A 71,190-nucleotide genomic window follows, 5' to 3' on the forward strand; every position below is an offset into this window, starting at 1 on the left:
AACAGACACATCTCCAGCCACTGTGGCAACACATCCTTCAAAGGATGACCCAAGAGAAGCTTGGCGGCTCCTGTCACACTAAACACACATATAAACCCATCATAGTAGGGAAAACATTCACCATTCATTCAAAACCCAGAGTGGATGATGGCAAAGTCCGGTGGCCTAGTGGTCGTAGTCAAAGGAGCCTTTCAGCTGCAATGCCCTAGCAGTGGATGGGGATTGAGTCAGATCGAGACACACACCCAGTGGGGCTGGACAGGAGGTACTCATGTGAGGTGTGATCTGGTGTGGGGGCTGGAGGCGTGCTCTGAGCTAGCAGGCAAGCAGAGCGCTGTCCATGGCCATTTTAGTTGCTTCTCCTCTTCACAAGGGCTCCATCATTTGTCGTCCTGTTACATGGTCCTTTGTGTACATAGGGTTGACGCTTCCAGTTAGCTAACCCTTCAGTTTCCCTGTTTTGAGAGCTTTGATTCCCAGGGCAGTTCTTCCTCTAGGCCTGGTATCCACACATCTCAAGCTCCAATAAAGACCTCTTGTACACACGCCACACACTTTGGACTTACACGTGTGCTTCACTAACCCTGGCCGGGACAGCAGCTGACCTGGCCCTTCTCAAAGCTGGACCTATCCGCCTTTATCAGGTGAGAACCAAGGCCCAGAGAGAGGAAGTTGGTTGTTCAAACAACAGTAGGTGGTTGAGCCAGGAAATGGGACATACTCCTCATCCCCACCCCCACCCCTACCCCCACAGTGTTGGCCTTCTCTGGGCACAATGCAAAGTCCCAACAAAGCCAGGTTCCTCTCTCAAAGGGGCATCTGGCTTCCCACACAGGGCTTCCCCCAACAGAGAGTTCCAGAGGCAAAGGCTGACAGACACGGGGACTAGGAGAATGACCGGGCATAGATAAAGTAGGCCTGTCTCTGAGGCCACTTGGTCCTCTCTTGCCCTCCTTCTTCCATTACTGGCAGTGAAAATTTGAGTCCCCAAGAGGAGGCAGTTACAAAGGTAATTTCGTGGTAATCCAGCCCAGGTCAACTATCTGTTTTTCTATTAATTGTTTTCCCTAAAATTGCCTTGTTCTCTGAGTTCATGCGGAGCCCCCTCAGGAGCTATTTTATCATATCTGGTTTCTAAATGGTCATACAGCACTGGCTTTCTTACCTCAGGCATATCATGCCCTTCCTAAGGGATGAGGAGTCACTCTCGTCTGCTGGTTAGGCGAGTGGCTTCCGTGGAGGCCTTTCCGCTTTGGAAGTCTATGGAAGGACTTAAGGAGGAGCAGTGTGTGGAAGCCAGAGGCCTATCTGATAACGGAAAAAGGATGGGAAGGCAGCTTAACAGGGAGGCAGGGCAAGGCATGGGGGTCCTTGCTCTGAAAAGGGGAGAGTGAGTGAGAACTCCCCCAACAATGTGGCGGACATCTTAACCTCCATGTATCTGTGCCACTGTATCTGTCCTCCCCACCCCCACCCCCAAGGGGACAGAGGAGAGACAGATGACATGCCTAGGTAATGAGCTGGCCCAGAAGGGGAAAGATAACACCTGGAGGCTTAAGGATGCTTAGAATTTAACACCTCCTTCTCTCAGATCCAGAACCCAGCAGATAGATCCCCTGGGGGAGGATCCTGCTTGCCTCTGCCTGGTGTGGTGCTCCACACTGGGTTTGCCTAGACCTTTGGGGACTGAGAGAGTGAGGAAGCATGTGGCCACACCTCATACCTCCATTTTCTGATTGATTCCTTTTCTTACCAGTGTGCCTCTCTTCTACCAAGGACTCTAAGCCCCCTAAAGGGAACTGCATGAGGCTCCCAATAGTTAGCGGTCAAGTGTTCCTGGGTCTAGGCTGTATCTCCCAAATGCAATTCTTCTTACATTTACATCTGCCCTCTGAGTCTCTCTGGCCTCACCCCAGCACCTAGGGGGTACAGGGTTCACTGATTGTTTGTGGAGTGTATGAGAGGAATGTTGAGCAAAAAGTGCTGGGCTCCAGAGACCTGGGTTCCAATCCTATTCTGACACTCACCACCACCCTTATGGGTAAAGAAAGGCTAAACACTCAGAACTTCCGTTTCCTTGGCTGTACTGTGAATGCTGAGCCGGACACAGAGAGAATGGCATTATCACTGTCAGTATTACTTGTCCTCTAGAGTCCTAGAAGGGCAACTCTGCCTGGCAAACCCCTCTGCTGTGGGCAGCCCCACCCTTCCTGCTCCCCTCTCTGCCCCTCCCCAGTTTAGTGATGGGATGTTTTTAGGATAAGCATCCAACACAAGCACTGTGCCTTGAGGAATGATGGCCCTACTCCCAAATGGGGGAGTCCCTGCCGAGACCCTGGAAAAGGCCAGTGACCAGGGGCCTTTGCAAGTAGGACCATGGCCGGAAATGGGTTGGATGAGGCCTGTGGCAGTGGCTGGTTGCTTGGTTCCCAGTTTAAATGAGGAACTGCCTAGACTGCCCACTTAACCACAGACAAGGGCCTCAGCTTTCTGCTTACCTCTGTCTCTGAACTCCAGTGTCTGGGCTGTATTCTTGGTCCTGCTAGGATGAGTGGGAAACTGTGCTCCCAGCACCTCTCCTGCCTGTTCCTGTTTTGGCTGTGAGGATCCAGTTTCCAGCTGGGTCAGCTCTCTGCCCCTTTCTGCCCCTTGGATCCATTCAGCCTGTGAGCAGTGACCAAGCCTGTGGCGTTCAGTGGTCCTGGACTCCAGGCACTGGTGGGGATTGCCATGATTGTTTTATTACTGACCCAATCCATAGACAATGAGGTCTAGGTTTGCCCAAGGCCAGGCAGCTGATTGCTAAGCCACTGAGATATCAGACAGGATCTGGCTACCCCCAAGGCTGATTCAAACGACCTGGAAAGGAGGAAAGGGGAGGGAAGAAAGGGGAAAAGATAATAGGTTCTGCCCATGTGCAGAATGAAGCAATTACCACCTAGAACTGCCTTTCGCTCTGCTGGAGGAACATTTAATTGCTTCCTACAAATAATAATAAAACACCGTGCAGTGCTGGGCTTGTTCTATGCAAGAACTAAGTACTTCACATCGTGAACTGGTACCAGGCTTAGAGTCAGCAGCACTGTCCTCTCTCAGGAGTCCCAGCCATCCTGAGCACTGGCCCCTGTCACCCCACACTGGCCTCCAATCATGACCCTCTTGCTTTGGCATTAACTCAGACATCTCTTCCTCCAGCTACAGAGACTTTTGACCCCAGTTGCCTACCCATCCAGCATCCTGACCTCCAGTTCTGTGGCCACTACAATATGGACTGAAATTGTCTCTCCCTTCAGCAAGTGGCACCCCTGGTAGGAACTTTGACCTCATCTTGGAGAGTTCCTTTCTTAAAATCCCCTCAGACTACAATACTCCTGCATCCACCTAGCCCCAGTTCCTCATAGGAAATACTTCCTCATTTTTTATAAAGTTCAAACATGTATGGCCACTTGCACCTGTAATTCCATCACTTGGGAGGCTAAGGCAGGGGAATTACTGTGATCTCTCTAGGCTAGCCTGGGATAAGGCAAGGCCTTGTATCAAAATAATTATCACCCCAAAAGTCCAATATATATAAAAGTTCTTACTTAAATATGCGCGTGCACGCGCTCGCGCACACACACACACACACACACACACACACACACACAGTGCTAGGGAGATGGTTTAGTGAGCAAGAGTACCTACTGGGCAAACTTGAAGACCTAAGTTCCAAACCCAGCACCCACGTAAAAAGCTGGGTGTGGTTGCCCACATGCCTGTAACCCCAAGGCTGTGGGAGTCCAGACAGGAAGACTGCTGGGGCTCACTGGCTGCCAGCCAGGCTCCACTTTTAGTGAGAAACCCTATCCAAAGGGACTAAGACGAAGCTGAGCAAGCAGGACACCCGATGTCCTTCTCTGTCCACTATGTGTAGGACACACACACACCACCTGCCACACACAGATGTAGGAAGATTGAAATTGTAGGATGCTTCTCTGTCAGAATTAAAAAAAATCAACGTCATACTGATAGACAGCATCCCATGAGATGCTGAAAGACCAGGATCGTGTCAGGCGTCGCAAGACGATGCCAGGGTCTTCTACTTCTACTTAACGTGACAGTGTTCTGGAACTGTTAACTAGTGGCAGGTGCCAAGAGACAATGACTGCCCCCCAAACACAAACAAGCCCCAGGTGTCCAGACCACAATTCATATGTGCCATTTTCCACAAAAGATACTGGCGTTCCTTGGAGAGGTCAGATGCCAGGGCTGGAAGATGGAAATTCTCTGAAGACATTGAACATCTGTTTGTGTCAGATATGGCAGGTCAAATCTACAATACCAACACTCAGGAAGCTGAGGGAAGAGAATTGCCATGAGTTCAAAACTAGATTTAACTGGCATAGTAAGTTCAGGCCAGCCTTTGAGAGAGAAAGGAAAAAAGGAAAAGAGGGAAGGAGGGGAGGGAGGGAGGAAGGGAGGGGGAGGGGAGGGGGAGGGGGAGAGGGAGAGAGAGAGAACTTTTGTTATCAGACCATGAGGAAATGCTCAAAGAATTGACGTCAAAATGACACAGACCTGTCTGATGGGATTCCCACTACCTATATCTAGGACAATTTGGGTATCAGCATAAATAGTTGTACTAATAAACTATAACATTTCAATTAAAATAGGAATTTATGGATCTACACATTCCTTATAATAGGATGCCAGCATATGCATTATGTATGTATGCATGCATACTCGGATGGATGGATGGATGGATGGATGGATGGATGGATGGATGGATGGATGGAGAGTGAATGATGGATGTGTATGGTCTTCATTTGGTACCCATCGTGCTAGATGTTAGAGGATGAAGTCTTCAAAGCATGCTAAGGGTAGTCGGTGGAGATATGATGGGGACAGAATAGTGGTGCTGTTTTGAAGGATCTCCCCACCACACAGTTATCAAATGCAGAGCAAAATATGGTAAATGTGTGATGGAGAACCTAGCTGGCACTAACTCAACCCAGCAGCAGGATGAGTCTTCTTGTTGGGGAGGGCTCTGTCGTTCTGTGAGGAGCATAGTGTCTTTGCGTAGTATTCTTACCAAGAGTGAGCAGCCTGAGAGCAGACCTGAGGACACAGGCTGGGGAACATCAAACAAAAATGGTGCCCTGTACTTTTTAATACTGTCACCAGGCATGTGTCACATCCCTGTATGCCCAGCACTTGGGAGGCAGAGGCAGGAGGATCACAGAAAGAATGAGGTCATCCTGGGGTGATATGGCACATTTCAGACTCTTCAGGGTTGCAGGAGACCCAGATTCAGAAAGACAAAATGTAAAGATGTCTGTCAGGATGACAAGTGTTAGGCGGACTGAGATCAGTCTCAGATCAAAGGAAACTAAAGAGGCGTGACAGCAAACGCAGCTCGCAGTCCTGACGTGGATCCTGAACCAGAACGAGGCATTGCTGAGAAAGCTGAAGGCATTTGCATGAGGTCTTTCAATCGGATGACGATATTAAATTGATTTCGATTTCCTAATTTGGAGTGTTGAATTGAGGTAATGAGGAGAGGGCGGTGTTTGGAGGAAATAGGAACTGGAGCAGTTAGGCTGGCAGTTCTCAACGTGTGGGTTGCAACCCCTTTGGGGGTCAAACGACCTTTTCACAGGAGTCACATATCAGATATTCTGCATATCAGATATTTACATTACGATTTACAATAGTAGCAAAATTGCAGCTATGAAGTAGCAGCAAAAATAATTTTATGGTTGGGGGTCACTACAACATGAGGAACTGTGTTAAAGGGTCACAGCTTTAGGAAGGTTAAAAAAGTGATTTAGGGGTCATGGGGCATCATGTCTACCAAGTCATTCTAAATTCTCAAATAATTTAGGAAAAAATAAAGCTCTCTCTCTCTCTCTCTCTCTCTCTCTCTCTCTCTTCACACACACACACATACACACTCTCAAACATGCACACACACACTCAAACACGCACACACACTTCTTATATTCCTCAATCAGAGCATACCCATCTTAAGTCCATTTTCTTTTCTTTTTCCTCAATAATTTTATTTTATTCACTTTGCATCCCAATCGCATCCCCTCCCTCCTCTCCTCCCAGTCCTGCTCTTACAAATCTCTCCCTCCATTAACCCCTCCCCTTCTCCTCAGGTGAAACCCCCTTAGGTACCACTCTACCCTGGGACATCTAGTCCCAGAGGACTAGACACCCCCTCTTCCACTGAGGCCTAACCAGGCAGTCCAGCTAGGGGAAGGGGATCCAATGGCAGGTGACAGTGTCAGAGACCCACATGAAGATCAAGCTGCATATCTGCTACAAATGTGTAGGGGGCCTATGCCCAGCCCATGAATGCTCTTTAGTTGGTGGTTCAGTCTCTGCGAGCCACCATGGGCCCAGGTTAGTTGAATCAGTAGGTCTTCTTGTGGTGTCCTTGACCCCTCCGACTTGTTCAATCCTTCCCCCATTCTTCCACAAGACTCCCCCAAGCTCTGCCCAATGGTTGGCTGTGAGAAATGAAATTGGGGTGTTGGGGTGCATCTCTGAAACTACCTGGAGGCCTGGGATGGGGAAGGCTATAGAGAGTCTATGGGAATGACCTTAGCTGATATTGCTACTAGTGGGGGAAATGGAGCGTGCAGAGGTCACCTTCTATAGCAGGACAGGATTTTTAGAGGACGGAGGGGGACATTAACCCACCCACAAAACCTTCAACCCCAAATTTGTCCTGCTTACAAGATGTGCAAGGATAAAGATGGAGCCGAGACTGAGGGAACAGTCAACCAATGACTGGCTCAACTTGAGACCCATCCCAAGTGAGAGAGCCAACCACTGACACTATTAATGATACTCTGCTATGCTTTCAGACAGGAGCCTAACACAACTGTCTCCTGAGAGGCTTCATCCAGCAGCTGATGGAAACATGCAGAGACTCAAGGCCCATTTTCTTAATAAGTTGCTTTCCTCTTCTCAGAGAAACTTCCCCGGGAATGGAGAGATGATGACTCAGCAGTTAAGAGCACTGGCTGCTTTTCCAGAGGACCTGGCTTCCATCCCCAGCACCCATATAGCAGCACACAATTGTCTGTAAGTTCCGTTCCAGGGGACCTGACACCCTCTTTTGACTTCCAAGGACACTAGGCATATATGTGGTACACAAACATACATGTGGGGGGGAAAAAAAACAACCCATACATATAAAATGAAATGTTAAAAAGAGAAAAGAAAACAGAAATTTCCAAGAAAAGGAAATTACAAAACTGTATAAAATAGAAGGAGGAAACACAATCCAACTCTTCTCCATTTATGTGGGGACACTGTCGGGAATAAAGACTTTGTTTTTATGGTGCCTGCGAGAGATCAGTGCAGGGACCAAGTGACCTTCTGGTGGGTTGCCTCGCTTCTCAGAGAAAGGGGTCTCAGGAGCTACCTTAAAACATCATCCAGTCTCCAGCTTCCGGACTTTGATGAGCCATTTGATAGCACATTAGTAGCTCAAAAGCACTCATGGTTGAAGGACATCATGAAAAACTGCCAAACGCTAGACACCAGGAGCCTGGTGTGTGTGTGTGTGTGTGTGTGTGTGTGGTGGTGGTGGTGGTGTTATTGTTGTTGTTGTTTTGAAATCCAGATAACTAAACTCACTAGAATGTCACCGAGTGACCATCAATGCTCCCATCCAGTACGCTGGTTCTCGACCTTTCTAACGCTGTAACCCTTTAATAAAGTTCTTCATGTTATGGTGACCCTCAACCATAACATTATCTCATTGCTACTTCATAACTGTAATTGTGCTACTGTTAAGAATCATAGTGTGCAATGAATCCGAACACTGGTTAAGAACCAGTGATGTAACACATAGGCTAAGGACGGAATGTCAGGAGAGGTCTTACAAGCCAAGTCTGATAGGGACTTGTGCTCTGAGCCCAGATCTCTTCTTGAATACCCTTGCAGCTGACTACAGTAAGATGCTAAATTTACTTCATGTAGCTAGGATTGTACTTCATTATGCAAATAAGTACAACCTGTCTTCAAAATACTAACTCTGGAATGCTTTTTTTTTTTCCCAAAAAAGCAATCAGTACCCATGCAGCACAGCACCACAGAGCCAACCACAGGATCAGAGGTCCCCCAATAGCCTCCAGGACAGAAGAGGCTTCGCCAGAGCAGGTAGACCAGTACACCAGTGACTTGCAGGTAGACCAGTACACTAGTGACTTGCTCCGGTGTACAGCCTTCAGTACAGGCAACAGTCTGGGACCTGCCCCTTTCTTCTCAATCCTTATGTTTCTCCCTTGACTTGGACAATCTCCTGTGGAGATTGCCTGCAAGGATGGCTGTGGTTCACCCAGGCTTGGATATAATCCCATAGAAAAGTGACCTGTGGAGTATGAGGATGGATGAAAAAAATAAAGGGTCTGCTCCCACCCTGCTTCCCAGTCAGCTTAGAAATGGGCCACGTTGAGCTCTCTCTGGGGAAAGCTCAAGGAGGGAAAAAGAGTCAGAGGTCTGAGTGAAAGGCTCTCCCTCTGAGCCTCTCCACAGTTCTGCAATTGTGGACTAAGGTGACCGATCGGTCAGAGGGACATGGCTTGAGTGTAGCCCGAGGAGTGGGGGTGAAAGGACCAGGGCGAGAGCAAATCCTAGGAACACTGGGATGTCTCTTAGCCCTCCTGCCCTCTTCTGCCTTAACTTCTCTCTGTGCCTTAGTTTTCCCATATGTGAAATGGAGCTAATCATCCTCAAAACACCCCTGCAAGGTACTAATTACTGTCTGTGTGAGGCTTTGAGATCCTCGGATAGAATGTAACAGTACTAATAGTGGATAATAACACTCTGTCCACCCCCCAGTCCTTTCATCCATGGATCTCAAAGCCTTTTACAAACCTTAATTAATTCTCACAACACCCAAATGCAGGAGGCTGATGGTCATTAGTCCCATTTTACTGGTGGGGAAACTGAGGGAAGCCAGGAGGCTGGCTTGAGGCCACACAATAAGCTGGCATCTGATGGGGGTTAGAACTCACAGCCCCCGGCCCCATGGGAAGGACCCAGGCAACATGACTTCTACCTACTAAGCATGGAAATGCAGGGCAAGGGGCCCCAGGGTCCTGCTGAGGGTCGTATGAGCCACACTGAGTCATAGGGAGTCTCTGGCTCCAGGGACAAGGGGGTGGCTGGCCTGTTTAAGGAAAGAAGTGACAGTTATAGTGTGTGCTGATCCCTAAGAGAGATGATTGATAGATCTGTCTGTCTGTCTGTCTGTCTGTCTGCTGTCTGTCTAGTTCCCACCTGTGAAGATAAGCATATTGTCTCATTTCACAGATGTGGGGCCCAGCTAGTTGAACATGTTACCACTTGGGCTTACCTGCTAGGGACTGGGACTCTAGCTTGTGCCTTCATGGCCATAGCCATCCAGGCAATGGGAGAAGACATCATCAGCCATGATTCTAAAGATAAAGAAACTGATGCACACAGAAGAAAACCAGTTTGCTTGATGGTTGGACTGGCGGACAAGCCACTGTTCTTTAATGACCTCTCCCTTCCCCAGCCCCTGCCTCCCTCCCAACCCCACTCAGGCAGGTGAGGCTGAGTGAGATCCTGTCAGGAAGGTCTTTGAAGTGCCCAGAGGCAGCATGTCCTGGTCTTCCCCTGGAAAGATGAAGAGGCTGGTCCGGGTTTTTGTCATCTCATGGGGAAGTTCTCAGAATATTGAAAGCAACAGGGTCATCTAGGGACAGACACTATGCATGGGCTTTGGGGGAAGTTTCCCATGTCCTGCCTGTGGACCTGTCTAGGAGAGAGGGGTGAGTGAGTGTGCCACCATCACCTTCCCCCACCCTCTGTCTTCCTGACTGACTCCTCCTCTGTCCTGGGCCCAGTTTTCTAAGGAGGTTGACATGGGGGACTTTGGAAGTCCTGTTCCCTTAAGTTCCCCATACTGCAGTAGGTCATGTACCCCCCTCCCCCGCAAACATAAAACATCTGTGAGAAAGCAGATTCGTCACAGTGACAGCAACAGGATCTTGGAGACTGGGCAGGATGAGTCCTGGCTGTAGGCCCTGGCTACCTCGTTAGCAGGCTGTGAGGTCTGGAGGAGGCCCTTGCTGCTCCGTGCCTCTATTTCCCTGGTAGTAAAAGGTGCTATAGGGAAAGGCCAACACAGCAACTCCCATGGGGGCTTCGAAACCAAGGAAGGGAGTGCAGAGGGGGTGAGCTCAGTTTGTCCTGGCCAGGGAGAGAGACAGGTGGGGCACCCGATATGGCGGGGGGGGGGTCTTTAGGAGGGAAAATGCTTAAAGATTCATGAGCAGTTTTGCTTATAGCTTGCTCAACCTTGATCAAGATTTTAATATTTGTGCAGTTTTCTGGGAAAGTTAGCAAAATGTTTTCTTTCCAATATTATGTGTTTCAGTCTCTCTTCACACTGCGAAAGAGGTATACACTCCAACATCCAGGTAAGGAAGCTGAGGTTAGGACGTAGGGACAATGGGTTCAAGGGTGAACAGATTCTAAGGGGCTAACCTAGGCTTCCAAACCAAGCATCTCCCCTTCCGATGTTTTCTAGAGAGTTCTGGGCTGTGGAATCCATCCTCAGGTTGTATTACAAGGCCTCCTTGCTGGGCTCTTTACACCCTCTTGAGGGCTCAAGGGAGGTGTCCAAAGTTCCTTGGGGTGGGAGCCTGTTCCCGTAGGATGTAGGACGGTGAGGCCAGGGTGTGGCCAGCAGAGGGTGGGTGGTGCTTAAGGCTCTTGTTGGCTGGCTGGGCAGGCAAGGACAGGGCGGGGCAGGGCACGGGAGAACAGGGTGACCTGGGCAGTCTGACCTGGAATAATTGAGCGGGGGCAAGCAGGGATGGTGGAGGAGACAGAAGTGGGGAGGCTCCTGGGTGCTTAGAAGCCCTCACTGAGGAGTCCAAGGCTCTCTGCCTTGCAGTACCCAGCAGCTTCCAGAAGGCATGTTCCTTCCCTCTCACAGCAGATCATCTCTGGAGAGCCTGCTCAGACCTGCCCTCCCCACAAAGCACGGTAGCAACTCCCTGGGGCGGAAAGTGTCTCTACTGAAAGCAAGACAGGAGTTTAATTAAGCCCTAAACACGCACAGTTGAGCCTGAAATTAGGGTGGTGCAGGGAGGGGGAGAAGGCAGCTGAGGACAGGGGGGCTTCAACCCAACCCTGCCCAGCTGAGCAAAACAACCTTATAAGCAAGCATCCCTGAACACAAGCAAGCCTAGTTACAAAACAGTTCTGACCTACGAAGGGGGGATGTGTGTGGGGGTGCCCGGCTACCTGTCTCTCTCTCATCTAGGTTCTCTCAGCTAGGTTACTAGGGTTCATGAGGACTCTGGAGAGTGAGAAGAGGGAAGCCAGAGGCTGAGAGGGGTCACCTCTTAAAGTAGCTTCTAGAGAAGCAGGGGTCTGTGACTGGCACTGGGCAGCAGCGGGGAGTCCTCCCCACCCTGAGGGATGGGAGGGGAGAGAACTCTCAGCAATGGATGAGCCAGTCAGACTGCACACACAGGTGTGCCCAGGTTGGGACTCCTACCCAGAGCATCCATCTTTCAGGTGGGCAAAGCTCATTCTGTGCCCCCCCAGAGGAAGGAAACGCCCAGCCAGGCTCCTGGCTTTAGAGACGAAGTTACAAGACCTGTTGTGCCCACAGCTGCAGACATTTGGACCATCCAGAGCTTTGAGAAATCTGATGGCTTCAGCCCTCTCTCGCCTGTCCCCAGGTCTCCCCAAGCTGCGGCTGAGACATTCAGACTGCAGCCTCCTCCTCTGCCTGGTAATTGATCCTCCTTTGCCCTGCAACTTGGGTTTGGTCTTAATTTGCCAGGGACTAAAGGCAAGAACAGACGGGCAGGCAGACATGTCATCGCTTGTCTCTGGGCAGAGAGGCAGTTGCGACAGAACTGCTAGGTGTGTGTAAAAGTGCACGCATGGGGACGGGCTAGTTGTACTGTGTGTGTGTGTGTGTGTGTGTGTGTGTGTGTTAGGGAAGTTATCACTGGGCTGATTTCTGTCACTGAAGCAAAGTCCCAGGACAAACTGTAGTCCCGGTCATCGTGTGGGATTCAGCAACCCCCTTAGTGTCAACTAAGATGGGGCTGCTGTCCCTGCCTAGTTCCTTACCCAGTGCTAACGGCAAGGCTTTTAGTGAAGATAGTTCCATACTCTACAGGCCAAGAATTGGCCTGTAAGTCCTTTAAGGGACTAACTTTGACAGTGACCAGCTTGCTCTTCCTGTCCTGTGTGTAGCACTCAGGCATAGCTTCCTCTTCCAGGGACAGATAGGAACTCATAGCTTCCTCATTACCACATCATCATATTGCCAACATCCTCAGGGGCACTGGCAGCGTGTGCGTGGGGGCAAAGACCCCAAACGTCAGACCTGCAGCCTCTCTTCTGCACATTATACATCTCCGCTCAATGGTGCCCTCAACCAAAACCACAGAAATGTCTTTGACTGCTCTGGGGACCACCTTTGTCCATTGGTCCAGTTTTGATCTTCAGAACAGAGTGTCTTTTCCTTGCTTCTTAAGCTCCCGGGTTGTTGCTGGCATCCTTTAGCAAGTAGCTACATCTGTTCTCATTTCCACCCTGCTTAGGTCTCTACATGTGTAACTGCTCTCTGCCCAGGTCTTAAAGGAACACTCATCTTTGAATTCAGGGTCCATTCAGACAAGCACTCATTAAAGAGCTTTTTATATCATTACATCTGTAGATATTCATTTTGCTATAATGCAGTCACCAGTTCTGGGGATTTTGATGAGAACTCCCTTTGACCTGTCCCACCAGTCAGTGATCGGTCAACTGCGATTGGAACCCTCTAAGGAAGTCAAGCTTGCTACCCTAACAACTGGCTACATCCACATTCAAACAGGTTTGATTGAAATCCTTACTTGGGAGGAAATGAACTAATTCTACCCCATGAGAACCTCCTGGCCTTTAGAACGTCTACGTGCTAGTAAATCAGTGCTCAGTTTCCACATCCTTTGCCCCAATCACAATGAGTAAAACAAAATCAGAAAGATGATGAGCTAGTTTCATCTTTTTTATGGTCTTGCGTATAACTCAAGCTGTCCTCAGACTCTCAATGCTTCTATCCTGGTTTTGCAGGTGTTGGGATTACAGGCACACATACACTGTTCCCATTAAACTTAGGTTTGTGTGTGTGTGTGTATTTCCCCTATGCATACACACGTGCACACACACACACACACACACACACACACACACACACACACCTGTGAAAGTCAGAGTTCAACTTTCAGGAGTGGGCTCTTTCTTTCCGCCATATATCTCTTAAAGCTGGAACTCGGGTTGTCCATTTTGGTGGCAGGCACCTTTAAATGTTGGGGCATCTTGCTGTACACACAGTCTTTGTCTGTTATTGTTGTTTTAAATTGGTTTGATGTGAGGGGAAGAGCACCAACCTTGGACACGCTGGTGGCTGCCCCTAGGATCCCATGCCTCAGTTTCCATAACACCAGGGAGCAGCTGAGTCACTGTTTCATGAGATGTTTTGAGTCACACATCCCAGAGGTTGGCAAATGTCTCTGGAATCTTTAAGACTCTGGGAAGTCTTGAGTGAAGAAACTGTGTTCACACAGTATTTTGCAAACTTAGTAGAAAACAAAACAAAAGAAAAACCCAGAGTTCTTTTATCAGCTACCATCTTACTTTAGCACCAGGCAAGACTTCCTCAGCACGGTGGGAAATGCCAACCTGAGAGACTCCCAGAGGCCTTTTCCAGCTTTCCCAGTCAGATTCTATAGTTCACAGTCTCTCTCCCCGCCCTCCCCAGCACCATGGTTCAGCATCTTACAGAGGACATCAGAATGGGCAGAGCCACAGCCTCCTCAGGTGGCTGAGGCCTCTCCAATACCTTCTTGCTTCTGAAATCCCGCAGAGAAGAAAGGGAGAAAGGAACTCCTCCCTCCTGGTCCTCCTGTCCCCAGCCCACCAGCCCACCTTAGACTCAGCAATGTCTGCCTAGCACTACCACCCTCTGCACCACTCCCTCCCCCACCCCGACACACACAACTGTCTAGGGCTCCCTGGACACATTATAAGGCTACAGTGAAGGAGTGAAGGACCTCGCTTACATTCTGCTGCTGCTGTTGTTGTTGTTGTTGTTCTGGATAACGATCAGAAGCTGGACCTTATGAAATGGGGCGGGGAAGAACAGGAAAGGCAGTGGGAGTGAGGAGAGAGAAGAGAAGGACTTGTGCTGAGGGAGAGAGCCTGGGTGACTCCGGCATACTGGCTAGTGGGGTTGGGGGCTTGATATGTGAGCTGGGAAGCAGAGTGATGCTAAAAACTCATCAAGTCGTCCCCTCTGGCCCCATGTACACAGCTCTAAGTGAGATTACATCTGGAACACCTGGGCTCTTACCCTCTGCTCTGTTTATCCTCAGAGCGATTCTGGAGCACCCATGTAATCTCTGCCAAAGCAAGTTCACTTTGCTTCTAACTACAGCTGTGGCTTCGTCTGTTGAGTGCCTGTCTATCAGGCACTGTGTTAGCAGCCCCCACATGCCTATCGTCTAATTCTTACCACCTCTAACGTTTTATAGAATGTGGCTGCCAGTGATATAGAACATGGCACACTATTTTGCCCGAGGCCCGTGCCATAGCTTTCCTTGTTAGTTTTCACCTCTGCATCTGGTGGTGTGGGAGCTCTCCCTAGTTCAGCTGACCTGGATCTGAGGAAAGAGAAGGATGAATCCACCCTCCATTGCTCTGAAGAGACATGATCGTCTATCCTCTGGTACAGGTGGTAGCCTTCCAGCTCCTGGGGTGGGAATGTTTGCTTTCTGTTAATGAAAAGAAATAAATGTGATAATAAATAAATGCCCCACCCAGTGCAGTAATCGCTGGCCCGAACAATAAGGTTCTGTGTTTGCTCTTGCCTGTGTTATATTCTTTGGCTGAAGGCGCTGTTCAGGAGCCCCTTGGAACATCAGTGGGGGCTGGGCCCCCAGGCACATGTAGAGGAAGGCAATCCAGCCATTCTGTCTATCTGCTTCCAGGAGTCCCAGCCAAAGTGAGGAAAATGTACAAGGACCCTGTACTTGGAAATGGTGTCCTTCACTTGGTGTCAAGACTGCTGCAGCCCTGCCTCTGCCACTCTAGGTGACGGGAAGTAAGCCTGTCCCCACCCCACCGCTGGCCTTCAATTCCTACACGTGTCGAATAGTGTTGAGGGGCTGCTGTAATGAGCACCTAGGGTCCTTCTAGCTCTGACCCTGATCCTCCTGGACACGCCCATTCTCCCAGTGCCCCCTGGGCAATGGAAGATTCAGAGGTCCAAGAACCCAACTTTCTTGGGAGGCTACTGGGTGCCTCTTCCAGTCTCCATTTTCCTGTTTCCTGCACCTCCTCTAGATGTTCTATGGATGGAATTTCCCCATTTTTGGTCATTTTTAGAAACTGTCGCCCATTTGAGTTCCCAGACATTGTGAGAAGCAGGGAGCAGAGTGCAATACTGTGAATATCCATCGGTCATGCCAAGTTCTTCCCAGGCTGCTTTGCATGTCTTCCCCACAGCTACAGAGACCCTTTGAGTATTATGTTGGGTTATAAATGAATGGAGGATGATAATTTCAACAAATATATGCGTGTATAACTCTCGTAGTGGATCAAGGATCCTTTATTACATGCTATTTATTTATTTGTTTGTTTTATGTGTGGGGGGGTGGTATACACTCAAATAGATGTCAGGGGACAACCTGTAGAAGCCGGTTCTCTCCCACCCACTTGGTAGGAATTGAATTTAGGTCATCAGGTTTGGTGCTAAGTACATTTAGTTGCTGAGCCATTTTGCCACTCTGGTCTAAGGACTTGATATTACTATCACCACACAAGCCCGGGGAGGAGAGTGAATTTGTGGAGAGGTCCTGGAACTGCCAGACTCACTTTGCTGTAAGGTGGTACACCAGCATTCTAACACTCAGCTCTTTGATCTAAATCACTAGCCTTTTTTAGCTTCTTTGGCAGACATGGAACCAGCACCCCTACACACAACACACACACACACACATATACATACACACACACACACACACACACCACTGGTACATATATACTACACACACAAACACATCAGACACATGCACCCCACACTTGTACAGACACACCACACACATATACAAACATACCACACACACAGACACACACATACAACACACATACAAACACACACAAACACATCACACACATAGACACACACCCCACACTTGAATAGACAAACCACACACATACAAACACATCACACACACACACAAACACACCACACACATACACACACATCACAGACACACACACATCACACACAGACACAGACACTGACACACACACACACACATACACACAAACACTTTGCAAGTGAGTGGGTTGGGTATACAACAGTGGAACAACCATCAAGTTATACAGCAGGCATCTGGCAGAGCGGAAAGGGCGCACCCCAGGCTGAGTCCACTAGCCTGAGGCTGTCTCTAAAAACATCACAGCTATGCCAAAAGCAGGGCCTATGGAGCCCGGTCCTTCCCTCCTTCCACCTTTGCTTCATTCTTTCCAGGGCTCTCCCCTCCTCTTTCAAGAGCTCATGTGTCCCTAACAGGAAATCACATTGGTGGAGATAGCACAGTCTTGTCCCCCAGGCTCTTGGTGGGCCCCATGAGGCAGTGACCCACAGCAGCTTGCCCATACCACTTCAGGGACTCAGGCACTGCTCACTCCTGGGGTGGCACACTTGAGCTGGCTGGCTGAGTCTGAGGAGGTCGCACCTGGAATCTGAAGCTGCCCCAGACAGTTGGACAGGCCAGTGAATGTGGACTCAGAAGGCCCTTTCCTTTCAAATGTGCTCCAGGCTCTTGCCCTTGTGTCTGTCCTGCTGTGAGGGTGATTGGCTTGAAGCTAGATGTTTCAGTGTCGGACCATGGCCTATTATATGTGTCCCTTGGTCCATGAAAGATACTTCTCAGAATTGTTTAGAAAATGTAGGCTTCCTGCAGACTCCTATTATGTCTTCTCCATATGCTGGACATGGAGGGTTCCTGACTGCTTCAATCTGCCCCCAACCTTTGTGGGATAGTTTTTGGGGTACGTTTACTGAAGCATAAACCATACATAAAGTACTTGAGTCCCCTGCATAGTGACATGTTTCACACTTTACCCAGTCAAGAGGCAGATGGACCCTCACCAGCATCCCTCAGGCTCCTCCATTTTGACCTCACCCTGATTCCACAAGGCCGACCACATTCTTCCTTCTGACATCTAGATCACAGATTCACTTTGCCTTTAGAACAGAATTTATGAGATGGAGTGATATTGTGTCTGGAATCTTTTGCTCAATGTTCTATTTGTTAATTAGCTACAGATCTATGTATAGGATAAAACATATGCATACATAATATACATGCGTAGAGGAATGTATAGAAATATTTTCCTCCCCTTTTAGCTGAAATATTTTAAAGCAAACTCGTAACAAGCAGGGACCAGGAGTGTGGCTCAGTGCTTAACGTGCACGAGACTCCATTCAACCCCTCATCACAGAAACCCCTCAAGTCTTACACCTGTCACCCCATGCTCTTCAGTATATCTCTCCAAATAATATTTATATAAGACAGTTAATGTTATCAACTCGTCTGATGAAACAGTAATTCTGAGCAGCATCTAATCTCCAGTCTGTGCTGACATTTTCTCAGTTGGAACTGAGATTCAGGCCCTACTGTCACAGTTTAGCAGCTCTCCTGCCTTCCTTCCCCCCCACCCCCCTCCTCCTGAGTTGGCCACTTCCTGAGAAAGCTACTAGCCTTGCCTTCCTTTTTAGTCCAAACCTTCTGGGCTAGTATTCCATGGCAGAGTGCCAAGGCTAGCAGGGAACTCATCAGCCTTCCAAGGGACAGCTGACTTAGACACCCATTTGGTTTCTTAATGACACTTTCAGAATCTACAGTGCCACCTCAGACCCCGTTTAAACACTTGCCCCAAACTTCAAATGGTTTTCAGGACAACACTCATTCTAGCCTAACCTTGCCAACAAAATCATTCCAAACAAGCCTGGCTGTTCTAGAAGATTCCTGGAGACACCTCAGGACCTCCATTCTCCACCCACTCCAGACTATACATGTGAGACCACTCTTTTGGTATCTATCTGTCAATCCATCAGTTCGTTCTCACCCCTGGACCCAGACCCTTTCAAATGCTGTCTGTCCTATAACTTCCCCAACTTATCTGTATCCTATCTGATTGCCGAGACCAAGTTCACAGCCACACAGGTGGATATACTCCAACCTTCTGCAGTAACCAGAGAATACCCTGTGGTGTGGCTTTAGCTGGCTTCTTTTAAAGCTGAGACTGTTTCTCAGCCATGTGCCAAATTCTCCAACGAATGAGACTATCTTACCTATCTGTTCTTCTAGAAATGTCTGACAAACACTAGGTGCTCTCAGTGAGTGCTCCCAGGGAGTACTCCCAGTGGGTGCTCTTTGTGTGTTGACAGTGAAGCATCCAGGGTCATTTTAGTTGCAAGTGGTATTCCCCTCAAAATGATTTGAGCAGAAAAGGGAGAGTCTTGTCAAAGAGCTTACAAGTTCAGGGACACACTGGCAGGTGATCAAGTCCTGTTAGCAGAGCACTCTACCCCTCAGCACTGCCTCCTTCTGAGTTGGCTTTACCCCTAGTAGCCTCTCCCAGAGAAGTAGAAAAAAAGAGTGCTAATTTTAGAGGGAGTTTAGCCAAAGTCTCAGGTCTAACTGTCACACAGATCTTGGGTCTTATCATCCCTGTAGCTCTCACTCAGTAACTGCAGCCTGGGGCATTCTGTCAACAAGACCTGCATCCTGTGCGCATGCGCATGCTACAGCCGAAGGGTCAGCCACGGCACACGAGGCAGGGAGCTGGAAGTTTCCTAAAGGAAGATCAACGGAGTCACCACAGGAAGGAGACGGATGGTGGGCCAGGCAAATATCTTGTTTGAGCCTGTCTGGGCTCAAGACAGCTGGATGGAGTCCTGGCATCAGCTATGGAGGCTCTGAGTGTTCCTCTGAGTGACTCTTGTCTTCCCACGAAGTGACCTTGAATCTGTGGCTTGCTTTACCTGAACCCCAGCTATATTTATTTATTTAACATGTTTGTGCGTATGTGTGTGGGTGCCACAGTTCACATGTGTGGAGGTCAGAGGACAACCTGCTAAAGTTGCCTCTCCTACCACGTGGGTCCCTGAGATCAAACTCAGGGTGTCAGGCTGGGTGGCAAGGAAAGATCTTTACCTGCTGAGCCATCTGCATGCTCTCTGGACCTCAATTTCTGTATCTAGAAAATGGGTTGATGGTTAGTTTTCATCAACCTGACACAAATGAGAGTAACCTGTGAGAAGGGACAGAGGGGTTACCTCCATCAGACCGGCCTGTGGGCTTGTCTGAAGGCCTTGACTAACGATTTGGCTGAGCTGGAAAGCTGAGAGGCAAGCACATCCTTTCTCTATAATCCTTGAATGGATCTGAGACTAGGAGAAGGGGGGGAGGGGGGCTGGTCTTTTCCTGCTTGGGACCCGACAAACATTCCTTCCAGGGGTGACTCCTGTTCTGACTCAGTGATATTTCAGAACGATAGCACCGCATCTGTCACCATCTCTGGAATGTATCGAGCTTTAGCGTGCGTGCGCGCACACACACACACACACACACACACACACACACACACACGTGGCAGGAAGGTTCTCTGTCCTGAATGCGGAGCAGGGTCTATAGTAGGGATGGGGGGTGAGGGCAGAAGGGCATTATTTGTACACAATTTCCAAAATTTTAATTTGTAGTCACATACTACCTTACAAAGGCAACACTTTCTAGGAGATGTGTCACTAGGCACCTTTGTCACTGTTGTGAACACTGCAGAGTATTCTGACCCAAAGTCAGATAGTCGTGTTGTCCTCAGGAAATTGTTGACCAAAGCATTGTTACTGGGTGTAGGACTATCTCTATATGTGGGTTGAGGCCACCAACAGCTTAGTTATTAGTTTGATTTTATTAGGGTAATGCAACTCAGCAGGGTGTATAAAACTCCGCAACCGGAAGGGTTGTTTTGTGTACACAGGTACCTCTAATGTCCACCAGATGAACATTTTACTTACTATTTCATGAGGATGGGAGTTTTGCCTCATTTCGGTGTGCTCACCACATGTGTGCAGTGCCCCAGAGGAGGAGAGAGCAGAAGAGGATGTTGGAGCCTGTGGCACTGGAGGTGCCCTTGGGGTGGAGAGGTGGCTCAGTGGTTAAGAGCACTGGCTACTTTTCCAGAAGACCCAGCTCGGTCCTCAGAACCCATACGATAGAGCATTCATTTCATTTAAATATAACTTGTCTCCCCCTCTCCCGCTTCAAGGCAGGGGTTCTCTGTGTAGCCCTGGCTTGAACTCACTTTGTAGACCAGGCTAGTCTCCAACTCACAGAGATCCACCTGCCGGAGCCTTCTGAGTGCTGGGATTAAACGTATGTGTCACCATGCCTGGATTCTGTTGTTGTTGTTGTTGTTGCTGCTGCTGCTGCTGTTGTTGTTGCTGCTGCGGTTGTTGCTGTTGTTGTTGTTGCTGTTGTTGAGAGGTTCTCTTGTAGCCCAGGCTAGACTTCAATTCACTATGAGGCTGAGGATGACCTTCAACTCCTGATTGTCCTGCCTTCACCTGCTAAGGGCGGGGACTATAGGTGTGTACCCCGGTGCTTGCACTGTAGATTTATTTCCAGTACATGCTGGGGATGCGGAAGTGTTACATCTCAAAGTGCATGTGCTGTGCTGCATGTGCTCTTTGGGTCCCGAAGCAGATGCTGTAAGCCCATGGGGGTGGAGGGAAGCTGTCTTATTCACTCAAAACCCCACACCCACACCCTGTGGGCCCCTTAGGAGGAGAAGCAGTTCCCAGCCTTTCCTGGACCCTACACCTGACAGATACAAACACACTCCTAAGAATTAGTGGCTCTGAACAGCCCCCTACAACTCTGTTTCCAGCTGTTGCCAGACAATAGATATATTAAATTCCCTGTTTCTCCAACCCTCTCTCAAAGGACCCTCCCCAAAGAGGTCACCACATAGACCTTATCCTTTGAACCATTTGAGCTGAGATCTGCTTGCTGATGGCCCCTTGACAAATTTATAGGTCCTCAGAAAACTCAAACACTTCTGCATTAACACAGGTTGTCCTGTTGTTGCTTTGTTTGGCCTGGTGTGAGTGTGTGTGTGTGTGTGTGTGTGTGTGTGTGTGTGTGTGTGTGGTGAGGGACTGGGTGCAACTCTGCACAAATTAAAGAGTTATCTGAGAAGAACATCCTCTTTTGAGAAAATGTCTCTATCAGATTGCCTGGAGGCAAGTCTTGAATGCATTCTTTCGACTTAAGATTGATGTGGGTAGGCCCAGTTCACTGGTGGGCCACACCACCAGGCTGGGGGGTGGTGTGTGCCTTTGTCCTGAACCATGTAGGAAAACAGACTGAGTAAATCATGGGGAATGAGCCAGTAACAGCTCTCCTCCAAGGCCTCTGCTTCTGCTCCTGCTTCCAGGTTCCTGCTCTCCTTGAGTTCCTGCCCTCACTTCCTGTGATGTGAAGAGCAAGCCAGATAAACCCTTTCTTCCCCAAGCTGCTTTTGGTCACGGTGTTTCATCACAGCAGTAGGAACCCTAACCAAGACTTGGGCTTCAAATATAAATGCTTTCAGGAACCAGAGCACATCATCAAATGCGTTGTTTACTATAAAGTTATGACTGCAGATCCCTCCTAGGGTAGGGTTACCACTAAGGAGTAGAATCTGTAGACTGTCAAGGTTGGAAGAACACTGGGTTTAAGGTCACAGGAGATGGCTTTGCGTTCAGCTGCAGACTTCCACAGGCTGGACCATACTGAGGAGGCTGCTTTGTCATTGTATTCTCTGGCTTTGCATGGGCAATCCTGAGTCTGGTCCACAGCTGACCGAGCTCTTCCTGGGGATGTTGTGAGACAAGCAAAGTTTCATGTATTAAAAGGTCTTCACGAAATGCTCCATCTTCTGATGGGTGGGTCAGTGAGGGGGACAATCATTCTAAGATCCCAGACGTCTCTCAAGGGCAACCTGGGCTGCATGGGATAACAAGGAAACTGGAATGAGTGAAACGGGAGGGTCCAGACACTCAGAGAGAGGCGATGAATAATCAGCCCAGACTACCTTTTTATTTCCCCACAGCGGCATCTCTCTTCCCTTCCCTCACTCAGAAGAGAAAGAAGGGGCACTTTTAAATGTCAGTTAAAGCCATGAACAAATGAAGTCTGTGCTTAGAAAGCCAGAAAGACATTCCGGTCGGTAGGAGGCAGGTAATGCGGTGAAGGCGGGTAGGCAGACTCAGTCAGAGGCGGTTTTACTTTCAACTCGTTATTAAACACTGACCAGTTCCCCAGGACAAGATACTTGGTCTTGCTTTCTTGAACTAACACCTGGAAATGAGAGACACCTCAAATGTTTGTTGTGTGGATTACAAGGGACAGTATGTTTTCGTTTTGATTTGAGACATTGGGGCTTAATCCTGCTCTGAGCATCTTACTCCAGCCCCTTCTTAACCGCGTGCCCCCAGGGATGTCTTCCCACGTAGGCGCCGCCGCTGAACTGGGTCTAGATAGGTCAAACTTCAAGCATCCACTGAATCAGGGGGGGCCAGTGTCCCGGCAGCTCTACCTCTGGTGCCACAGGACTGAAAGGTGGCCTAGACTGTGGAACGTAGGTCTCCTCTCTAGGCAGGCACGGGAAACCAGCTCACGTTCCGGAGCAGGGCCAGGCAGGGATCAAAGCGCTCTCAGGCGGGCCGGGGCGCACCAAAGGGAGGCCGGCGACTTGCATCAGCACAGATTCCGTGATGCTCTGCAGACGTCTGGGGGCTGCTGGCTTTACGGGAAGCCACAAGAAAGGAAAGGACCGGGGAAGCGGGTCCGGGCGGGGGCGGGCGAGGGCGCGAGGTTGCGCTGGCCCGAAGGCGCGCTCCCGGCGGCGCCTGCTAGTTGCTGGGCGCGCCCGGGATGGCGGAGGCCTTGGAGGAAGCTCCTGCTCCCCTTCTCCCCCGCCCCCGCCCCCGCCCCCGCCCCGCGTTACTGGAAGGACTGTGTGGGAGAGACCCAGAAGCTCACGATTATTGAATGCGGGCTGGGGGAGGGCCGGACAGCCCGTGCGGCTCGAAGGAAAACCAAAAGTGCGTCTGTTCGTGCTGCTGTGACACGGGGTTCCTCGGGGAGGTCCCTGCGCACCCCGGCCGCGCCCCCAGTTGCTCACCCCCAACCCTCCAAGATTTATTTCACTAGGGCGGCCGAGGACCCGCAGAACACAGGGCGAGGCGAGTGGGAAAGTGTCACGATTTTTTTCTATGCCCTGCCCCCGTCCCCACCTCCAGTTTTCTGGGTTTTGCTGCTGCTGCTGCTGGGGAAGGGTTGATCCGTTTTGCGTCAAAGGGCTGCATTTACTCAGTCCTGCTGAGAGAGGCGCGTAAACACCCAGGCAGGCCAGGACGCAGGGATGGGAGGGGGGAGGGCCAGGAACCCAAGGCTGGTGCGTGCGTGTACGCCTGCACCACACCCCGTTCTCCAGCCTGCAGAGCTGCACATTCTGCTGGGAGGGCAGCTGCAAAAAATGCGAGGAGTCTGGCCACTCAGCTCACCACGCGCACAAGTCCTTGGGGATGGAGCTCAGGACAGAATGTGTTTTATAACTGTAAACAATGACCCCTAGTACTGTTTGGGATTACCGTATCTTGAAGCCCTTGGGGCAGCCAGATGCCGCCAGCCGTCCCGGAAACGCCAGCGCTTTATATGGAGCCCCGGGAAAGCTTCGAGTTCCCGGCTCTTATTTTCTTTCCTTGTAACGCCCCCACTTCACAGATAAGGAAACTGAGGACCTGAGATGTGGTATGGGAGATGCATAGCACTTCAACGTCCTCAGTGGAATCCCAACAACCTTACTTCCCATTCACTCCTCAAACGCTTAAAGATACAGATGCTTAAGGATGGCTAAAAGACGGCGTTTTTTTCACGCTTGTAATCCCGGCACTCGGGAGGTGGAGGCTTATCTTTGACATATAGAGAGTTTTAGGACAGCCTGTGCTGAGACCCTGCCTCAAAAGAAAAGAGTTCTTCAACTCCTGGTACAGCTTATCTGTACTCATTGTACCTTCTCTGGGGATGATAGGCTATCCGAAGCAGAAGAAAGCTTTAGGTCGTCCTGCTCCAAACCTTTCATTAGATAGAGGAGGAAATTGAGACTCTAGACTCGCCCAAGATCTCACAGCTCGTAAATAGCAGAGCCTGGCGTTCATACTCCAAGGCCTGCGCTCTTTACCCTGAGTGCCACCCCACCCATCAAGGCGGGAAGAGCCAGGAGTCCGGCCACGCGCGCCCTGAACTTTGCTCCAAAACAGTTCAAGGCAACTTGGGGCACACCCCTCGGGCCCTATTTATTTATTTATTTATTTAAAAAAAAAAAAAAAAAACAACCCGATTTGCTTTTAAGACCTGGTTACTACTATTACATGCGTCATAACTGTGTAGCACAGAGGACTCCCGAATGTCTAACTGGCTAATTTCGTCTTCAATACTACTTCTAAGCAAGTTAATTGGAAGGCCAAAATAAAATAAATTTTAAAAAGAAAAAAAACAAGCAAGCAAGCAAGCGCGCACACACACACACACACACACACACACACGCACACAAAAAGGGGAAGCAGTGGGCAGCGGTCAGCCCCGCCTGGCGACGCCGCGCCGCACCCCGCCAAGACCCGGCCGCAGGGTGGCGCGGATGCCCGGTGCGCCCAGGACTCCCGCTGTACCGGGCGGCGCCGCTGAGGGTGCGGACGACTGCGCACGGCCGCGCCCTCCCCGCGAGCTGCTCTGTGCGCCGGGCTCTCGGCCTCGCGGTGGCGCCGCACTGAGCCGCCCGTCTCGTCTTCAGGGCTGCGATTTTTTTTCCCCCTTCTCTAAAACCGGAGCCCAGGCCTGCGCGGCCGCTTTCGGGGCCCCGCCCCGCGCCCCTTCCTTTTGGTTGTGGATGGAGGGGAGGAGGTGGGGAGGCCAGGGCGCAGTCGGGAGCAGGCGAGGGAATCCCTCTCCCTCCACGTCACCCGAAGGCGAGGAAACCCGCACTCGCGTCCTCTAACGCAAATGACCATCTTTGGCAACGTGCGCCAATGGAACAGACCAAGGGCGCTGCGCCCCAGGGGGGTGGAGGAGTTCGGCAAGAACGCGGGCGGCCTCGGCGCCCCCGTAGTGCGAGGGCCCCGCTCTCCCACCCTCCCCGCCTCCCGCCTTCCTCGCGCGGGGTACGCGGCTGGCGTCAGCGCGACCGCGAGCGAGGCCGGGAAGGGAGCGCCGCGCCCGCCTTCTCCCCTCCCCTCCCGCGCCTCTTCCTCCTCCTCCTTGTCCCAGGCCTCCTCCCCCGCCGCCTCGAGTGCTCCTCCCAGCAAGGTGGAGTCTAAGGTTGACGTGAGTGGATCCACATGGTGCGGGGCTGGAGAATAAAGAGTGTGGAGTTGAACTCGTGCCATTGTAGTGACTCATCTCGGGCAGAGCGCAGGGGCTCGGAGCGAGACAGTGAGCGGCGCTCGGCAGGGACAGAGAGAGAGAAAGAGAGCGAGCGCAAGAAAGAGGGGGAGAGAGGGGAGGGCGAAGCGAGGCGAGAAGCGCGAGGCTTGGCAGGTCCTGGAGCCGGCACGGGGTGCAGGTCACTGCGACGCGGAGCCACGTCCCTCTCAGCACCGCTCAGCCTAGAATCCCACGGGCGCTGTCCCACCGGCGCGATCGGGGCCGCTGGACCGGCGCTCACCGCCTTGTCCTAAGTCAAGTGTCCGAGTCGCCGGGAAACTCAGGCGGCGAGTTGGCCACAGGAAGTTTATTCTCGGGCTCCTTTTCTAAAAGGAGGAAACAGAAGTTTCTCCCAACCGGCAGCTTTTCTTTTTCGCCTTTTTGGCGCCCTGAGAGATCGGGGAGGGAGTCCCCCAGAGCTGCCAAGCGACACCCGCGGGGCTCCTAGTCTTTTCGCGTTGCCCATTTTTCTCCAGCCCGTGGGTCCCGGCAGAGCTCCGGCTGCGCGCGGGGGCGGAAGGGCGCGCGCAGGGGAGGGACCGAGGGACGCGCCGACTTTTTAGAGGGAGGGACTCGGTGGACAACCGGTTCCGCGGAGCTTGCAGAGCAGAAACGAAGTGCGGTGCGCGGCGATCGGGGGGGTCACTTCCCGAGTGTCGCTGCCTCCTGTCTGCTTTGGTTAGGGGACATCCCGGGAGCGAAAAGCCCAGCCCGTGGCCGGGCCGGTGGACCAGCGAGCGCGCAGCAGACTGTGCGCGGCCGCGGCGAGGGCGGGGAAAAAAACCACCCTGTTTCCTCTCCGGCCCCCACCGCGGATCATGTACCAGGATTATCCCGGGAACTTTGACACCTCGTCCCGGGGCAGCAGCGGCTCTCCTGCGCACGCCGAGTCCTACTCCAGCGGTGGCGGCGGCCAGCAGGTACGTGCGGGCCGGGGTGCACCTGGCGGCGCGGGCAGACTCCTACCCTCTTCTTGTTCCCACTGCCTCCACCCCCAACCTCCTTCTTTTCCCTTTCCTAGCCAGGCTAGAAAAATACTTCACCGCTGTAAGTTGTGGGTTTCTTTTTCTTTCTTTCTTTCTTTTTTTTTCCTGTTCCGCCCTACCCACCCTCCACTTTTCTTTTTCTTTTCTTTCTTTCTTTCTTTTTTTTTTTTTAAGCAAATGGAGAGTGGGCTTGAAGAGCCAACGACACCCTCTCCCCCTTTTCGTACTTAATTTTCCAGAAAAGCTCTTGAAATTACAGGTCCCCTCCGGGAAGCCTGTTGCCTCCTTCCGAGCCGCTCGCCCTCCCTTTTCACGTTCCTCTTTCTAGGTAGTGGATAGGCAAGAAAATTTTTGCGCCCCCTAAGCCCCTCCCAGCCGTCAAGGACCCTACGGGGGGGGGGCCGCGGGGGAAGGCTTTTTAACCCTTTCTTCTTCTGTTATTCTTCGGTCTTAGCTGTTTTCTGAAAGGGACTGGGGACTCAAAAACAAAGCTGGGCTCCTTCAAGTGATTGGGAGTGAGGACGAGGGTTGCCCCTGGGAATTAGGTGCGAAGGTCAGGAAGGAAGAAGCTGGCTTTGATTGGCCCTTGACACCTCCTGTGACACCCCCCCTCCAGCTTCCGGTAAGGGTTGGGCAGGAGTCTGTACTTCCCCCGGAGCAGAACTTTGAGGGGCTTGGGGGTACCTGGGGCAAAGAAGCTGTCAGAGAGAAGTGGGAGAATGAGACACATCGCTTGGGCTCCTGAGTGGATTTAGAAGTAGAAAAACATCTCTTTCTAAAGCAGCCAGACTGGTTTGCACTGAAGGATTGTGCCTGTAATCTATGTCTTTGTAGGTACCAGACAGGTATTGGTGGGGCGGTGAGGGTGGTAGGGTACCTGACCTGTGCCGCAAGAACCACAAACACGATCTTGTGAGGGAATTGCATGAACTCAAAAGGTCCTCTGCCACCTGAAGCCCACTTCGGCCAGCATCTGAGAGTTCCTAGCCAAGCTGGCTGCAGCCAGAGTTACTCCGTAAGCTATGGATAGCTATGGCCTTGACTTTGACCTTTAGAGTCAACCGGATAGGAGGTCAGGGGTCTTCCAGGGAAGGGCGGACTGAGCTGGGAAATATAATAAAAATATGGCTTTCTTTGTAACCTGACAAGAGGGGCACCTCTCTCAAAATAATGTTCCATGTCTGGGGAGTCCTTCTAAATGACTTTTCTGTGTCTAGCACCTCCCAAGCCCCAGACCTACTAAGCACCCACTGTAGACAGCCTGGTCTGAGCATTGAGGGTCCAGTCAGTGGACCCTCACTTACTACTGAACACCCAAATCATACCTGAGAAGTAGTCGCTTATGTTTGCATCCCAGTACATTTGGTGTTTTGGGTTGAACCCAAACATTACTCATCAGTGGGTTTAGAGTCCTTTATACCTGTTGTCCCCTACTTTCCAATCCAATAACCCCACCCCATGGACCTCTCCTTTCCAACCAACATAGAAGCTTTGCGTTTCTGTTTCTTCCACTAATGAGACCAAGACAGTGAGCACTGACAGTACAATCTCCCTGCCTGGCTTTGCTCAGACTCTGGGGCCTGGATGGGAAGTCAGACCGGACATCAGTGCCCCAACTGAATAATCTGTGTCACTAGGGCTTTGAGCCCAGGATGTGAGTGGAGGCAATTCCCTGTTTTGGAAGCAAATCAGACAGGAAACCGATGCTCGGATGAAGGAAGAGAGCTCCGTCCAGCAGTGTGTAATAGGGCCTCATTACCCAAGCAAAAAGCAGCTGTTGGCTAATTCCTAGCATGCTGTAACACATGAGGATTTTGCAATTAGCAGCAACCAGTGCATGGGATTCTCAGGTATAGCTGCCTATTCTGCTCAGCCTTATGAGCAAGAAGTCTTTCAAACTAGAGGGATTGGCAAGGTAATGCCACCTAAGCCAACTCTCAGCCTTGTCGGGGCGGTGGGTAGGAGATGAGGAGCAGGGGGAAGGCTTCCCCCTCCCTGATCTGGCTGTCTATAAAACTGTTCTGTGGTCCCAGTGATAGGCTGTTTTTGTTACTTCCCAAGTCTGTGCAGCTACCCCACCCCAATCTGGGCTCAAGGTAACTTTATTACATGCCAGATAAAGTCTGTAATCAGCTCTGCTCCCAGCCCTCTGCATGGGGAAGCTTTCCTGGCAGTTAGTGACCGGGCCTTCCTCCTTTATGACTGCACAGTGGACCAATCCAATCAGTGGAACTTGTGAGAAGTTCCTGGTTTTCCCTTGTGCAAGTGGATACTATTTTTCCCCTGTTTTCCTTGTTTGTGGGGTCCTGTATCCCCCATAAATTTGCTGCCTGGCACTCCCCCCCGGACCCCCTCCCCCACATCTAGCTTCATAAGGTCTTAATACTGCGTCTTAGTACTAAGTACTTAGTACTTTCCCACTGACCTGTGGGGTGGGAGGCAGACAGCTCTTTGTTAAGACCTCTGCTTGTGTCTATGGCAGGAACTCGAAACACGAAAACTATTTCCTGTTGTAGCTATAATCTCAATCTCAAAGGTTAATCGCTGGCAATTTAATTTTTTGGAGCTAGGTGGATGCACCTCTTCCTCCTAGAGTGTGCTTTGTTGCTGTGATTTTCTTTTTCCTGGGACAACACCTCCAGATATATGCTGTGCCTTGCTCCTTGGCTGTTACGGTTTCAGGGCCCTGGCATTACGCAATCCAGCCAGTTACACAAACATAGGTCATTTCATAACTTGTTTTCTTCAGCCAGGCCCCCTTCAAATGAAAAACAAAACAAAACAAGACACGGAACTTTTCCAAGGCAGCTATCTGTTCCGATGACTTGTGAGAGTGAGTCAAGGGCATTTCCTCTGGATCAGGGACCATCAGGCCAACTTTTCCCCCCTGCCACATTCTCCCAACAGGCGGACGCGTGTGCGCGCATACATACACACACACACACACACACACACACACACACACACACACACACACACACAAAATTCCCCAGAGTGAACTTTTGCCAACTGTACCAGGCTGGGACATTCCTCACATCAAACAACTTTTACCAGAAATGACTGTGATTTCCCAAGTCAGCCTCAACTGTACCCCTCTAGTGCCCCCTACAGGACATTTTTGGAAGAACTATCCTGAGAATGTATTTTTCCAATCTCAAGAGTGTTAAACCTCATTAGTTTTCCAAATTCTTAGGATTTTTCTTCTTATTTAAGGCAAACAAATGTCATATATTGAACAATAACTAACTACAAATGACTTGAATTAAAACTGAGTTTAAGAAAAAAATCTTTTTTTTTTTTTTAAATAAAGCCCGGTTGGAATAAAAGAGTGCTTTTTTTCTTGCTCATGAGTTGCCTCCCCCCCCAACACCCCGCCCCCAGCCCATGGTGTTTTCAAATACCCAAGGATTGTTTTCCCCATCTGCTTGTGTGGGGAATGTTGGAGAAGGGAGAGATGCGAATTGGTGGTCTTTCTCTCTTTGTTTTTTGTGATCTTACAGATGTTGTAGATTTGGATCATGCAGTGTTATCCCAGGAATGTATCTGTTCTGCGAATTCCTCCTGGAGGAGGTGCCCAGTTTCTCACCACCATGGGGTGAAATAGCAGTCATAAACTGTCTGAGAGGCGGTTGAATTTTCCTTTCCAAAACCCTGAGTACATTTCCATTATTGTATTTCTGCCTGTCTTATTATTCACATTGAATATAAAATTTGAGGGCTTGAGGTGTTTGTGTGTGTGTGTGTTTGTTAGTTTGTTTTTTCTTACTACAAACACACCAGAGCCTACACACCTAAATCACATAAACCATCATCATCATCATCGACATCACCTCCTCCCTTGCTGGACTATATGCTTCGTTGAATGCTGAGATTGCTGTTCTCAAAGGCGTTGCAATACTGGGTTTTTGTTTTGTTTTTTATTGTTTTCAGTGCATATAGAAAATTCTCCCTGCCAACAAATCTTCCCTTGAATGGTGAATTTGATATTTGAAAATTACCAAAAGGTCTTTGGAATTAAGTCTGACACATGAAGTCTGAATGGACAGACTGGTGAGACCCCCCAAGTCTCGTAGGTCTCGGTCTCCAGCGTCCATTTGGATTCAAAGCTCATAAAATGGCCCCTTGCTGACAGCATCTTTGTGTTTATGCCTTGGACATTTTTTCCCTTAGTTACACAGATTCCGGTTTATGTGTTGAAAGGGAAAAAATTAGCCTCACTGCTGGGTGGACGTGGTTCGTCTCTATTGTGTGTTGAGTTGTGACCTCAGCAGATCAAATAATGTCAGCTGTTCTGCTTGAGGTCTACATATCTGTCCCAATCCCTCTTGGTAACTTGACCCTCTGAGCCAGTAACAAAGCTGAATCAGCCTTGACAAGTGGCCGATGTCACTAGGCTTCCTTTCCAGCCGTTCTTTAAGAGGTGACAGACCACCCGCCCTCCCATGGGAGCAGGCTACCGTCTCGTTCATGTCTCGTATGATTAGACAAGAATCAAGGAAGACATGGAATAGGGGGTGGGCAACCCTGGTCTGATTGACTGCAGAACTCAGGGGATGAGTGAGAGGAGGAATTTTCCCATTCAGGAGTGGGACTCTCACCAGAAAGAGCAGGGGACCGGAGTAACCTGGGGATAACCCCTCAGGGGGCTCTGCCCCTCCTTTCTTTCTGTTTCTTGCTTTCCTTCATCCTGGCAGTGAAGTGTCACAGGCTAGACTGCTTCTTTTAAATGAAGCTGAGACAGAGAAGAGACTGGTGTTGGGCAGGCCCTCTGTGATAATGTGTATAGTATAAAAGTTTGGAAATTTTGGGTTATTAGCAGCAATTTCCATTGTGACATAAATGGTTTTTCCTCAGAGGAGAAAGGCCAGAGGTCACAATGACGGCCAATGTAATGCTATGCGAGAGGCTTTGGAAGGCCCTCGTGTGTGGTCCAGTGAACACACACTTGCCTGATATTGATGCTGGGCCTAAGAAGTGTGAAGAGAACATGCCTTTTACCCCCTCTCTCCCCAGCTAGTCTGCTGGGATGTTGGATTTCCCTAGCCAAGGCTATAGAAAGGAGATAGGCCAGTTCCTTCCTAGATGGCCTGCCTGCCTGCCTGCCTGGCATAGCAGCAGGGTCCACAGGTTCATGTCTTGCATAATTAGGATCCAAGAAGGACCTGCCCAAGAGGACGGGTCAAGAACAGCAAGTCTGAGCTCTGTTTAAACTCTGTCTGCCTAGCTCAGGACTGTGGGAGAGCCTCCATTTGAGCCTAAGGGGATGGTGGTCTAAACTCTTGTTCTGCAACACTACTAGGTATGACTCTTTCTGAACCCAAGGTCTCATTGTTGAGTCCGGAAAGGCTGTTTTCCAAGTCAGCAACTTCTGGGCTGTGAGACTTCTCTGGTCTGCTGAGTTGGTTTCTGATGGACAGCACATCACTGAGTGAGCTGCCCATTGCACCTCAAGCACAGAATGCTGCTGGTTAACACTGAAGTCCCCAACCCCCAAAGACACACAACACAACTTGTAAGGATTTGAACTTTTGCTCAGGGTGTGGAGATCCTAGTTGGTGAGCGACTTCCATCCCCTTGGCTTCCTGGATGAGAGGGGTATCTCTCTTGGTTTGTTTGTTTGATTGGTTAGTTGGCTTTTGCTTACCTCCTACCTGAGCCTAGGAGACCAAACTGTATTTGTAAGTGAAGTTTAATGAGCCCAGGGATTCTCATGTATTCCCTACTGATGCTCCCTTCTATAGTGGGAGAATAGAGTTGCACCACAGATGGTATGGCCCAGAAAGCTTAAGAGCTCACCAGATTTGGCTCTGGGAGGTCTATGGGGGCCATTGGTCCTTTTATAGACATTTACCCAAAAGTTGACAGGGAGACACAATATTTCTAGTACTTAGAAGCTCTTCCAGGCTGGAATGCCATATAGCCACCCAACATTTCAGCCCTGTCCTCAAAGGAAGAGCTTTCCAGAGGCATGTACCCCAAGAGAACTTGGTCCCTGGTTACCTCTCACATTCTTCTCCCCCCCCCTGACCCCCCATGGCTGCCACACAATACCGGGTGCTGTCACAACATTGCCCTGCAGCCGGAAAGCTGTCTTGGTTTCTTTCTCTTCAGTGTGAACTCCTTCATGGGAATCATGACTCCATGTCCCTTTTATGGGACATTTGGGTCATTCTTCGACTGTTGGCATAGGAGGAGATCCTGTTAGTCAAGTTCACCTCTGAGACCACAGACACTTAGCCTTATCTCCTCTCTCTTATCCCAATGCCACTCTCTGAATAACACGTTTGGAGTTGAGACAAGACCCATCTGCCAGATCTAATTGAAACTTTTGTGCCGTCTCTCCAAGAGGCTCCTTTGGAGACAAAAGCCTTCTTTATCAGGGCTCAGTCCCCTCTGGGGACAGGACATTGTTTTTCTTGCAGTTTGGAGCCGGCATGTTATCCAGATGGCTTACCCTCTGTCTAAAACAAGGTGTACACGCGATTCAGAGGCAGTCATTACCTCCCGCCTTGTTTTTATTGCTGCTTTGTTTTGTCTAGACCAAGCCATCGCTGCAAGGAATCTGGCTGGTGTCTACGGGAAACTGTATGAGCATTGAGGGCCGGAGAGGAGCTGGGAGGCTCCTGCCCATCCCAGAGGAATCTCAGTCTCCAGCTTGCTTTGGGTTGTCCGCTCCCTTCCCCAAGCCTAAAACTGGCACACTGTTGTTCTTTGGAATGAGCAGATCTCTTAGATGCTTTCCTAAAAAGAGAGCTGGCAGCTGCCCCCAAGGAGGAGATGGTCACATGAGGCCATTGTCCTGGGCACCCCTTCTATCTGAGGACCTGTCTTGGAGACGAGCAATAGAACACAAAGTTGGGTGTTTCCAGAAGTAGGAAGCTGGCAACTCTCCCAGGAGCTAGCCTGTACAGTGTACACAGACCTACATTATGGGGTGACGTGATGCTGATGGCAGTGGCGGCGGTGGCGATGGTGATGATTTTGTAGTGCCTTCCATTTGTTTGGGGCAATATTTTCCTGCCCCGGTTGCATGTTATAATAGAATCTCCTTGGAGTCTGAAAAAGTACCTGTAAGAGAACTCCACCCCTGAACAATTATTTCAGACTCTAATGGTGATGCTCCGACGTTGGTGAGTTTTACAAGCTCCTCAGAACATTTTTAGCCAGGTTGAGAACCACTTACATGCTTTGCAGTCCGTGATTACGGTAGCTGTGGCTTTAATCCCTGAAACAATGCAGGAAGTTCAGAATCAATATGTTCTCTTTTGTCTCAGAATTGAGTCCTCAGTGATTGGCTCAGGGCAGAGCATAGCCCTTATGCCTCCTCTAGTAGCCCCAGAGAAACACACACCTGATTCACACAAAATGTGTCCCCTTCTCTCTCCCCCTCCCTCTCAGTACTAAAGACTGAACCTAAGGCCTTGTGCATGCTAAGTAAGTAATCTAATCTGTTTTATATTTTGAGACAGGGCTATCATAGAGTTGTCCAGGCTGGTCTTGAACTCGTTTTTGTAGCTCTAAGGCCTTGAGGTTTTTTCTTATTCTTCTGCTTCAGCCTCCATGGGTAGCTGGAGATTTATAATCTTGAACCACCAAGTCCAGCATAGCTGTTTCTTTTCAGTCAACTCTTGGTTCTGAAACAAAACCAGCCCTACTTACTATAGCCTTCAGTGGTATAACTGAACTGGCTAGACTGGCCACAAGCCACTATATACTGGGCAACTTCCCTGATAAAAATCCCAGAATCCATTGCACTGGGCAGCTTTCCTGTTCTTCCACACAGACTGGAGTCAGGTGGTGGCAGGATGGTATGTAAGGATGGTCTGTCAGCTCTGTCAGGTACAGTGTGTGTGTGTGTGTGTGTGTGTGTGTGTGTGCATGTGTGTGTGTGCGTGTGTGTGGGGGGGTGTAGGCTTCACTTTACTTCATACCAGGACCTATGATGTTATCAGCAGGGATAAATACTGCAAACGTGGTCACTTCCAATTTTTCTAGTTTTGGTCACTCTGACTAGACCAGGCAGAGGCTACTATAGCTCCTGGCCTAATGACAGCAGGATTTCCTTTTGGGTGGAACCAGTCTATGGGACCTCCTTGGTCCCAGATGTCTGATAAAGTTTCAGTTTAGCTACCCCCAAGTTTAATGGGCCTGGAGCGAGAAGAGGGGCATTGGTGGGCGGGTTGTTGGTTTCACGGAGGATGGTAGATTAATAGACCAAATGGGGAAGGGGATAGTCATATGGAAGAGAAAGATTTATGACTTGAAGGAAGGCTTGAAGGAATCCTTAGCACAGGGTGGACTCTAGCTAGCACTTGGGGCTGGGTTTTGAGGAAGAAAAAATGCTAGAGAAATCTTTGGTGCCATGTGGAGAGGCTCCTGTCTTGGCCATGTTGAACTGTGTTTGGGTTCTGATCTTACTGCTTTGCAGCAGTAAGGCCTTGGGTAAGTGGCTTGACCTCTCTCCAACTGCTGCAGCCTTTAAGATGAAGGTAATATGGCACTGACCTCGGAGGGAGAACCAGTCGGGGAATCTAGGCAGGACTTTAACATGGTGTCTGTCATTCTGGAAGGGATAGCTATCATGACGGTCACTTTACCCATGAGATTAGGGGCAAAGCTGCAAGATCACCTGAGGACAGGTTTTGGACTGGGACCATAGACCACCTTCTCCTGAACTGCTGGACGTGGGAGGGGCTCCCTCCTTTTGCCCCTCTCACTTTCCAGGAGATGTCCTGGAGAAGAGTCAAGGCCACCTGTTGCCATCCTGGCAGGACGGATCAATTCTAAAGGGAGACACTTGTGCCCCTCCGTTTGGGTGTCAGGCCACTGAAACAATGTTCCCCAAGAAACTGGATTTGTCTCAGGAATCTCATGCGGAGAGAAGGAAAGGGTCTTCACACAGTAGGACAGCCTGTCAGAGTACCTTGCAGGATACCTTGCAGGAGACTGTGGTGATGGGCAGGACCATGTCCTGACTGGGGCTACTCAGCCAAGCATCCCTTTGTTCTCTAATTAAGCATCAACCTTATGTCCTGATCCTGAAGATGGACTGGAGGAGAGGGGTCACTGGGCCTCTCTGTTCCTTTCCTTAATATGATCATGTAGAATAAACCTCCCTTCTCTGTTTTCCTCTTACTGTTTAATTGGCCAACTGGGGGTGGGTGAGGAGCCTACCTAGTTAGGGCTACTGGGGCCCAGGCTCTGACCTATCATCTCCAATAACAGTTAGCTGAGGCTGAATCTGCTGTGCTTTGATGCTCTATCTTATTGGATTTTAAATCTAAGGCGTCCCATATCCCACAGGGCTCTGCAACATGGTCCTGATGTAAATTAAGAGACAACAGGAAACCTCTGAGCTGCCAGCACCAGTGTTCCCTTGGACACATCTGTGAGCCCGGGAAGATAGATGTGTCCGTGCTGGAGTTAGACACAACCTGTCTGCTCCAAGCAAGATGTCAGTGAAGGGTAAGGGGCAGGGTCAAGAGCAGCAATAGGAAGTCTGGTTGCAAAGTCAGGCTCTCGGGCCACAGTCCCATCCACTGATAAACAGAGAGGTAGGACTGGGCCTTCTCAACTTGACCTTGATCTGATAGGCTTTAAGGCGCATCACGAATTCCTTGGAAAGTGACAAGCTGACACAGTATACGTGTAGTGATCTCTCTTGATCTACCGGTGTGCAAATCTCCAAGAAACATGTCCTGAGCTGGTACCCTGGGGAATAATTGGTAGATGACTCAGAGGCCCAGGAGGCCACATTGAAACATCCTGCAGATATGTACCCTGGAGGGCTGCAGGGTGAACGTGAGCGGCTCAGCCTTGAAAGTGTCCTGGAAGTCACTTGGGATATGGCTGCATCCTCCCTGAGTCCCTGAGAGTGGAGGCTCCAGGACTCCAGGCAGAGACCAGATCTGACACATAGTCCAGAGATGGATAAGATCTGCTTGATGTTTGGCTATGTGGCACTTTTCTAGGGAAGCCCACCTGGGTCCTCACCTTGCTGTCAAGCCTTAACCTCAAAGCCTACCGCACTTGGCCTCGGCTCTGGCTCAGCTTGTCCTCGTCTGCCGTTTCTTGGCTCAGTGTCATGTCTTTCTCCTTGTTTCAGAAGTTCCGGGTAGATATGCCTGGCTCGGGCAGTGCCTTCATCCCCACAATCAACGCCATCACCACCAGCCAGGACCTGCAGTGGATGGTACAGCCCACAGTGATCACCTCCATGTCCAATCCCTATCCACGCTCACATCCCTACAGTCCCCTGCCAGGCCTGGCTTCAGTCCCTGGGCACATGGCTCTCCCCAGACCGGGAGTGATCAAGACCATCGGTACCACCGTGGGCCGCAGAAGGAGAGATGAGCAGGTAAGCCTCTAACTGGGGGAGAGGAGCTATGTTGGTAGCTGGGGGACAGAGGGGCTCACGAACACGGAGTGTTCTGTTGGTGCTTGAGGGAGATCTTGTCTGGGGGGAACACCTTGTCGGTGTGAAGTATCAGTGAATGGGAACTGTCATGGCTTCCTACAGTAGTAGTACCTGTCCTGGGCCTATGTGGGGAACCACTGGGGAAGTGCCATAGGACAGAGCTGTCACCCATGTGGCTTTGCATTCTTCCTCAGTGTCTCAGGCCTTTAGATCAAAGTTGCAGCCCTCTTCCGGTTCCTGAAATGTACACTCCAGAAATATAGGGAGCCGGGGGCCCGAGGAGTCCGCTCAGCTCTGGGGGTTGGCGGCGGGGGAGAGGTCACCCATGAAGGTTTGCTTGGTTTTCCTCGTCAAGCTCAGCTTTGGGAGAGAACTGAGTTGAGGAAGGATCTAGGCCTTCAAAGATCTCATCCATCTCCCACCATAGACAACGCATCCGAGCCCCAGGCCGTCTTGCCTGGACTCCATCCCCAGTGCTCTTCCCACAAGGCCATGCCACAGCGAGCCTAGAGACGGGTAACCGTTAGCAGCACATTCTCCTTTTCAAATTGTCTGTTTCCACTCCGGGACCCCAGTGTCCACTCTATCCTAGTACCAGTATCAATAAACATGGCTTCATGTGCATAGTGAGGGACCCAGAGCCCGCAGACCCAAGTATGCCCGGAGTTACTGGGCTGACAAGAGGCTGGAGGCTCCCTCCTCAGCAACCTTGCTCCCCAGAAGACAACGTGGGACCTCATGGCCAATAATCCATGCTGACATTGGGGCCCCAGTGAAGGGCCCCCAGGGACTATGGGTAGTAGACACTGAAGTCCAGATGCATGGGTGTGGGAAGCTACAGGCCCCTTCTGGGGGCTTCCCCTGGTCACAGTTACAGGTGATGTAGCAGTGACAGCACTGCCCTTTGTAGTTGTACTTCCCAAGCTAAGGCCATGACTGTTGGATCAAACCATCATATTGCTGACAGGTCAGATTGTTCTACGATATACATGATCCTGAGTGACAGCCAGGCCCCTGTGGGCTGGGAGGACATTGAAGAGCGTGGTGTGTCTCACGTTCTTTTTCTGTTGCGTCTGCCTCACACTACATTCAGAAGTTTATACCTGGAAGGGGCGTTGAGGACTGTACCTCCAAACTTCTCCCCTGAGCCCAGCTCATAGATAAAGAAGCTGAGACCTAGAGAGAAGGCCCCAGGGTTACACAGGGTTAGTAGCAGAGACTGGGATCCACCATTTTGACCTTCAGTTGGGTGTTTGTGATGCCACATCACCTAGATGTGCTTCAAGACCAGCCATCTGGACACATCCTTCCTCCTGTGGCAGAGAAAGAGCGAGAGACGGTCAGAGGACCACTAACCACCATATTAGAATCTCTTCCATGCCAGCCACATTCTAGAGCCTTGACTCTTGGGTTCCTGGCCCTAGGGTCTTGTCTGTGACTTGTTCCCACTCCCACCTCTGTCTCTACCCTAAGGCTTGTCCCAAGAGTCAGCTTGGTGCCTCATGATCTCCTCCAGAGCCTGCCCAGGAGGCTCCCCTGAGCCTAGGGTGGGGAGGGCGTGTGTGGCTTGTGGGTGGGTCCCTGGTGATGTTAACAACACTAAGGCTGTAACCACGTTGATCTCACCTCCCCGGAACATTTCCTATGTTGCAGTACCCACAGTTGCCCCACACCTCCCCAGATAGGGAGAGACATCTAAGGCTAAATGTTACAGAGGTGAGAGGAAGGCCTGCTGGGGGCCGAGTTTAGTGGTTTTAATTTAATTTAATTTAATTTTTCTCCAGCAGTAAAGACTGTGGTGGGGGAGAAGGCTGTGGGGAGGAGGCCTGTGAAGAATCCTCAACCCAAGACTACCACAGGGCCACAGGCTTTCTTGCTAACTAACTTTGTAAGCCTTGGACCAAGACAGGTTTGGGTACAACAAGTGATCAGGTTTTCTCCTGTGGGGTCATCTCAGCGTAGGTAAAATGGCCTTGGCCTCTGTCATTACAGCCACACAGGGTGGCAGGCAGCATCCTACTGGCCCTAATCTGGGCCCAGCTAACAAAAATGGCTTGTTGCTTGTGGTGTGCTCTGCAGCTAGGTGACTTCCTTCTATGGGATGGCTTGGGCTTTTCTCTCCATGGGTCCCTTGAAGACAGAACTCAGAACCTATCATACTTAGAATCTTTTAGGCCCACAGTTGAGCATAGGCACACAGTAGGTATGCATCAGTGTCTGGTGGCTGACAGGAGGGTCTTCCCTTCTTGTGCTTTGGCCCTTGGCCCTCTCTTGGTACTGTGTGTGACCAAGTCTCTGACCAGTTCTGGGGCAGGAGCCAGTTCCTGGTCGCTCTGCGGGGGGTCTTCCTGTAGTGTACAGATCAGCCACAACTCTTAGATTCTTATGTCACATAGAAGGTCACTGTCATGTAAGCAGAAAAGGTGCACAGTAAGGCTTTTATGCCTAGACTGCTCTTTTCCTCTTGCCCAGCCTAGCACTGTTGGCAGACTCCTAGGGAGACCTCAAGGAGACCTGTAAGGAACTGCCACTCGGGTTGGCAGAGGGAGTTGGGGATAGAGTGGTACCCGTGGCCCTCTGGCTGGTGACAGAACATCAGAACATGTGTCCTCCATGGGTGCATCTTACCTGTGTGGAGACCCTGCATAATCACAGGTGGGCCATGAGGCTTGTGGAGCAGCTGACTGAGGAGGAGGAGGAGGAAGAAAGGGAGGAGGAGGAAGAGGAGGAGGGGGAGGGTAATTAGCCAGCTCTGGAGGAAGCTGCTACAGCAGGTGAGGCCAGACCTGGCTTGCTGGAGGGATCTTCCCTAGCTGAGGCTCCAAATCAGAGCTGACAGACAAATGCTGCCCTGATGCAGGGCCCTGAATCCCTCATCCACTCCTGACCTGCTGTCCCTTTAAACATAGAACACCACCTTCCAGGGCAGATCCAGCGACAGGCTCCCTCCAGGCAGCCATGCAGTAGGGGCCCCATGCCCTGGGACCTCTGAACCGGGCAACACTCTCAAAGAGCAGGTTGCATTCCTTAAAGAACAGCTTTGTGAAAACGCTGTGATCCATTCATACTGTTCTGAGCGTGACTCTTGGCCTCTCTAGCTGTCTCCTGAGGAGGAGGAGAAGCGTCGAATCCGGAGGGAGAGAAACAAGCTAGCTGCAGCCAAGTGTCGGAACCGTCGCCGGGAGCTGACAGAGAAGCTGCAGGCGGTGAGGAGCTGGGTGCAGTGGGAGCACTCTGGGTGGGCTAGGAGCTGGAGTGAGTCGGGAGAGATGGAACATCCTTTCTTTTTCTTTAAGGACATGGGTCGACATTATGCTAAATGAGAGGGTGCTGGTGGGAGAGAATGGGTAGAGGAATGAATGAATGAATGAGAGTTGGCCTTCGCCACGAGTGTGAGCCTGGAGAGAAGACCCCCTTCTGGGTCAGTACATTTTCTCACGTCAGTACCTGAGCGCACTCTGTCCTCAGACCCACTGGGGCCTCCCCATGTGCCTTCTGAGGGTTCCAGTCATCTGTTAGTTGAATTACGTTTTCTTGGAGCTTTTGCGTACCTTTCATTGGCAGGAAGGTTTCCCATCTTTACGGCGAGCAGAGAGCTTCATCTGTCCTTTTGAGTCACTTTCCCATGCTCCCTAATTGCCCAGACCTGGGGACCCATGCTCTTTTTAAGCTCTACCTGACCAGTGTCACGTAATTCCCTTCTGTGTCTGGCTAAAGGAAGGGCTGAGCATCTGGCAGAGGAAGGCCCAAGCCGGTGCTGACTCCTGGGATAGAATGCTTTCAAAGCGAGAGGAGATGAGCTGGGAGATTGTCCTCTGGCTAGTAGAGAGATTTAGAATGTATTTGATCCATGTACAGTTTATCTGCCTTAAACTGTTTCCTTCAGGCCCCGGTACCAACTTTTGGGCACATTCAGTTAAATATGTACTTGGTGAGTCCCATGATCCTTGTCGTCATGGCCTATGGGGCTGTCAGAGTAGGGCTGGGGGCTGGGGTTGGAAGTTTTTCCTCCCAGATGAGGCAGATCAGGGAGTGCTCAGTCCACCGCGGGAGGCTCCCTCAGCAGGGCCCTCCACACCTAAGCATTCTCTCATACTTCATACTTTGGGGAGCTGGACCTTTTGTGACTCCCTGAGGGCATCTCTCACCACCAGCCCAGAACATCTCCTCTTCTGAATCCTCCCTACTGTCCTCCCCTCTTCCCAGAAGTCTCACACCCTACCTCTCCACCTCCCCCACATCCTGACCCAGCTACCCAGGCTCTGAGGCACATCCTCCACAGGAACCTCTGACGTTCATCAGACCCTTGAGACAGAGGGAAACTTTTTTTTTCTTCACTCGGGAATACACCGTCGTGTGCTTAATGAAGTTCTTGCCTGTATCTCTGCATTTGTGAATGGGAATCTTCATTAGGGAAAAAGTGGGGAGGAGCCTGGTGACCCATACCTTCCCCTCCCACCCTACCCCCACCATTCTGATCCACAGGCACTGACAGCTGCTCTGTCTTTGTATTAAGGAGGGGAGCGGAGGCCCCCATTGGTGACCTTAGCATCCCCACAGGCTCTCACAGTCAGTCTGTCATCTCTCTATTGGGTACATTGTGGAGCTAAATGTGTTCCTTGGAGTCTCTGGTTTAGGGAGCTTCAGAAACTAAAGAGAGGGAAGATCCAGCAGGAATTGCCTGGGCATTTATTACAAACCAAGTGCTGTCTGTTTCAGTCCCGTCCCCGGGAGGAGGGGGGGGTTCAGGGGGGGTAGAGGGCTGTCATGGGGGTCTGCTCTTGTGCAGCTCAGGCTGTGTGCACTGGTGGGCTGAGATGGTAAAGAAGAATTGAGTAGAGTCTTCCTTTCGCTATGAGTATCCCAGTCTAACCTGTGGCACCACAAGGGTTGAATGCAGTAACATGCAAAAGCTGGAGTCACGTGCCCTGAGATTCAGGGCTAGCTCTGTAACTCTGCTAGCTCTGTAACTTTGAGCAAATGACCAAACTTCTCTGAACTTTGGTTTCCTCCTCTTCAAAACGGGTGGATGATAACATCTGCTTTCAGAAACTTCTAGAGGGTTAAATGAGATTATCTGTGAAATATGTGACCTAGTGACAGGCATGAAGTAAGCTCTCAATTACAGCAGCTCCAGATGTTAATTCACCTGCTGGACAAGCCGTCTTTGCTCCTTCAGAAGTAAAGAACTATGAGCCACCATGTGACTCACACCCAGTTAACTCTCTGGCCAGGTGTGTGAGACGCTTGTGGTAGGTCTCCCGAGGACACCTCAAATCTCCCTTTCATGCCTGGACTGGGCTTGTCCCTCAGGTCAGCCTGTAGGCTCTGTCCCTCACACCCTTCTTTCCCCTTGCAGGAGACCGAGGAGCTGGAAGAGGAGAAGTCTGGGCTGCAGAAAGAGATTGCTGAGCTGCAGAAGGAGAAGGAGAAGCTAGAGTTCATGCTGGTGGCTCACGGCCCGGTGTGCAAAATCAGCCCCGAGGAACGCCGATCGCCCCCCACCTCCGGGCTGCAGTCCTTGCGTGGTACGGGCAGTGCTGTTGGCCCCGTGGTGGTGAAGCAGGAGCCTCCCGAAGAGGACAGCCCCTCTTCTTCAGCAGGGATGGACAAGACCCAGCGCTCTGTCATCAAGCCCATTAGCATCGCCGGGGGTGGTTTCTACGGGGAAGAGCCTCTGCACACCCCCATCGTGGTGACCTCCACGCCTGCCATCACTCCAGGCACTTCAAACCTTGTCTTCACCTACCCCAATGTCCTGGAGCAGGAGTCGCCTGCGTCGCCCTCAGAGTCCTGCTCCAAGGCTCACCGCAGAAGCAGTAGCAGTGGGGACCAGTCATCAGACTCCTTGAACTCCCCCACACTTCTAGCCCTGTAACCCTGTGCTCCTCTGGCCAGCTCTGGAGGAATCCCCGTCCATCCTTACCACACCCTTCCCAGGGACCAGCACCTTTAAGCACTCCAGGGCCTTGAGGGAAAAAGGGGCCCCTGGCTCTGGGGACCCACCCGGTGGGACTTAGTGGTGAGACACTGGTTGATCTCTTAGAAGCCCTGGGACACGCCCTCCCTCATTCATCTTGCAAGCAAAGCGAATCCTCTTTCTTGAGAAGCCTCAGAGAACTTGGTTTGTGGACTCAGACGCGCCTGTGGCTACCCCCCTACACCTCACCCCACCCCCACCCCGCTTCTGAAGCCCCGCCCCCTGGAGCTGGCCCGGATGGTTTCTGTCCCTTTGTTATCCGTTGTCTCTGAAGTGACAGTGTCCTTTCCTGCCCCACCAAGCATGCTCAGTGCCTTTTGGTTTCCCCTCCTTCCCCTAGATTCAGTTTTGCTCCCTCTGGGTTTTTATAAGATTTGCCATGACATTTCATCTGGGTGGTCCAGATAGTAAAGCGCTTTTATTTCTGGAGCTGGGGAAGCAGATGACTCTTCCACTGGGGCGGAAGGGGCACCCACTGTGTCCCGAAGGGGCAGTCAAAGTGCAATATTATTGAAACTTCCCTCCCTACACACCCAGTGCGCTGTTGTTACAGACCGTGGGCTCCCTGAGTTCTGCCGGTGAGCTGCCGTCACTGGGATGCGCCAAGGACCTTTCCTCCCCAGTCTCAGAGATGCACATCTCTTTGAGGATCGGCTTGGCCGGAAGACAGGGTGTGAGTGCGACAACAGGGGCACAGGTTGGGTTTGCCAAAACGTCTAATTACCAAGCCAGGATTTGTGCCAACAAAGCCACATGGCTGTCCTAGTGAGCTTCCTTTCTTACCTGTCTTGAGCTGGGCGTCTCTTTAATTACTGCCTCTGCCCCAGACCCTTCTCTCTAGACTTGGGAAGCACTCCTTCCTAGAAGCCACACATCACTCCAAGGCTCAGCTGGGCGCTGCTCATCCCCAACTCTCATAGTGACATCACCTGTGGATATTTAATGAGTATGGGATGTGGGGTCTGCGGTAGAGATGGTTTCTGGCAGCCGCAGCAGCCCCAGGTACCTAGCCTCCCCTGGCTGCTCTCCTATCAGTGAGGTATAGGAGCCGCCCTCTGCTCTCAGTGGTCTCTGCTACTGATGAATCCAGTGAGTTTCCTTTCATATTCTCCTGGCCCACTCCGGAGTGACCCCCTAACCCAGCAGGCCCACCTCTCTGGGAGTCGTTGGTCTCCACCAGTTTTGCTAGGGCTTTGAGTGTCTGTTCGGTTCCTATCAAAGCTAGTGTGTATTCCTTTCCACTACAGAAGAACCATCGCTCTCATGGGTGTCCCAGCCTCCAGCAAGGGCACAGTCCTGTCCCCTGCCTTTCTCTCCCTTTGTCCCCACTGCATGTTGACACAAGTATGGAAGTGGAGCCTGGTTAGAACTGGTTTCTAGTGCTAATGCTCTGACCTAGTATTTCTGCTCGAGATCACTGTCCAGCCATCTAAAGCCCTGTTATTCGAGTCAAGCTTATCCCCATTTTTAAGAGAGAAGGGGCACCTTCACAGTCCAATGCCCTTCTTACCCCAAGTTCCCATAAACACTTACATGCATGCAGAAACACACAGGACACAGGGACTGTGTGGGAAGCATGCTCAGCCTAGCAGAGCTGAAAGGAGCAGGCTTGGCTTGGTAGAGAGGGGGCAGAAAGGAGATAATCTCAATGTGTTCTTTCCTGTATGCCTTGGCTCTAACTCTGCTGCTCTGGTCTCCCAGAGCCTCTAGGGGCAGGGGAGTGCTCCACAAGGTGGTTTGCTGGCTTCAGAGCCCTAGAAGCAGAAGACAGTGGATTCAGTGGAGGAGCTGGGACTAGAGGAGTTGGGCAGTCTCAGATGAGAAGCTTTATCACCTCAAGCCAAGTGGGAGCTCTCTCCCTCATGCCTGTGGGTATTTCTGAAATGAAGCTCCTCCCTGTTCTGTCCTTTCCCAAAGCCCCTTTCTGCCCATAGCATGGATCCCAACCCAGGTCACAGGCCTGGGACTTGGTACCCTGGTTGGACACTCCTGAGACTCCAAGTCTGGCTTTCAGTTCAGATTTCATCTGTGTTGACATCGGGGCCAGAAAGCACAGCCAGCTAACCGGGCCTCTGAGGTCACCTTCCCTTCCAGCCTGTTTGCTTTGTCCTACAAGACTTCTTGGCTTTTCCAAAGACAGAGATTTCTTGGGGGAAGCCGAATATTTCTACCTAAACTCTGGGTGTGACCTCAGCTCGATTCTTTCTGACCCACTGTCCAAGTTGGGTCACAAACATGTCACTCATGCATGCCTGCACTCCAGAGTCAGGTGCCCAGATTGCTTGTCCTTCCCTGCCTCCAGGTTAGGGAGCAGCTGCAGTGAGGGTGGGGAGGTGAGGGCTTTGTACTCATAGACACACATGTGTCCTCCGCTGTCATGAACTTGGGTTGGACTGTGAGCAGCTCTGGGTTAGTACAGGGCAGGCAATCCTTAAACAGCTAGCATGAAACAGTTTTGTCGTGGCCACCAGGCTTCTGTGGGAACAGTCCTTCTCTGGCTGGCTAGTTAGGCACAGCTATGGCACTGGAAAGAGTAGAGCCCAGGTGAAGCTTAGGAAATTTTGGGAGCTAACACCAAGCAACTGGTTCGTGGGGGAAGTTTTTAGGGAGCTCAGACTGCTGCTTTCATAGGCAAAGTGTGCCCATGGGGGCCAGTCACGGGAACATTCCAAAGCCTACAGTAAGCAGAACCTGTAGCTTTCTCTGGCTTTAGGGAGAGAGAACCCTGCTTGCTTCCACTTAACTCCCAGTGGAAGAGGGGCAGGCACGTTCGAAGCTTCTGGATTCATTTTTCCCTCACTTTCCTGAGAGACCAAAAGTGTTCCTTGAGATGTCACCATTTGTCTTTCACAGTGACTTCCTTCCCTGAGCAGACATTCATGTGGCTTCGCTGGGGAGGAAAAGAATAAGCACCTACTGTGTGCCAGGCACTATGAGGCACTTTTATATTTATCCTCTTTTAAGATAGGACTAAGGGTTCATCTCCTTCTAGAAGGCCCCCAAGTAATGGCTAAACAAAAACTCTTGGGGATGAGAGGGCTTTCTTCAGAGACTCCCAGGTGGGAGTGCCTCTAGTCTAGTGGTCCTCAAAGACTCATCCACAGCAGCATCAGCCCATCCCAGGCTCCTCCCTCCTCAGACTCCTCCTACCTGGCTTGTGCTCCTCAGGTGGCTGAAGGGGCCACCTTAGTTCTCATAGAAATTGTGGACCAATAGGATATGTGCTGTGTATAACTTTCTTTTTAAACTGTAAGTAAAGGGTCTTGCAGCATTGTGCTTGTGTTATCTTAGCATTTATCTTCAAACCAGCATCTCACTATTTATTGACAGTGGTGTGTGTGTGTGTGTTTCTGCGTGTGCACATATGTGTGCACACATGTGCGTGTGTGTTCATGTGTGTGCATGCTTGTGTCTTTCCACAGCTTTTTTTTTTTTTTTTAAGGGTCATCCTACTGCTAAGTCGGTGTCTCTTCTTGCTTCTAGTGTTTTGGCCACGCCTCACCAAGTGTCTGTAATGACCCAGTACTCACAACATGTTCAGGAGGAGCTGGGTCAGATTTTGACAGAGGGTATGGGAAGGGGAAGGGGAGAAGAAATTGACATTTATTTTATTATTTATTTTAAATGTTTACATTTCTTTGTGTTGTTCCAAGCCTGAATAGAAACAGATAGCATTAAAGTACTCCGTTCCCACTCCTTTCTCTGGCTCTCTCTCCCCCACTTGTTCTGACTTAGGATAACGATCTCTATTTTGTTTGTTTCTCAAGTGACTTGTGGACTTGTGCTGTATAAACTGTATTAAAAAGGCTCTGTTTTTAAAGATCAATTGTCATTCCTGTGGGGACAGTGGCTACTGAGAAATCTACATTGTAAGAGAAGACAATGAAAGACCCTGGCCCTGTCTCTCAAAACTTAACTTTCTCTGTATGATTTTTTTAAAAAAATATTCCATTTATTTTACTTTGTGGTTACTTGATTTTGAGGAAGAAAATATTCAACTTTGTATAAAGACTAGGTATCAGATTCCTTTTGCAGTGGGAGGTGTATATATCGTATTTTGGTATAGAGTAGGGACTCAAGCTTCATGCATCTGTATTTGGTATATGTCAATGATGTGGAGTGAAATTTGCTATTAGATCCTGGAGGCAAATGGATTGTACAAGGTTTTATGGCTCCATGGGGAATTTAATTTCCTTTCTGGGCACCTTTTGTCCCCTACTTTTAAAGTAACGGTGAAACGGCCCTAGGAGGGTCGCTCTAGTTGAATTCTCCAGGCAGGACCTTATGCTCAAAAATCTTTGTATAGTTTTAAATTTTTGAGGAGTATCTCTGCTCGGAAGCATCTATGGTGGTGTGATGTGTTGTTCTGTGTACTGTATGTGACACAAGCCTACAGGATTTGCACTAAGAAAAGCTTGGTAGGAGCTTGCTGCTATGGAGGAAAGAACATATTAAAACTTATTTTCCCTCGGGTTTGTTCTCGTTTTATGTTTTTTGTTGTTGTTGTTTTGTTAGCTTTCCTACTTCCACTGAGTAGCATTTTGTAGAATAAAATTAATCAAGAACAAAGAGCTTGTGATGGTTCCTTCCCTGTCGCCACCTTCCCCTTCTGCCCAGTTATTTCTGTTTCTTCTCTTCCTTTCTGCCTTTTCACCCTGTAGGTGGAGTTAGGGAGAGGAAGCTTACCTCAACCTCGGGTTGCAGGGAGAGCTCCTCATGTCCTTCCTGTCTTTGCCTTTCTGATCTGAGCCTCACCCCCCCCCCCCCCCCCCGCCCCATCCTGGGTCAGGACTGCCAAGGTGTGATCCAGTCAAAGTTAAGGATGTTTTGTTGGGACAGGTTAACTCTGGAAGCCCAGAAATCTTCGAAGGACCAATTAAATGTATTGTAAGGTTGCCATGGTCATACAGACGGACGGTAGAAAGGAGCCCTGACAATGAGGCACACAAACACACGGACAGGAGCATCTCCAGGCTCTTTGGAAAGTCACAGGTTGTCAAGAGTGGGAAGTTCAGCCATGGCAGAGCAGGGTTGTTGTTCTGTAGACCAGGAAACCCGAGTGACTGAGGAAGGTCTTGCAATGTGTGCCTTCCTCTCCATCCTGGTGGCCTCAGAGGCAAAGCTATCATTAGTTCATGTCCACAGTGCATGACAGTGGTTTATTTACCATTTATTAATAAAATAGCCCTAAAAATAATGTCATTTGCTCTGCTTGGTACATAGCCGTTCTTTGGAGCTAAATCCTCTACTAACTGATGGAGAAAGCCTCAGGTTTCTTCCCCGTGTGCGTGGGGGAGGGGCAATGATAGCAGGGAAGAGATACCTACGTAGGAGGGCTTAGACAAGGTAATGCTAGCCCCTCAACTTCCTTGGCAGTGGGCTCATGGTGTACAGGAATAAGGCTGGGCTCACTGTACCTCTTTTACCTGAATGGACAGGAAAACAAATTCAAATAGAGCCTGAGGTGTTTCCATGATTCCTGTACAGTCATATTTCCTTGGGTAAATATGAAGGAGGCAGCTGCCCAGACTGTTCCCAGAGCTTCTCTAGGCTCTGAGGATGACACAGGGAGACATGTGATGATGCTTCTGTGTCTCCCTCTCATGCCTGGGTACCTCCATACAGTCTCCATCTGCCAGTAACACTTCACAATCCCTACCTCTTCACCCATCTGGCAATTAGAGATGTTGATGATTGACAGGCAGTTATTACATGGAGTCATATGCTTCTTTGTATGGCTGTAAATGTTTTAACATCCAGACAGCCAGTTAGGCTTTTATTGGGAAAAAGAAAGAAGGAAGAAAGGGAAGGAAGGAAGGAAGAAAGAAAGAAAGGGAGGGAGAGGGAGAGAGAGAGAGAGAGAGAACCAGCTAGGGGTGGCCCCACTACGTTCTCAAATCTAAGAGGGTCAACTAGGGGAATTTTGGAGTAACCTATAGGTGCATTGAAGTGGTTCAAATCATCCTCATAATTGGGAGTGGGTTGAGCTGTTGAGTCTGTTTCCAACATGCTTTTAAACGGAGAGCTAGACAACATTTAGATGCACAAAGGAGTTCAGCAGGAGCCATCCTCAGAAAAGATACCTTGGTCAAGAGGTCAAGGGACAATCCTTTGTGCTGGAGCTAGAGTTCCACTGGTGAATACAGCTTTGTTTCTAGGCTTTGTTGAGTAGATTCTGTGTGTGAGGAGTAAACTATCTCCTGGAGTAGACAAGTACCCAGCTCTTTGAGCCATGAGACCACATACATGAGGCCTTTGAAAGGTAGGAAGTGCTAGAACCAGGAAGAAACTCAAGTCATTAAGTCCCACAGACTTTAGTTATAAAGTCTATTGATGCAGCTTGATTACAGTACAGCCACCAGGCCCTGGGCCCAACTGCCATGTCTGAATTGAAGGGTGTGTTTTTCCATGAGGTCATATGTGTTTAAATCATGGATAAGAAACGTGTCTGTGGATAAGCTCCATCCCTTGCTGTTCATAGGGTCCCACCAGACCTCACCTAGACAGTCGTCTTACCAAGGAGGACTGATGGCCTTCTGGGCTGTGCACAGTGGGGATGGTGCTTCCTGCATCTGCACTTCCCTTTGCAGGGAGAGGATTCTGTTCCTTCCTGGTGGGGCAAGAAAGGACCATGTCACCAGGAGTGATGAGCTGCTGGTGCTAATCTATGAAGTTTTCTTTGTAATCAGACCCACCTGGAGGCTTCAGAAACTGCACTGGGACTCCTCCTCCTAGTAGGCAGGATGCTTCTCTCTCTCTCTCTCTCTCTCTCTCTCTCTCTCTCTCTCTCTCTCTCTCTCTCTCTCTCTCTCTCTCTCTCTCTCTCTCTCTCTCTCTCTCTCTCTCTCTCTCTCTCTCTCTCTCTCTCCTGAAGGGTCCAGGTGGACAGAGGCCACAGCGAAGCTTATCACAGTCTGTGAGTTGTTGTCTCTGGAAAATTCTACTCATTTGAAGGAGGAAAAATGCTTCAGGTTCCACCTCTAGAACAAGGAGACCCTTAACCAAATTAAACATCTTAAAAGTCCTTGTGGGAGCCAGAGGAGGAAACTGAAGCTATGCTGGTTGGAAATAGCATTGAGTCTGGTGAGCGGTGTGCGCACCAGGCCTCTGTTCCCTTTGCTAGGGCAGAGTACAGCTCATGGTGGAAACTGTAGAGCCCATGCACTCCTGGATCAGTCCAGCCTTGCCTATTTGGAATGTGCTATTAAGTGCTAAGTACTTTTTATTAAGTTTCAATTCACTTACCATAAAATTACCCACTTCAAAGTGAACAGTTCCATGGCATTTGTGTCTCTATAGTATGGGGCAACCACTGCCCTTATCTTGATCCAGAACATTCTTGTCACCATGAAAGAAACCTTGTATATTAAGCAGGCCACCTCCCTTCCCCTGTCCCTGACAGCCATCAGCCTGCTGTCTGTCTCTGTGGTTTATTTTTAGGTAACATTTCTGAGGATTGCAACAATTCCATTTTCCAAACTGGAAAAAAAACATTAGCACATTGAAAATAAACTAAAATAACTATTGGCTTATTATTTATAGATATGGCACCTCCCTCCTTTAGCCTCATACCTTTCCGTATGCCTTCACATACACCGTCTCATTCACCCTAGCAAAGGTTGCTGAATGTGTTGGAAAACACCGGCTCTAGAAGAATTCCTTTGCCCTTACGCAGTGGCCTGTCTGGCACCCTGGCAAACACAAGCACTGCCTTCATCCAGTGTGTAAGGCGAGCACTTATTTCCCGAATAAAGATGGAACGAGCCCTGTAATGACACAGACCGTATTCATTGATGAGGACAGATACCTCTTCATGGAAACCCAAGAGAACCACTTTTTTAAAATTAGTGTTCCAACAAGAGGGTTCACATCTTATTCAGAAAGCTATGAGGGAGAAAGGCCCCCCAGTCACTCAAAAGTAATCTTGTGTCCCTACTAAGTGCGAAAAAGTGCCACAAAATATACACTTTGAGACACAGCTAGATAGGGCACTGTTTGTACACGTGTTATATAAAGTGTATTCTGTTTCTGCAGTTGAATGTTTTCACAGGAAGACTAGAAGTTGCCCTCAAGCAAGTTACAGTGGGACAGGGAACATGACCCATGGCAGGTGGGGGAGGCTGCAGGGAAGACACCATGGAGGAAAGGGCTCGGGCAAAGGTAAATGGGGTAATCACGGAGGATGGACCAGAGAGCGTGTGTGCGTTCGTGCGTGCGTGCCTAGCAGCCAGAACGGTTGAGCACAACATGGAGGAAAAAGGCTGGGATGACTGCGGTCACGAGTATTTGCTGATTTGAGAGAAGATAGAACTTTCAGCTGTGATCTTGAGGGCTTGAATGACGAGCATCTGTCATGTAGTGAGTGTCTGCTTGTATCACGTATTCTTTGCTCTGGGAAGCAGAGCAGATCAAGGGCTCCTAGAGTCCCTACCCTCTACCTATGCCTTCATGGGGAGGGGGTACAAGAAATCATATGTTCAATAAAAAGAGAAGAGGCATAGGGTGCCATGGGTACAGGTAGCATTTGGGACTTTCCTAAATCTGGGAGAGGGATGGGGCCAGTCCCAGAACCAATGTTATTTGACCAGAATCCCCCAAAGTAAGTGGAAATTAGAGTTAATTTCTAGGTATTTAGCTTCGAAGGTGGCAGCTAACTAGGAGTGGATATGTTGACTAGGTTTGTGTCAATTTGACACAAACTAGAGTCACTTGGGAAGAGGGCAGGCACCTCAATTAAAGAAGTGTCCCCATCCTCCTGGCCTATAGGCATGTCTGTGTGGCACTTTCTTGATTGTTGATGGAGAGGGGAGGATTGAGCTTACTGTGGGTGGGGCCACCCCTGCGCAGGTGGTTCTAGGTTATAAAAGAAAGCAAACTGAACAAGCTAAGGAAAGAAAGCCAGCAAGCTGCATTCACCCATGCTGTCTGCTTCAGCTCTTGACTTGGGCTCCAGCCTTGGCTTTCTATGATGATGGACCTGACTGTGAGATGCAAGGGTAAGCAAAATAGACTCCTTTCCAAGTTGCACTTGGTCACGACAGTTATCACAGCGACAGAAACCAAACTGGGATAAAGGAGCCGAAACAGCTGCAGTCAGAGTAGAAGATGAAGGGAACCTGATTGTAGGGCAGGTGGGGAAGGAACGGAAGATGCAGGAAGCCCTGGCTAAAGCCTCAAAAGCCATGGGAGTCAAGTGGCAGTGTCTACCTGGGGGCTCCAGGGACAGACAGTGGGAAGCATAGGAGCAGGAGGAGGCCTGGGTTCCATGTTTGGTTTTTAGACATGTTTATTTGAGGCACTGGTGGATTTGCAGACATGCCCCCCCACACACACACACAAGCACAAACACTTAGACCACAACAGCACAAAGACAGGTGACCAGGAGGCTCAGATGAGGACCTGACTTCCAGGGAAAAGCATGCGACCTCCATCAGTGACCTCACAGCTCACTCCCATGGTGCCCTAGACCTCATGCCTGGTGCTTTCCTGGCCAGATCTCTTCTCACTCCCCAGAAGAGCTACCCAACCTTGTCTCCTCCCTTCTCAAACTGTCCCCAGCCAGCCTCCTCCTTGCTTTCTACAGATGAGGTCATTCCCCATCTCCCAGGAAGGCAGGGACTCTTTTCAATTTCCCCTCATGAAGTTCATAAATGTGTTGGCTTCTCTCCCTTCAGGCCCTTTCGCCTCCCTCCTTCATCAGTGCTGGGACCCTCATGCTGCCGATTCTCAGGGACCCTCTTCAGTGAATTTCCTGTCCTTATTCTGTTACTGATCTCTGCTTTTCCAAAGGCCTTTCCAACAGTAGTAAAGAAGATAGTGTCACCCCATCTTTAAGATAACAAAGCCTTCCTCAACCCAGCCAGAACACGTCTCAGTTCAGGTTGACCACCAAGCCATAAGAGTTATCTTCACTTCAATGTCCGCTTCTCTCCTCCCACGTCTCTCCACCCGCACTTGTCTGACTTCCATCTCCATTGCCAGATACCGGACTTTCTTGCAATGGAATAATTCAGATGCATCTGACCTTGAGCGTTCTTGGGCACAGCGTGCTGTCCCCAGCTTTTCCTATGTGCACTGCACTTCTGGTGTACCCTGGTCTCTGTGTCAATGGATCCTGACATCACGCCCTATCTGCTTTAAATAGAGATGACTTATCTCTAGATGGTGACATTGCCACCTTCCTAGCACAGGCTCTGTCATCTCTATCTGTGCAACATAGTCTTCTCCAGTCCCCACCCCACAGCCTGTCCCTACCCCATAGCCCAGGCCCCACTCAACAGCCCAGGCACAAATGAGTATGGGCCTTATGGTCTGTTTATGGGCTTATAAGTTCCAGGACCTCAAACCTAAACTATTGATATAAGGCTCTTGCTCAAAGCCTATGGTGGAGAGCTATATCTAGGATTAAATACAGCTGTGCCTGACACAGAATCCAAATAAGCAGACACTTGACCATATACGGTTTTATTCTCTTTATAGTCTAGAGCCTGAGGTGGAAGGGGACAGCACGTTGCTACTCAGAAGGAGCTCTGCTTCATACGTTACATGTGTGACTTCCTCTGTGCTTTTGCTGTGTCACTGGACTCTTCCTTCTGCGAGAGTCTTCCTGATCTACCATCTCTCATGGCCACTACTAAAATTGGTCTTGGCAAATGGCTTCCCTGGGGACATCAGGGTGTTCAGGGTCTGTCTCCTGTTATGGGCTCTTGGCTAAAGGACTATTAAGACTTTGGCAGGCCATAGCCAATAACTGCCTTGGTATTTTAGTTCCTTCAATACACAGCTTTTAAAAGCTGTTCTACTTAGGGTTACTCTTGCTGTGATGAAACACTATGACCAAAGCAACTTGGAGAGGAAAGAGTTTATTTGGATTATATTTCCATATTACTGCTCATCCTTGAAGAAGGCCAGGACAAGAACTCAAAACAGGGAAGGAACCTGGAGGCAGGAGCTGATGCAGAGGCCATGATTGCTTATTGGCTTGCTCTGTGTGGCTTGCTCAGCCTACTTTCTTATAGACCCCGGGACCACCAGCTCAGGGATAGAATGACTCACTGTGGGCTGGCCCCTCACTAACTGAGAAAATGCGACCCAGGCTTTCCTCCAGCCTTATCTTATGGAGGCATTTTCTTAACTGGGTTCTCTCCTCTCTGATAACTCCAGGTTGTATCAAGATGACATAAAACCAGGCAGGACAGAGGCTTAGCCAGGGCTTTCTCTCTCTGCTGAGGTCACTTTCTCATGCAAAAACCTTAGCTAAGGATCTAGTGTAGATATTATTTTAAAACACACAGGAAAACATAGGTGGTGGCCCACACCCTTCGTCTCAGCACTCAGGAGGCAGAGGCAGGCAGATTTCTGAGTTTGGGCTACACAGAAAAACTCTGTCTCAGAACAAAACAAAAACAAGAACCCAGTATGGCTTGGCAAGGTTCAATTTAAAACCCTTCTCCTGTGGCCCAATGACGACAACTCACCAATGCTACTTTGATCTGAAGCTTTGGAATGGGTATTCCTGGATGGCTCCTCCCAGGCCCTCGAAGGACTGTCCCTCCTTCATCTAATGAACTTTGGATGTTTGGTACTTACCTGGAAGATAAACAGAGACGATACATGTGTGACTTCCTCTGTGCTTCTGCTGTGTTATCTTCTCAGCATCCTTTGGACCAAGGTCAGGGGGTTTCCTCTGTTCTTCTTTTTTTTTTTAAGGGGGACTATAAATTCATAGTTTTATTGATACAAAAACTGACAGTAAGGTATATTATTTACATGCAAACAAAAATTCCAAAGAAACCCAGCATGTATCTGAAAAGATTTTACAAGGCTGGTAAAGTGGCTCAGTCAATAGAGGCCTCATGACCTGTGTCCGATCCCCTGACCCTATAAGTTAGTAAGATAGCGCTAACGTCTGAGCGTTGTCCTCTGACTTCCACATGCATTTTTGGCATGAACACACACATGCGCATTATGCACTTGGAGCTATTCTAGCTTTGTCCCCTCGGGATTTCTTTGCTCTATGCTCCCTCTCCACTTTTTAACAGTACATTTTTAAAAATTAAGTACCTCGTTTTCCCCTTCTCTTTCCTCCTTCCAATCCTTCAGCTGTACCCACCTCCCATTCCCACTGCCTCTGGAAATCATGGCCTCTTTTTCTCTAATTGTTATTGTTTCGCACACAGACTCTTTTTTTCTAATCATTATTGTTACACACACACAGAGGCACACACACACACACACTCATACCTCAGATGCTCAGTCCATTAAGTGCTTCTTGTATGTGTATGGTTTTAGGGCTGGCCACTTGGTATGTGATAATCCACTGGGGGCTCGTCTCTGCAGAACTGTTTCTTCCCCCTCAGCATTTCTTGGTCGCCTGTAGTTCTCTGTCTGTGGTTGTGCCCTGTAGATTCCCCTTCCTTGTTAGGATGTCTATTGGTGTTGTGCTTCTTCCAGTCTTGTTTAGACAGCCGTATTGTTCAGGTACCGTGGGTGAAGCTTCTCTGTTGTTTCTAGGAGACACAATCTCACAGGTTTCCTGGTCCTCAGCTCCGACCTCTTCCTGCCTCTTCCACGATGCTTCCTGAGCCTTCAGTGCAGGAGTTGAGGTATAGGTGCATCACCTGGAGCCAGGGACCCCACTCTCACTTGTCTTCTACATTTTGATTGGTTGATGTGTTCTGGAGTGGTCTCCCTGTTGCAATGAGACATTTTTCTGATGACGGGGTGGGTGCTATGCTTATCTGTGGGTATAAGATAAATATTCAGGATCAGTTAGGAGTTATTCTGGCTTAGTAAATGGTAGGCTCTTCTCTGAGATCCAGTGACCTTACCAGCCCCAAGTAGTTCCTCTGTTCTTTTATTAAAACGTCCCAAACAAGCCTACCGTGTGTATCTTAGGAGGGGGTTAAAGACATTCATTACACTGTTTTAAAAGTGTTGTTTACTTTCTTTTTATTTAATTCAAGTTGTATTTACTAGTACCTGTGTGCGTGTGTGTGAAGAGAATGTGTGTGTATGTGTGAGGGTGCATGTGCTACAGTGCACATGTGGAGGTTAGCAGACAGTTGTCTGATGGAGACATCCCATGCTGCATGTCGTGAGCTACGTGTTCTGATCTTCCTTGGCATCTTTTCCTTTGTTAATCCTTACTCTGTTTCTCAGACAAGTGAATGTTTGAGCCGACCAGGGGAAGGTTACATGTACTGAATCCAAAAGAGAAATGCAGTTAATCCCAGTTTTCAAAACAGGATCCTGTTTACATAATGAAGAACTTCCTATTTTGCTGAGGGTAAGTCCAGAATGTGTAAGAGGGTCCATCTGTCTGTCCTGCCCCACTGCAGGTCTCACCGGGTTCAAGTAATCCAACTCCTGGCCTCATATTTCACAATGGTCACACTGGACATCCTCCGGTCCTTCAAGAATTTTGCTTAGTACTTCCTTAAATGCTCTTTATCATCATCATCATCGTCGTTGTCATCATCATTTAAGACAAAGTCATGCTATGTAGCTCAGGATAGCCTCAAACTCATGATCCTCTTGAGATTCCCCTACCTCAGCATCCCAAGTGCTGGGATTAAAAGGTGTGTGCCATCACACTCAACTTGCCTTAAAAAAATGTTAAATGGGTCTATGTGTATGGTGTGTACACCTTTGAGCACGTATGCTCTAAGTGAGTACCTGGTGTTACTCAGATGTGTATGTGTTTAGGGCTGGCTACTTGAGCTTGGATAACCAATGGGAGGGGCTCCTCCCTAGAGAAAACTGATATTCTCTCTCTCTCTCTGTCTCTCTCTGTCTCTCTGTCTCTCTGTCTCTCTCTGTCTCTTTCTCTCTCTCTCTCTCTCTCTCTCTCTCCAGCCATTTCCCTTTACCTGCATCTACACATCTACTGGTAGTGTCACTGTCTAGGCAGCCATACTGCTGAGCGTTCATGGTGCAGCTCCCTGACACACTAGGAGACAGACTATTTAGCAGCAGGCATCATGGTTCTCTGGTTCTTTCGATCTTTCCACCTCAGTCTCCCGTGTCTAGCTTGAGTATAGGGATCTCCTTGTAGATGTACCAACTGGGCCTGAGCTCCCCACAGCCTTTCTATCTCTCCATAGCCTGACCCTGTGCAGATTTCACTCCTTGGGAGGATCTCCTGGGCCCTGGCATCCATCGAACCCTCTGGACCCTTTGGTGATTAACTTACTTATTGTTGGTAGTAGTTGTTTTGTTTTTATTTTGTTTTGTTTTGTTTTGAGACAGGATTTCTTTGTGGAGCCCTGGCTACCCAAGAACTCACTTTGTGGAGCAGGCTGACCTCAAACTCAGATATCAACTTGCTCCTGGCCCTGCCCCTGCCCCTGCCCCTGCTGGGATTAAAGGCATGCTCCAACCCCCACCCCTACACCCCAGCTGACTTAATTATTCTGAGGGAGTTCTAAGACCCTCTGCTCACTGTGGGAACTTCAGCCACAGGAGGGCAGGAACAACAACAACTGCCTGGCCCCTGGGAAGCCATTGTAGTCCGTTGTACTCTCCAAACCCGGATGGGAAGTTGCATTTCTATAGGTCTTCTCGAACCATCCAGGTTTCCTTTTCTACTCTAGTTAAAGTCTGGTTCCCTTGTATAACTTCCAATGCCCCATCTTCTCCCCCTGCCACCTCCCATCTTTATCTAGGTGAAACCATCTCTCAGCCTTTGAAGGGACTGAACCTTTTGCTTACAGGTCTCTAGGTGTGGCATGGCTTCCCAGGAGAGACTATTCTTCACCCTCCAGCCTTTAGCTGGAAGACGAATTGTTTGTATGTATCCATCCTGTGTCAGAAGCTATGCAGAGATCCAAGTGCTGAAGCCATAGTCAGTTGACAGCCCTGATCTTCCCCTGTCTACTTGGATCCCCACTAAGGTTTCCCTCTGGGGCCCACTGGCTTCCCTGTTCCCCATGCAGAGTATTGAAGCTAGAGTCTCATTCACATCTGCTGACTAGTATTTTTTCCACAGAGCTATATATATCCCTAGACTCTTTTTACTTTTTATTTTGAGACAGGGTCTTACTAAAATGCCTAAATTGGCGGTGAACTTGATCTGTTTGTAGCCCAGGCTAGCCTTATTTGAGCTCCTCCTACCACAGCCTTCAGTAGCTGTGATTAAAGGCTTGTGCCAGTAACCCCATGTGTCATGAACAATGTGTTGACTGAATCTATGAGCTTTTAAAGTATTGTACTAGAGATTAGAAGAAATGGGAAAGAATGTAGCTGTATGATCCAGGCCATATCACTGTAGGTAGGAGTCGCAGAATAGAATACACAGGGCACAGGGAGGAGGGCAAAGGTGAAAGGTTGTGAATCTCTCACCCCAGGGATCCAAGGGAAACATTTGGATGCAGACATAAAGGCACATATGTTATAAGATTTCACTTATAACCGATTACCAGACTAGGTAAAATGGCAGTTGCCAGGACCCAGGGAGAGGGGAAGGTAAGGAAGCCTGTAGTGACTGTGGGGTTTTCTTCAGGGACGAGGAAAGTGTTTGCAGCTAGACAGAGGTGATGCTTGCACAACATTGTGAGTGTGCCAAAATGCTGCCCAATTATAACAGTCTATCTGAATTCCACATCATACAGAGGAAGAGGGAAGAAGAGACAAAGACAGGAAGGAGGAAGGGAGGGCAGAGGGCATGAGGAAGCAAGGGGAAGAAAGGAGAGATGATTCCAGAGGTAGGAGGGAGAGGAGAAGGAAGGAGAGAGGGAGGAGGGAAAAAGGAGAGCCAGGAGGTCTGCTCTCTTCTCCCTGCTGGCCCTGGCTGACCTGTTCCTAATGACTCCTCGGAACCTGGGCTGCCTCGGGCTGCTGAAGGAGACAGGGCCTTCAGGAGGCCCCTGGGTACTGCAAGGCTTCAGCACCTGGACTTGGGTCCGTGTGGGTCAGGGCACAGGCCAGGTGCTGCCAGAACACACCCATGAAGCCCTGTGGGTGCTGTTTACATTGCTGGATTTGGTTTAGGTTTGCTCTGATTGTAAGCGTGCCCTGGGTCTTCCCCCTTTGGATAAGAAAGCGTGTAGCTTATTTTGGATTTTTAAAAATAAGCTTGATTCATTTAGGTATTTTATGTATACGAGTGCTCTGTTTTCATGGACAACTATACACCAGAAGAGGGCACCGGATCTCATCACAGATGGTTGTGAGCCACCCTGTGCTTGCTGGGAATCAAACTAGGGACCTCTGGAATGCAGCCAGTGGGTGCTCTTTCCTGCTAAGCCATTGCTCCAGCTCCTTTGGATTTTTAAAGGAGCCCACAGTTAGAAGACTTGGGATTTTAAGAGAAACTTGAACTTTTAAAGTGTTGAAACTTTTTGAAGACTGTGATTTTTCAAAGTTGGACTGTGTGTTTGTGTGTCAAGTTGACGACTGATGTTAGTCATTACAAGTCTACTGACCAGTATTCGTTGTCAGCTTGACACACCTGGGAAGAGAGAGCCTCAGCTGGGGATTGCTTCCATCAGATCGGCCTGTGGGCATGTTTGTCTGAAGTGCTCTTAATTATTGATGTAGGAGGCCCCGGCCCACTGTAAGTAAGGCTACCTCTGGACACGACACGTGGTCCTGGAAAGCCTGAGAAAGGGAGGTGAATGTGAGCCCAGAGTGTCAGCAGGCAGTTCCTCCATGACCTCTGCTTCAGTTCCTGCCTTAGCTTCCCTCGACAATACACTGTCAGCTGTGATCCAAAGGATGCTCTTTCCTCCCCTGGGGTCCTTTTGGTCATGGTGTCTATCATAGCAGCAGAATGTAAACTAGAACATGTGGCAAGAGAGGGAGCTGGGCCAGCTGTCCCCGGACTTAACTCTCAAACCCAAGGTAAGTGTGAATATTGAGGGGCATGAGCTCCATGCGAGAGGCAAACGTGGTCAAGCACCAGCTACTTAAGTACAGAAATGGAAAAGCAGTAGGCAGTTCTTGCTATAGGCAGTTCTTGCTATAGCAACTAATGGCCAAATGGTCGTTAAAGTCTCATCTCCTCCTTCCCCTTGGCAAGGATGGGAATGGTACTGCCCTGCAGCTTTAGGAGATACAGTGGTGTTTCCTCTGACATCATCCATACTCTCACTGAATGAATGATTCAGCAGTCCTATTTCTTGTATTTACTCCAAGGCCCTTGGAAGTTGCAATTCACACAAAAATAGGCCCCCACAGTTTTGTTTTGTTTTGTTTTGAGACAGGATTTCCCTACACAGCCCTGACTATCCTGAAACTCCCTATGTAGACCAGACTGACCTTGAACTCACAGAGATGTGCTTGGTTCTACCTCTCAAGTACAAAGGCATATACCTCAGTGCCTGGCTTGTACCATTGTTTCACCAAAGCTTTATTCATTCATTAGCCCAGACTTGGAAATAACCAAGATACCCCTGTTCCTTTAGAAGATACAGAAGTGATATTTATCCACCTACCATGATGAATAAATTGTGGTTCGCCCAGGCAATGGAACAGTATTCACTGCTTACAAGATATGAGCTGCCAAGCCATGAGAGGCCATGGAGGAACCCTAAATGCATATTTCTAAATGGAAGGAGGACCATGACTAGATTGTGAAATGTCCCCATGATTCATGGGTTTGAACACTTGGTCACAGGATGGTGTCAATTTTAGGCTGTAACCTGAACAGTTGTAATCTGACTGGGTTCCAGCCTGAGTTTTCTGCTCCTTCATTGTTTGCATGTAACAAGCAGCTGGTATACACATGCATGCGTACATTTGTGTGTATGGGTATGTGTATGTGTATTATGTATGTGTGTATGTTGTGTATGTTATATGTGTGTGTTGCATGTGGTAAATATAGTGTGTGTGTGTGTGTGTAGTGTGTCTGTGTAGACTCTCACTTCCTTGGAGCCAGTGCTCCATGCCTCCCTTGAAGAAATGGGTAAATAACCTTAAGTTGTTTTGCTGGCTATTCTATCACAATGACAAAGAAGGTCTTAAAGGCAAACACACTGTGTGATTGCAACTACATAATATTCTGGGAAAGGCAAAAGTATGAAAATAGTCAAAAGATCAGTGGTTTCCAGGGGCCAGGGAAATAAAGGAAGTATGGAGGGTCGTGGAGGATTTCCAGGGCCAGAAAACTATTCTATATAATTGTGGATTGTTCAGTTGTCAAATTCCTTGAGACTACAACTCCAAAAGGGAGCCCTAATGTAAACTTTGGGCTGTACATGATAATGAGTACCAATCTGGGCTTGTAGATGTAAGCAACTGGCCACTCTTGCTCAGGGGTTTGACAGTAGGAACCCTGTGTGTGTAAGGACAAGGACTCTATACTTTGTGTTTGCTTTGTGAAACTTAAAACTGCTTTTAAAAGTGAAGTCTCTTGGGCCAGAGAAGATGGTAAACCACCCACTGCACAGTGTGAATGTCAAGGTCTGGGTCCCCAGTACACATAAAAAGCTAGCACTTCGCACATCTATAACCCAGCACTGGGAGGGTGGAGGCAGGAGGATTCTGAGAATATTTTAATAAGCTAGACTCACCAAATTGATAAGCTCTAGGTTCAGGGAGAGATCCTGTTTCCAAAAGTAAGGTAGGAAGACACACAGGGCCAGCCTTCAGTCTCCATATGCAAGCACCCACACACATGCACAAAACTACCTGACCTTGTCATTCTCTAACTCATGGATGGCCATATATGCCTACGAGGGAGGAAGACCAGACACCAAGCAGAAGGCACAGGGAAGACGGAGGGGTTGAGAAAGGATGAGCATCCTATTCACCCATTGAATCCAGCCCTAGAGGCATTCCCAAGGAAAGTAGATTTGGTCCACTACTGTATAACCCCAGTGTGGGGCTGTGCCCTGGGCAGTGTTGGGTATCACTGTCAAAAGTTTCCTCCCAAATACCAGATTCTGAACTCTGGGTGCTCACATTTCTGGTTCACAGAGCTATTCCCAACAACCACTGAGCACATGCTAGACATCTCTGAGCACATTAAGCCATCTCTGACCACCCCCCCTAACCCTGGGCATTTAGGGCTAGCAGGGGTGCCCAGTTGGCTGTGCCCTAGGCAGATCCTCCTGATATAATGTCTACAACTCTGAAGTTCATGCTTCTGTCCTGCCCAGCCTTTCCTCCAGGGCCACAGTTCCCATCATGTAGAGCTACCAACCCCATCACTTCTACCTCGTGACATCACCCATGTGCTACATACCTCACCACGTCCCTGAAGTAGGTGTGAGCAGGATATTGGCTAAGGGAGACTCAAAGATGACCTTGCCAACCAGGCCCAGCTAGGAGACCTATAGAGGTTCTACAAGGAATGGCTACCAGAATCTTGACAGCTGTGCTGTGTACAAATATGTCACATGCAGCAACCTACAGTAGCTGTCATCATTGACCCAGTGGGAGACAGGGAGATTAAGACTATAAAGCTTATCACTGGCAAACAGGAACTTGAGTCCATTTTCTGGATCATTATGCCATTGAACCTCTGTCCTTCTGTCAGGCCTGCAGCTACACCCTCAGGGCATAACCTCTCTGCTAAGCAGGAGCACAGGAAGTAGAGGGTTGTAATTGAGCCTCAGCACCTGCTCCCCTGCATCAGACCCTGCCCACTCTGGCTTGTGTAACCTTGGAGAGTATTGCCAGGACGTCCTGGGACAGGTCTGTGGCCAGCTTCCTTGTTCATCATTTGGAGATGCCTTGTCTGTCCTGAGGCACTAGGTCTGGGGTCAAGCCAGTGAGGCAACTCTCTAGAACCTGAGCCCCAGCAGGCTTCCTGCGATCCTGCCACTTGGATCTGTAGGGAAGCAGAAGTGGGAAATGGGGGGTGTGAGAGGCCCAGAAGTGTGAGTCTAGTTAGGGAGAGGGCTATAGGGTGTCGTCACCAGCTCTGACCCTCCTCGCTTGCTTCCTCATTCCTCCTCTACGTGCACTGGACAAGCCAGGAGCAGTCCCTACCTTACCTCCTCAGACACCTTCTTGTATGTCCTTTCTCACCCTGTCAAGCCCTTTCTTCCCCTCACCCAATTCCACTTATAAATAAGAAGAAATTACCTATACATCAGTGGTCACAGGGCCTGGAGGTGGCCTCTCACCAGGTGCCTGCTGCTCTTTCTTTTGTGCTGACCTCTGCCTGGGGCTGGTACAGACTCTCCACAACTCCCACCTCCAACCTTTCCTCCAGAGCGTACACACAGGGATATGAAGGACCGATGGGTTGCACTGGCCTGAGGGGTCACTGGCGTTGATCTCCTCATTCACCTTCTTTGTTTGTAAGAATTCTACAGAGTTGCCACCTCTTCTAGGTCTTCTGGGATTTCCCTGGGGTAGTGAATCCCCTGCCCATCCCCCACAGAGCTCTGCCCACACTTTTAGAATGCTTAAGGCTGCCTCAGAGCTTCTGGTGCTGATGAGTCATGGTATATCCCTAGCCTAAAGAGATTGGCACATGCTCTCTCTCTCTTTTTTTTTTTAAATGGATATTTTTAACTTTAAAAACTATATAGTTTGAAATCCATGACTGTATGTATATTGAAAAACAAGTTTTTAAAAAAGGAATAAATATTAGGTATGGTGCATGCACCTCTAATCTTAGCCCTTGGGAAGTGGAGGCAGGAGGATCAAGAGTTCAAAGCCATCCTTGGCTACATAGTGAGTTCAAGGCCAGCCTGGGATATGTGAGTCGAAGAGAGAAAAGAACTTTTTAAAAATGTAAGTCCTGACCCTCTCCCCAAGACACTAGGGTGTAGTTTTGTATTTTTCTTTTTCTTTTTTTAAACTAATTTTTGTTGACAATTTCATATCTGAGTACTGTATTTCTATCATTTCCATTCTTCTTTCCCCTACTCTCTCTCAAATCCATGTCCTCTTTTATTTATTATCGTACACACACACACACACACACAATCTAGTCTGCTGAGTCTGGATGCTGGTGTTCCTCTGAGTGCATAAGTGTATAGGTTGACCCTTGGGATCGGGTTGTCTATCAGGGAGCTCCTACTTGGATCTCTCAGCAGCCATTCACCGCCTTTAGCTTTAGCCTGAGGGCTGGTGAGATTCACTCCAACCGCGATGGCGTGTAGGCTGCTGGTGGTATCGTTGTGTAGGTGACTGTGATGTTTGCGATGTCACGGGCACACTGTTTCACAGCAGATACCCTGGATGGGTTGAGTGCCCCGAGATCATCATCTGCTGCAAAAGAAGCTGCTTTGATGAGGTTAGGACCCCACCCCCACCCCACGCACACGGATCTGTGAGTCTAAGGATACAGAAGGAAAATGCAGTTAGACCTCATACTGGGTTTGGAGATGACAAGAGTGTATTCTCCTCTAGTCCATGAGCAGTTGGCTGGCTTCATGATACCAGGAACACATTCCTCCTATTGAATAGGCCTTGAATCCATGTAGACAGTGTTGGTTATAAGGGCCACTGTCCATCCTTGAGATATCGTGTGGGGCTGCTCGTCTCTGTGGTGTGTAGACATTAGCGTTGGTTAGGACTATTGATCATTGCTCTCTCCCTGGGCAGCTTACACAGCTTCTGTAGACAGCAGGAGAGCTGACCCTCGGGAGGAAGGAGGCCTCCAGGCCAGCTGGAGCTCCATGCTGTGTTTGATGTATGTGGTGCTTCGGCAATAGCATCTCACCTTCCAGTTCTGCAAGGCAGCCCAGCCGAGGCCAGCAGCAATAGCTGATGTTTGTTGTTGTGGGACTCTCTTCGATTCACAGACCAGCAACTGGAGGAGAGAGTTCAGATACTTGACACTGGGGTTTCTCTTCATCTGTCACTCTTGGAGAAGTCACCATCACCTAAGTAGCATTACTTCATCAAACTTACATATATATATGTAATATACTATGTGTTACAATTATTTTCACAAACATAAAATAGTATGTTTCTTTATGGTTTTTTCAAACAGCCTTAGTGCCTTTCTCCCTCCCTCCCTCCTACTCCCCCATTTTTTGTTCTCCCCTCTTAACACTCTTACATTTTTTGTAATTTAATTTTTAGTTAGCAGCCAAGAATAATGACTGTTATGACATTTTCCATTATGATGTTTTCATGTACACTCCTGCTGCCTTCTTCACCGTCATCCCACCATGGTTTTCCCTCCTCCCTGCCTTTTGTCTTTTATCCCTCCATTCTCTTCTCTCTTCCTCCCTCCTCCCTCCCTTGCTCTGTGTTTTCGCTCTGCACAGGTTACTTGGTGTTTTTATATGCATGATATTGGTCTATATTTGTTTCCTTTCATTGGTTGTTGTTGTTTGTTCTTTGTTTTTCCCCTTTTAATAATTGCTTGTAGAGTGCTCCCTTCAGCAGCACATATATTCAAATTGGAACAATACAGAGGAGATTAGCATGGCCCCTGCTCAAGGATGACACACAAATTCATGAAGCGTTCCATACTTTTCTTAGAGGGGGAACAAAATACTCATGGGAGGAGTTACAGAGACAAAGTGTGGAGCAGAGACTGAAGGGAAGGCCATTTATAGACTGCCCCACCTGGGGATCCATACCATATACAGTCACCAAACCCAGACACTATTGTAGATGCCAACAAATGCTTGCTGACAGGAGCCTGATATAGCTGTCTCCTGAGGGGCTCAACCAGTGCTTGACAAATAGAGGTGGATGCTCTCAGCCAACCATTGGACTGAGCACAGGGTCCCCAAATGAAGGAACTAGAGAAAAGATCCAAGGAACTGAAGGGGTTTGCAGCCCCATAGGAGGAACAACAATATGAACCAACCAGTACCACTAAAGATACCAGGAATTAAACCACCAACCAAAGAGTACACATGAAGGGACTCATGATTCCAGTCACATATGCAGCAGAGGATGGCTTTGTTGGACATGAATGGGAGGAGAGGCCCTTGGTCTTGTAAAGGCTCTATGCCCCAGTGTAGGGGAATGCCAGGGCCAGGAAGCAGGAATAGGTGGTTGGTGGGGGGGGGNGGTTAGGGGGTTTTCAGAGAGGAAATGAGCAAAGGGGATAACATTTGAAATGTAAATAAAGAAAATATCTAATTAAAAAAAGGGAAAAAATTGCTTGTGGACACTGGTCATAATGGCACTTAGAATATTTGGGCAGGAGGATCTCCATGAGTTCAAGGCCATCCTGGGCTTCATAGTGAGACCCTGTCTCATCAGACAAAACAAATAATAAATGATATTTATATGTAAGCGGCATTATGTTCCCACACACATTTTTGCATTCTGCTCTTGCAGATCCGTGATCGGCATCTTAACATGGCTAAAGGAACTTTGTTGATGTCATTAAGGCTCCTGAGATGGGAAGTGACTGACACTATCTGGGTGGATCTGATGTCATCAGAAGAGAGGACACATTTGAATATGGCTGCTGTTGAGGCTAGAGGAGGAAGTCAACAGCCAAGTCTATAATGCGGGAAGAGCCATGGAAATGGCTGCTCCCATGGTCCCTCCAGAAGGAAGGTCCCCTGGTGACATATTGACCTTACCCAGTGACTATAGAGTAAGCCATTAACAAACTTAGGAGCCAGTGCACTCTCAGTAATTTGTTATTGCAGCAACAGGAAGCTCATACAGTGCTGAGACAATATCATGTGCATGGCAGCCATTAGCATCAGTTCAGTATTGTATGCCAGGTACGGTGCTTCATGTGGGACTTCTGGGGACTTCAGCCACAGAATTTATTTTCTCATGGCTCTGCAAACTGGAAATCTATGGTCAGGGTGTGGGTGGGGCTCACTTCTACAGCCTCTTTCTTGCTTTGTAGATGGTTGTTGTGTGGCTGCCTGTTCAGACCCTAGGTATTCTCATGGTCTTTTTCTGTGTTCATGTGGGTCCCCAGTTGTCATTATCTTTATCCTTTTCCTCCTCCCCACCTCCTCCTCTTCTTCTCCTCCTCCTTCCTTCCTCCTCCCCCTCCTCCCCCTCCTCCTCTCCTCCTCCTCCTTTTCCCCTCTTCCTCCTCCTCCCCCACTTCACATGAGTCAGGTTGAATTTGGGTCAACTCTAAGACATCCTTTTCACTCAACCATCTTTTTAAAGATCTTATCTCTGGACACCATTACATCAAGAGCTCCTGAGGGAGGGTTAGTATTTCAGAATATGAATTTTAAGGATCCTATTCCATATGGATTATATTAATCACTGGTTACAATAACCTATCCAAGCAGAATATCTAAGGAAACTGAGTCACAAAGTTGTTGTTACTTGCCAAAATCCACACAGTAAGTAAAGAGTTGAGTCATGTTCAGGAATTTAATCTTCTCTTTTCTTCCCCTTTCTTGTCCTCCTCTTCCTCCCCAACTCCTTTCAGCACCCGGCTCAAGCCTAGGGCCTCCTCACACACTGAGTGAGTACTCTGCCACTGAACTACTGAGCCCTTTTAGTCCCTTTTAAAATCTTTTTTTTTAAAATTGTGACCAGATCTTACTAATTTGACCCAACTGGCCTTGCACTTGGCTTATAAAACCAGGTGGGTCTTAAACTTGTGATCCTCCTGCCCCAGCCTCCCAGAGATCATAGGCTTATGCCACCAGGCCTGATTCTGACCATTTTTCTTTCTGGTTTTTTTTTTTGGGGGGGAGTAGAGGGTTAGGGTACATAGGTACTCGTTAGGTATTAATTATTGAAAGAGGGAACAGCTTCCAGGACTCTTAGAACATGGGCCAGCTGTACCAAGCCTGGTACACTATCCCACAGCTGGCCAAGTATATCTATGGAGGAGAAGGACCAGACACTGAGCAAAAAATGGGTGGAAAGAGAGGGCCTGGGGGAAATGGGCTTGAACCTCTATTCACCAGTGAGCCCATCACTAGAGGCTTTCTCATGGAAAGTGGATTTGTTCCACTATCGTGTAACCCTCGTGTGAGGTATGACATGGACAGTGAGGGCACGTGGACAGCATAGGGGTCTACTATCAAACCCTCTACCCAAATACCAGATTCTGAACTCCAGCTGCTCACATGTCTGGAGAGAACACTTCTCAACAGGAAGGGTCTGGTCGAGCAAGACTGCAGAGAAAGGATGATCAGTTAGTCACATGACCAGCTGAATCCTTCAGGCACATGGCTGGCTGGCAATCTTGGTCAAGTTGAGACTAGCCTCTGCCTAGTCTAGCAACTCATTTTGGTCACTGTGGCAAAGGGCACAGTTACTCTCAGGTTCTAGGCAGGTCTCTGGCTGCTGTAGGAACATTCCAGCGGGAATGTTGGGATTACCCATCAGAAAGACAGAGAATGGTTGCCTCAGAGTGCTCATCCCTCAGAAGGATCACGCTTGAGATGTGAATTCTGTGTCAGTCGAGCTTGCTGCAGCTCAGGAGCAGCACATACATACACATACATACATACATACATACATACATACATACATACATACAAACATACACATACACACATATGTGAGACTGCACTACCAGATAGGCATAAGAACCAGTGAGGTGGAGCATGCTCAAACCCCAGGAATCTCAGAGATCTGAGACGGTAGGAGTGGAGCTGCCCCTCCCAGCCTCCAATGTTGTTCTGGAACACATAATGCGACTACCAGCTGAAACCCTGGGCACCCAGTCATAGCATAGCTCCTGGAGTTCTTCCCTATATTAATGAAGTATCTAGATAGCCTTAACCTTCAGCCAGTGACCTTCCTGGAAATTCTCATGCCCCTCCCCCCAAAAGTATACAGTCCCTGGCTCACCCCAATAAAGTATGGCATTCACATCCACCCCAATAAAGAAATATGAACACGCTAAGATCATCTCAGTAAGCTGCTTCGTAAGAGATCACCATGAGGAAGGCCTTCTCCTAGAAGAGCCAGGACCCTAAGAGTCCTGAAGAAGGCCTTTCTCTCCTCCCATCACTCCAGTACTGCACTTGCTGGTTGGACCAGATCCTGCTCAGCTGAGCTCTGTTCCCCTTCCAGCCTGGTGTGCAGACACCTCAGTGGGGAAATGTGGACCTCAGACCTTCATTCCTGACTTCCTCTCAGGGCAGGTGTACTGAAAGCACACAGGCACCCAAGAGGAGACCTGGAACCACAACACTCATCCCAGACTCTGCTTCCCCTTCCACTTTGCAGTGCAGTGGCATCTGATGCCCCAAAGGGAAATGTGGGCTGGGGACTCCCATTCTGGACTTCTCTGGGCCAGCATATTGGTGGTATCCAGATATCCCCAGGACAGAGAGGCACAACACCAAGAACACCATACCATACACACACACATACACACACCTGGTTATATACACATACATACACACATGGTCACACATACATACATACATACACACATGGTCACACATACATACATACATACACACATACATACACTTATACACACATATATATACATATACACATACACATATATCTAGACATATATAAACACATACACATACATACATACTCACACACACTGTTCTTATTGTGGACCTGTTTTGTGTCTCTCTCTCTTTGGGGGGGGGTGAGTGGTATCAGGACAGGGTTTCTCTGTATAACTCTGGCTGTCCTGGAACTTGCTCTGTAGGTGGGGCCGGCCCCAAACTCACAGAGATCCACCTGCCTCTGCCTCTAGAGCTCTCTATTCTTGTCTCTTAACCAAAGGTAGTAGCAGGAAGAGCTCTATCTTGCTCCAGCATAGCACCTATAGAGAGACATCAGGGGCTCAAACAAAGGAAACAAGTGAGAACACATGAATACCATACATCCCATTACTCCCACTCACCTATGCATGGTTGAATTTCCTCCATAACTTTCCCAGGCACAATGTTCTCAGTCTTTGCTTGAACTATCTCATTGATGGGAAGTTCCCACCTTCCAAAGCAGCCCGAAACATCCTCAGGCAGGTCCTGTGACAAGCAAGCTGCCCTTATACTGACCCATATCCTTCCTGCTTGGTTCCCAGATGGCTGCTAGCTTTCGTGGCTGTTCGGGTATTTGAAGGCAGGTGAAAGCTTTCTTCCTTAAAGGGGGCTCTCGTCATGAGGTGCTGCCGCAGAGAGCTCCACCTCCAGAAGAGGTTTGTCCTGAGTTTCTGTGGATCCACAATCAGCCACAGGACAACCAAATGGCAGGTCTATAGGCCCTCTGAGAGTGGACATCATACCCTGGTCTTGAGAGGACCTTACCTCGCTCTGTGGACCCTCCCTGGTGGACTAGCTCCAGGTCTCCAGGCTTGGAGAGGGGAACACTGTGTTTGGTAGCATGGATTACCCTTTGTATTTGTTACCACACTTCCAGGCCTGGCTTAACTGCACACTTCCAGGCCTGGCTTAACTGCTTCCAGTTTGGGGCTGTGTGATGCTGAGTCTTCACTGTCATGCTGAATAGACTTGCAGTCACCCAGGAGACACACCTATGCATGTGTCTGTGAGGGGGTTTCTAACTGGGAACCGAAGACCCACTCTGGATGTACTAGCTTGCTTTCTGTTGCTTTGATAAATGCATAGTATGACAAAAAGGAAAAGAAAGAAAAGAAGGAAGGGAATGGAAGGGAAGGGAAGGGAAGGGAAGGGAAGGGAAGGGAAGGGAAGGGAAGGGAAGGAAAAAGCAGCTTGTGAGGTAGAGTGTTTATTTTGATCTTCTACTTCCAGATAATAGTTTCTCACTGAGAGAAGTCAGGGCAGGAACCTGGAGGCAGGAACTGGTGCAGAGATCCTGGAGGGATGCTTCTAACTGGCTTGCTCCTCCCAGCTAGCCCAGCTGCTTTATAGTAGCAGGGACTACCACCCACAGTGGGCTGGGTCCTCCCACATCAGTCAGCAATCAAGGAAAAAAACCTAGACAAGCCCACTGGCCATTCTGATGGAGACAACTCCTTTGTAGAGTTTCTCTCTTCCTAAGTGACTCTAGCCTGTGTCAAGTCGACAAAAGCTGACCACACTTGTCTCAAACAGGCTAAAACGGAGCAAGCAAGTGTAGCACTCTCTACCGTCTCTGCTTCCTGACTGTAGCAGCTGTGTGAACAGCTTCCTCAAGCCCCAGCTGCTAGAGCTAGAGCCACCCCAACCACCATGCCTTCCCTGCCATGGCCACAGTAGACTGCACCTTCAACCCTTGAGCCAAAAGAAACCCTTCCTCCTTTGCGTTACTCTTCTTGGGTATTTTGTTGTAGCACCTAGAACTAGAAAGGTAACTAATACAGACCCCTAAAGCAAACTGCTTAAACTCACTGAACTTCATCTAGCTTGCCATATGATGAAGACATCCCTACTGTGTTGTTAGGATGCTCAGACGACGTCATGAATGAGCCAAATACTTTGTAAACCAAAA

At 49.3% G+C, this 71,190-nt stretch overlaps 1 protein-coding gene, 1 non-coding gene and 1 pseudogene across 2 annotated transcripts; all 3 read left to right on the forward strand.

Annotated features, from left to right (window-relative positions):
- The first annotated feature begins 25,541 nt into the window (after window positions 1–25,541).
- On the forward strand, window positions 25,542–47,529 carry Fosl2 (FOS like 2, AP-1 transcription factor subunit). Its single transcript, XM_021162474.1, has 4 exons — window positions 25,542–26,497; window positions 36,669–36,920; window positions 40,079–40,186; window positions 42,340–47,529. The coding sequence occupies exons 1-4, from the start codon at window positions 26,396–26,398 to the stop codon at window positions 42,856–42,858; spliced, it is 981 nt and encodes a 326-aa protein (XP_021018133.1). The 5' UTR covers window positions 25,542–26,395; the 3' UTR covers window positions 42,859–47,529.
- A 16,479-nt stretch (window positions 47,530–64,008) lies between these two features.
- Window positions 64,009–71,190, forward strand: part of LOC110294176 — an 11,536-nt pseudogene continuing 4,354 nt past the window's right edge.
- On the forward strand, window positions 65,241–65,347 carry LOC115031272. The gene has a single exon (XR_003836871.1). It is a non-coding gene; the product is annotated as a U6 spliceosomal RNA (small nuclear RNA).

The sequence above is a fragment of the Mus caroli genome, chromosome 5, assembly GCF_900094665.2.
Source record: "Mus caroli chromosome 5, CAROLI_EIJ_v1.1, whole genome shotgun sequence".
Classification (NCBI taxonomy): Eukaryota; Metazoa; Chordata; class Mammalia; order Rodentia; family Muridae; genus Mus; species Mus caroli.

What these genes read in the sequence shown, in the direction of transcription:
- Fosl2 (XM_021162474.1), top strand. Translation starts at nt 26,396, where the DNA reads ATGTACCAGGATTATCCCGGGAACTTTGACACCTCGTCCCGGGGCAGC. An exon ending in GCGGTGGCGGCGGCCAGCAG is followed by an intron (nt 26,498 to 36,668) that starts GTACGTGCGGGC and finishes TCCTTGTTTCAG; the next exon opens with AAGTTCCGGGTAGATATGCC. An exon ending in GCAGAAGGAGAGATGAGCAG is followed by an intron (nt 36,921 to 40,078) that starts GTAAGCCTCTAA and finishes TGGCCTCTCTAG; the next exon opens with CTGTCTCCTGAGGAGGAGGA.